This window comes from Benincasa hispida, chromosome 4 (assembly GCF_027475165.1).
Source record: "Benincasa hispida cultivar pf3 chromosome 4, pf3_genome.v1.1, whole genome shotgun sequence".
In the NCBI taxonomy this organism is placed as follows: domain Eukaryota; kingdom Viridiplantae; phylum Streptophyta; class Magnoliopsida; order Cucurbitales; family Cucurbitaceae; genus Benincasa; species Benincasa hispida.
Genome location: NC_143481.1, coordinates 20,182,104 through 20,254,192, shown reverse-complemented (window position 1 = coordinate 20,254,192; position 72,089 = coordinate 20,182,104). Strand labels below are relative to the sequence as shown.

The following is a 72,089-nucleotide window of genomic DNA, read 5'->3' as shown; positions in this document are numbered from 1 at the left end:
AGCGTATTGTGGCTTAATTTTATTTTATTTATTTTTTTATACAGAAACATAAAATTTAGAGGACGAAACAATGATATATATTCAAATTACAACATGAAATTTTACAAAGAAGAGAGGAAATTAGAGATTGGAATTTACTTACCCTTGAGGACTAATCACTTCACGAAATCCTCTCCCATCACGAACTGTTTGAAGGACCTCATTCTTCCATGAACTCACGAATACCCAAAAAACACAGCAACCCAAATTAGACACCACCATTGGATTACTTTGGTATTCTGTATAAGCTAGAAATCAATAAGAGTTTTGTGGGTTTCGTGATAATTTTTCAGAAAGGGAGGAGAGAATTTTTTAGAGAAAATTTGCAACGCAATCAAAAGTTGAGGAAAAACCCTTCTAATCTCAGCGTGAACAAGGAAGAAGACATAGTTCTCCAAAGACTGCCCATTTTCATGATATCTTGAGAGAATAAAGGGGAGGGAAATTATTTCCATAACTCCTTCCCTTTAATTAATTTAAATTTAAAAACTTAAAACAAATTTTTAATTTAATTCATATAGCCTATAGTTTATATTATATCATATATAATATAACCTGTAGTTTAATATCCTCTCATTTAACCTATAGTATTTAATATGAATCAAATTCATATTAAATAAAACCTATAGTATTTATATGAATCACATTCATATAATTAATACTTTAATCAATTCAAATATTTATTTTCTCTCAAATAAAACTTTATATTATAATGTATCAAATACATCATAGTAATTATATCATATATAATTATATTATATTGATTATGTCGTATATAATTAATTCTCAATTATTTTGAACAGTTCAAATTAATCAAAAATTTATCGGATTCTCGTTAATCCCATTTGAGCTACGAAGGGGATCTTATGGACCTATAGATGAAGCTCCAATGGTAGTTGATTAATTAACTAAACTCTTTAATTAATTTAACCAACTTTGATTAACTGTCAGTCACTCCATTAAAGACCGACAACTGCACTCTTCGTACTATAGAAATATTTCTGTGTCTATTGAATATAATCAATCAACAATGCAATGACCCTTCACAAATTGCTCTTAAGTACAGTTGGGCAAAAAATTACCTTTTTTCCCCTGTAGTTACATTTAACTCCTTAAGTACCACTGATACTCTAATGAATAATAAATCGTAGTCTAACTATGACCAAACCCCTTTTGGCCAAGAGAGGGTGTAGCGCCACATTATTAAAGCCCTGGAATCAGCCCTTAAGGGAGCTATTTCTCTACTTTCTCATCAGTAGGGAATGAGTGAACTGCTTCTTGTGAAACTGTGTTTCTAGCTCCCCACTCAGAAGAATCCCTAAAATGGTAGGCATATTGAGTCGACGATACATGTCACTCTCACCTATGCAAATCAAAAGACTGCGTTCATATGCAAAACTTCACAACTCACTCAAGATTCAAGTCAAGTCATCTATTGTCACCTAGTGAAATATAAGTCTTTTCTATCAACGGCGTTATATAGTGAGACTATTCATTTTGTTGCCTGATCTTATACATACTCTTTGTATAGAACACCCTCGCTCATATGTCTCTACATGAATGATGAGGATCAGATTATTTGTAGCACTTTATAACAGTGTAACAACTACAAAGCGAGTCGTATTCGTAGTATCACCACGATAAGGTATCCAATCTTATTCATCTACTACAGACCGTTTAGGTTATCACTTTAAACATGATCCACCTGTATGTCTTCACATACATGTTTAAGTTACATAAGATAATCTTGGATCTTAATTTATTGGTTTTGTGGTTTAATGCTACTAAATGTCAAATTAAGTGTCTCAGATTTTATTAGATAAATAAATTATTTGTACATTGCAACTACAAACTACAAGACCTATGATTTTTAGGGTATCAATCCCAACAACTTGCTCTCAAGGAAAATTAATAATTAGACCATCACCAACTAAAGTGGAGACTAAATCACCTACGTGTTTGGAATAAACTCATGATGATATATGTGGACCTATTAACCCACAAAGTGGACCATTTAGATATTTTACGGTTCTGATAGATGCATCCAGTAGATGGTCACACTTTGTTTATTATTAAGTCGAAATTTTCATTTTCAAGATTACTTGCTCAAATAATTGAGTTAAGAGCACAATTTCCTAATTATATAATTAAGATTATTCGTCTTGATAATATTGGTAAATTTACATTCCAAGCTTTTGATAATGATTGTATGTCAATTGGGATAAATATTGAACATCCTGTAATTCATGTTCATACACAAAATGGTTTAGCAGAATCATTTATAAAACGTTTGCAATTAATTTCTAGACCACTGATTATGAGAGTTAAGCTTCCTACATCTGTACGAGGACATGCTATTTTGCATGTTGCATAACTTGTACATATTAGGCAAGTAGCTTATCATAAATACTCGCCATTATAATGAGCTTATAGTGATGATCCAAATATTTTCCATATGAGAATTTTGGATGTGTGGTATTTGTTCCAATTGCTCCACCACAACGTACTAAGATGGATCCTCAAAAGAGGTTAGGAATATATGTTGGATATAATTTTCCATCAATTGTTAAATATCTTGAACCCCTGACTGGTGATGTATTTATTGTACAATTTGTTGATTATCATTTTAATGAGATAAATTTTCCAACATTAGGAGGTGAAATTAAGAAGGGGGAATTAAGAAGTTGGAAAAAGAAATTATATAGAATTCATTGTTATTGTCTCATTTAGATCTTCGTAAAGATCAATATAAATTTGAAGTTCATAAAATAATTCATTTGCAAAATATAGCAAATTAGTTACTAGATGCATTTATAGATGCTAAGAAAGTACTTAAATCACATATACCAGTTGCAAATGTTCCATCGAAAATTGATATCCCAACACAACAAGTTGTCACTAATGAATCTGGAACACGACAAAAGTGTGGTAGACAAATGAGTTCCAAAGATAAAAATCCTCTAAAGAAAAATAGACAATAGTCAAAAAGACCTTGTTGAGGATATAAATACCCATGAAGAAATCCTTGACATAACTAGTGAAGAAGGTGAAATAACTAAAGATAATAATGAAATTTCTTAAACTATGTCATGATAGGAAAAAGATGGAACCGAACTAATGTATTTATTGAAATGAAAATAACGAGATTATAAAATATAAAGAAAGACTTGTTACACAAGGTTTTTCATAAAGACCTGGTATTAATTATAAGGAGACATATTCTCTGATGGTGGATGCAATTACACTAAGATTTTTCATTATTCTGACTACGTATGAAAGTTTTGACATGTATCTTATATATGTAGTCATAGCATATTTATATAGATCTCTTGATAATGACATTAATACGAGAATTCAGAAGGATTTAAGATACTTGAAATAAATAAATCAAGTTTTCGGGTACTGTTTTCAATAAAGTTACAGAGATCATTATATGGATTGAAATAATCAGAACGGATGTGGTACAATCATCTGAGTGGGTCTTTGTTGAAAGAAGGATTCAAAATCATCCAATATATCTGTGTATTTTTATATAGAAATCACTATCGGGATTTGCTATTATAATTGTATATATTGATGATTTAAATATAAATGAAACTCTTGAAGAGCTTTCAAAGGCAATAGAATATCTTAAGAAAGAACTTGAGATGAAAGATCTCAGAAAAACAAAATTTTATCTCAGCTTGCAACTTGATCATTTAACATATCGAATATTTGTTCGTTAGTCAACTTATACAAGAACAATTTTGAAAAGGTTTTATATGGACAAAGCACATCTATTGGAGGTCTGTTCACTAGATGTGAAGAAAGATATATTTTGACCTTGAGATGATAATGAAGAACTATTTAGTTCTAAAGTACCATATCTTAATGCAATTAGTATACTTATGTATCTTGCTAATAATACAAGACCAAATATTGCATTTTCAGTAAATTTATTAGCTAGATATAGTTCTTCTTCAACAAAAATATATTCGGATGAAATTAAGCATATAATCTGTTATCTCCGAAGAACGATCAATATGGGTTTGTTTTATTCAAATAAATAAAATTTTGATTTAGTTGGTTATGTAGATTCTGAATATTTATCTGATCCACGCAAAGCTAGATCTCAGACAAGTTATTTATTCACGAACTATTATATCATGACGATCATTGAAACAAACTATTACAGTTACTTCCTCAAATCATGTTGAAATTCTTGCAATTCAAAAGTAAGTTAAGAATGAGTATGGCTAAAATCAATGACTCAGTACATTTGTGGAATATTTGGTTTGCCTCTAATAAAAATCTTCCAATGATATTATTCGAAGACAACACAACATGCATAACCCAAATTAAAGGAGGATATATTAAAGGAAATAGAACAAAGCATATTTCACCAAACCTTTTCTACACTTATGATCGTGAAGAAAATGGTCACATCACTGAACAACAAATTTGTTCAAAGGATAACCTGGTAAACTTATTTACAAAATCTTTATCAACCGCAACATTTAAAAAATTTTGTTTTCATGAGGGGGAGCAAACATATTGTATTCTTTTAGGAATATAAATTATACGAAAATATGTACTCTTTTTCCTTCCCTAAGATTTTTTTTCCATTAGATTTTTTTCTAGTAAGGTTTTAACAAGACATATTTCATATATATAATGGCATCTAAGGAGGAGTATTATAAATATTATAATAAAATAGATGCCCATTAGTACCCATACTTAGTGTCCTAAAAGCAAGTGGCTTATCCCTCATTGCGCCATGTGTCCTAAAAAGAACAAGTGTTTGATCTCCCATCTCTCCATATGTCTTAATACATATTATCCATGTAGCTTATAAATGTACATCCTTAGTGTCCAATTAATGCCACATCTTACTTGCCAAATTGCCTATATATATTGGCATTTTGTAGATTTTGTAGCACTTTTTGGAGAGAAATTTAAAGAAAATTCATAAATTCCATGATTTTCTTTCTTTATTTTTCTATGTTTTACTGTTTTTATTTGTTTATTTTAATAATATAATTTCTCGGTATTTGTGCTCCATCGTGCTTCTCAATTTGATAATAAAAAACAAATTTGTGATGTTTCCCCCTAATTTTCTAAAACTGTATTAAAGAACATTATCGTATGGTGAGGTATTTTTGTTCTTTTTTTAATTATTATTCAATTTATGAATCGAAGTGTAGAGCATTTATTGGTATTTTAACGAATCAATATATGTTGCATATTTACAATTAAATAACACAATCTAAATATATACACGATGAGTAACAACTAAGGTAACTCTCCTAATATTTGGTCCAAATTGTAGCTCATAATATATATATGGTAACACCCTCACTCAAACTCAAGGTGGTAGAGTAAAGACTAACTTGAGTCTGTGAAGCAATTGAGTAAAACGATCGAATGACTTTATGAGTTCATTTTTTAAATTTGATTAATAATGGAAAAGTTAATGTTGTCGCTGTTTTTTTTTTTTTTTAATTGAAAAGTTATGTTAATACTTAATTGATGAATAGGAGTTTCAAAAAAAAAAGAATTGTGATTGATTATTTTGGATGCTGGTGGTTTTTTTTTTTTTAAGGTTAAAAAAAATTGATTGAATTTAGTGAATTTATTTTTAATAGTTTGATAATATTGAATTTGTCTAACTATTTGGATTAATTGCTTATTGAACTTCTTGCCCGCGTTTCTAAGTTTTATTAGTAACTTGGTGAAATTCTTGAAAAGGGTTCTTAGTTCTTTATTAATAAATTTGTGAATTAAAATCTACAATTTGATTGTTTTTGTGATATTTACATGTCTATGTTACTTTAATTGTATTATGTGTATGCAATTATTAAGTGAATATTGTAAAAGATTATTTGGTGTTCTTCCTCCTTTATTTTTTGTACAATAATATTATTATATTATTGTATCTTATATTTTAGATTGAATTGGTCAAAAATAATATATTACCAAAGTAGCCTCTATTATCTAGATCGTTTTAATTATGAAATATAAGATATGCATATTCATGAATTTATACGGATAATTATCGGCCCAAAGGAAGATAATTATTTGGCCAAATTATGGGTATGCATGTGGTAATGAGTATGTGGCAATTATAAGGATTGCTCATGTGAAAAGTAGTCAGTCTAAAGAAAGGCTTTTTTTTTTTTTTTTTACAGAGTTAATTGTCAGTACTTTGATTACTACGTTGAGAGTACCATTTACAGTTGGTATTTTTTGCCCAAAGGCTAGACATCAATGTTGTGCTAGGTATCTTGTTAAAGAGGCCCACCACATATGTGAAATTATTTTGTTATGTTTTAATTATGAGCATAGTTTTGTTGTTTATTGTTTCAGTTGGCCTTACTCAAATATCTGAAAATCTAAGTTCAATCCCTAAGTTGAATGGATCAAACTTCAAGATTTGAAAAGAAAGCCTAGAGATACTTCTTGGGTGTATGGATTTGGACCTTGCATTAAGGACCGATAAACCTACTTCTATTGAGGAACAGCCAAATACGGCTAATATAGAGAAGTGGGAACGGTCAAATCGCATGTGTCTGATAATCATTAGGCACTCCATTCCGGAGTCTTTTTGGGGCTCTATCACGGAAAGTGAAAATGCCAATAAGTTCCTTTCTCAAATTGAGAAATATTTTGCTAAAAATGAGAAAGGGGAAACAAGTAGTCTTTTGACTTCTTTAACTTCTATGAGGACAATAAGGGCAATGGAAACATAAGGGAGTATATTATGGAAATGTTCAATCTTGCAGGTAAATTAAAGGCACTTGATATCAAGATAAATGAAAATTTACTCATGCATCGGGTACTTATCTCTCTTCCTGCACAATTCACTCAATTTAAGATAAGCTATAATACTCAGAAGGATAAATGGAGTATTAATGAGCTTATCTCACAATGTGTGCAAGAAGAAGATAGAATTAAGAGAGAAATGACAGAAAGTGCTCATTTGGCAATAGGATCTCGTGATAAGAAGAAAGGAGAATTGTGGATGTTGCAGAAGGGACATCTCAGCAGAATAAAAATAAAAAAACAAGCTACTGAAAATCCTTGTTTTTTCTACAAAAAGAAAGATCACTTCAAGAAAGATTGTCCCGAGTACGCCAAGTGGCGTGTAAAGAAGGGTAAACTTCTTACTTCGGTTTGTTCTGAAGTTAATTTAGCTTTTGTACCTACAAATACTTAGTGGGTAGATTCTGGTGCTACTACTCACATAAGTATATCAATGTAGGGTTGCCTGTGGAGTCGGCCGCCAAGTGATGCTGAAAGATTCATCTATGTGGGCGATGGCAAAGCAGTTCCAGTTGAAGCTATTGGAAATTTTAGATTACTTTTAAAAATTGATTGTTATTTGGATCTGAATGAGACTTTTGTTGTACCGTCATTTAGACGGAATTTAGTTTCTATTTTCAATTTGGACAAATTTGGTTTTTCTTGTTCTTTTGGAAATAATAAAGTTAGTCTTTTTCTAGATTCCAAGTTTATTGGTACCGGTTCTTTAATTGATAATCTATATATGCTTGATTCTTTTGCTACATTTAACAAGATCCTGTTATCTAATTCATGTGGTACAAAGCGTAAATTAAATGAGAATTCTGCTATATTATGGCACAAGCGTTTAGATCACATCTCTAAACAGAGAATTCAGAGACTTGTGTCAAATGGAATTCTCAATTCCCTTAATTTAAGTAACTTCAATGTTTGTGTGGAATGTATTAAGGGAAAACAGACAAACATAAGAAAATTAGGTGTCAACAGATGCTCAAACGTCTTAGAACTAATACATATAGACATTTGTGGTCCATTCCCTACGGCCTCTTGGAATAGACAACAATATTTATTACGTTCATAGACGACTATTCAAGATATGGGTACCTTTATTTAATTCATGAGAAGTCTCAATCCTTGGACGTTTTCAAGTCTTTCAAAGCTGAAGTTGAACTTCAACTTGGAAAGAAAATTAAGGCTGTCAAATCTGATCATGGTGGTGAATATTATTGTAAATATGATGGATCAGGTGAATAACATCCAAGTCCCTTTTCCAAATACCTAGAGGAATGTGGAATCGTCCCGCAATACACTATGTCAGGCAAACCCAGCATAAATGGTGTAGCAAAAAGGCAAAATAGAACACTTAAGGATATGGTAAGAAATATGATTAGTCATTCTTCTCTACCAGAATACCTTTGGGGTGAGGCACTAAAGACTACAACATATATCCTTAATAGGGTACCTAGTAAAGCAATAGCCAAAACCCCTTATGAGTTGTGGACAGGAAAGAAGCCTAGTATTAGGCATATTCACGAATGGGGTTATCCAGCTAAAGCTAGGCCTTATATGCCTAATGAAAGAAAATTGGACTCAAGAACTATTAGCTGCTATTTTGTTGGGTATTCTGAGCACTCTCGGGGTTTAAAGTTTTATGATCCCACTTCTAGAACATTGTTTGAGACAGGAAATGCTAGATTCCTTGAGGATGTTGAGTTTGGGGGGAAGATAACATAAGCAAAGTTGTCTTTGAAGAGGAATTGGTTTCTTTTCCTCATGTGATTATAAATGATGTTCAGGCTCCAATTTCTAACTTCATTATTGAACCAATTATAGAACAAAACAACATTGAAGTTCCCGTTGTTGAATCAGAAGTTCAAACTCAACAACCTCAAGAAGTGCCACTAAAAAGATCTACTAGAGAGACAAGAAGTGCAATTCCAGATGATTATATTGTGTTTCTTCAAGAACATCAGGATGATGTGGGCGTAATGGAAGATGATCCGATCAACTTCCAACAAGCTTAACAAAGTCCTAACTCTCAAAATTGGATAAGTGCTATGGAAGAGAAAATAAAATCCATGAAAGACATTGATGTTTAGGAACTTGTCGAACTGCCATCAAGAGTGAAACTCATAGGTTGTAAATAGATATTTAAAACTAAAAGGGATTCACATAGCAATATCGAAAGATATAAAGCTCGTCTTATTGCAAAAGGTTTTACTCAAAAGGAAGGCATTGATTACAAAGAGACTTTCTCTCTGGTTTCATCGAAAGACTCGTTTTAGGGTAATCATGGCACTGGTAGCTCACTTTCATTTAAAGCTACACCAGATGGATGTAAAAACTGCGTTTCTCAATGGGAACATTGATGAGACGATTTATATGGTGCAATCAGAAAACTTTATGTCTGATAATTCAAAGTCTATGGTGTGCAAATTAAAGAAATCCATTTATGGTCTCAAGCAAGCCTCTCGTCAATGGTATCACAAATTTCATGAAGTGATAACCTCATTTGGTTTTGAGGTAAACATTGTGGAAGATTGGGTATATCACAAGTTCAGTGGGAATAAATCAATCTTTCTGGTGTTATATGTTGATAACATACTCATAGCTAGTAATGATGTAGGTTTATTGCATGATACTAAGAGATTTCTCAAAAGAAATTTTGAGATGAAGGATCTTGGTGATGCTTCTTTTGTATTAGAAATTAAAATACTGTGAGATCATTCTCAAGGTATTTTGAGATTGTCACAAAAGAACTACATTGAAAAAATCTTGAATAGATTTGGCATAAAAGACTATGCCCGGGAGAAACCCCGATCACTAAAGGTGATAAATTTCATTTAGGTCAATGCCCCAAGACCACACTCGAGACTAAGGAGATGCAAAAGGTTCCCTATGCATCGGCCATTGGAAGTTAGTATGCTCAAGTATGTACGCGTCCAGATATTGCATTCATAGTTGGAGTGTTAGGCAGATATTTGAGTAACTCGGAGATGGATAATTGGAAAGCAACCAAACGGGTTATGAGGTATTTACAGAGAACAAAAGATTATATGCTCACTTATCGGAGATCAAAAGTTTTGAAGATCATTGGGTATTCTAATTCTGATTATGTTGGATGTCAAGACACTTTGCGATCCACTTCAGGCTATATCTTCATGTTGTCTGGAGGAGCTGTATCCTGGAAAAGTGTTAAACAAACACTTATGGCTTCTTCTACCATGGTTGCGGAGTTTATAGCATGTTATGAGGCATCCAATCATGGAATATGGTTGTGAAATTTTGTCACTGGGCTGCGGATAGTGATTGGCATAAAAAGACCTCTAAAATTATTTTGTGACAATAAGTCGGCTGTCATGTATTCCAACAACAATAGAAGTAATACGAAGTCAAAGCATATAGACATGAAGTTTCTGATTGTTAAAGAAAGAGTTCAGAATGGTCAAATTTCGATAGAACACATAGAAACAAACTCTATGGTGGGAGATCCATTGACTAAAGGTTTACCACCTAAAGTTTTTCATGAGCATGTTGCTCACATGGGCATTAGTGACTTTTCTAATTCCATGGTTTAGTGGGAGTTTTTTTATTGAGGATGTTCTTTGACCTTATTTAGTTTATGTTCTATATAGAATAAAGTTGATGGTTTATGTTTTATTATCTGAACTTGTTTATCATGCATGCAGTTTAGCATAAAGTTTTTTTTAGAATGATCTCATTAAGGAATTTGGACCAGTTGGAAACAGGCACGATCCAGATCACTTTGCATGTAGTTTCCATGCTATCCATCCATACTTGATCTATGTCATTGAATGTATTGGAATTGGTGATCAAGGAAGGTTTAGTTACAAGGGTAGTGACGAAAGCCGCCTTGATTCTATGCTAATACAGGAGATGGACCAGATTGAACTAAAAAGGAATTCTATTATTGAAATAACTTGTTTATGCGCACTTAAGGTTTATGTGATTTAATTATATTAGGTACATAGACATAGCCCAAGTGGGAGATTGTTAGACATATTTAAATAATAATATGTTTAATTAAAGTATGGGCTATGTATGTGGATTAATAATTTATCACATTGGGTTATTTTATTAGATTGGGCCCTATTATGTGATCTAATTAATTAAGGCCCTAGATTCCTAATTGAGTATGGACTTAATGGGTAGAAGCGCATTCCTAGTTAATTAGGGTTTAATGGGAACCCTAATTGAACTAGTATATAAAGAGACCTTAGGGATATGGTCCCCGATATACCAAAACAATAAGCACTCGGTCTTTCTTGAATCCCATCTAGAGGGAGATTCCACTAAGGGCATTCGGAATTTTGGTTGAGGAAGATCCTAGTCATCCATCATCATCTTGAAGCTATCATCAATTTTGCAATGGAATCCGGTATGTTATTCTTGATAATTTGACATGAATGATCCTACGGTTTATCTATTCAATATAAATATCAAGAATTTATGCTAACACTAGTTGCTCTATGGTGAAGATGGATCGCAAGAGGAGACTGTTGCTCAAAAGATTATGATGGACAAAATGACAGTAATTTTCAATGTACTTGGTACGTTCATGAATTATATCATTGTGAGCAATTTGGATAGCACTTCGATTGTCACAGTGAAGGATAGTAGTGATACAATAAACCTTCATGCATTGGAAGAAATCAAAATCAATAAACACTCTAATTACACTTAATTTGAGATTAAAAGCATGCAAAAAAAAACAAATTTTACAGAAGAGGGTTTCAAAAGTAATACCTTTGACGAATCTCAGCAATTTCAACTCCTTTCCACGAATTGAGTCTCCAAATTGGCAGAAGACCACCACAATAATCTTTTCTACTATCCTTTAACTTGGATTGAGAGGTGGAATCTTTGAATTAGCTCAATTAGGTGAAGGGAGTGAAAATGGTTTGAGAGGGTGCAGAAATTTGAAATTCGAAATGCATAAAACCAAATGCATGCTCATTCCACTAAAAATGGAAGCTTTTTAAAAAGTAAAACCATGCCAGTAATATTAATTCAACATAGTGACACTTCAAACTCCAATTAGAAAGTGGGCAAGTCTAATTTGGGATTAACCCACCCAATTTGTGAAAAGGTTGAAAATTTTCACCAAATGGAAATTTTCAATTTTCAAAGACTTTTTCAATTTTGAAAATTAAATGTAATTTTCACAAAATTAAATTTAATTAAATTCAAAACTGAATTTTTGAATTTTCAAAAATTTGAAAAAAAAAAGTTTTATTTAAATAATTAATTAAATAAATTTAATTAACTGATTAATTAATAATTTAATATCAAATATTAAATTAATTAAATATTTAAGTTAAACATGAATCCAATTCATGTTAATCAATATTTAAATATTTTAATCTCTCCGATTACGTTTAATTTTGATAAACTAAACGTTTAATTATATCGAATATAATCAATCAAACTCTAAATTGAATTTGAACACTTCAAAATCAAAACCCTAATTTTGAATTTGAACATTTGAAATCCGCTTAATTTGCTAATCCAAGTTATAATTTTACGAGCTAATAAAGGGACCTTATGGACCTACAGATCATGAGCTCCAACGATTTGAAATTAATTGGCTAAACTCTTTAAACTGAATTAATCAATATTTGTTAACTATCGAGACACACCACTATAGCTTTGCATTCTCCTCCCTGTAGATATATTTCTGTCCACTTTAACCATATTCAGTAAGTCGATCCTTCACAGTTGTTCGTATTTACATCTAAGTCAAAATTACCATTTTACTCCTGTAAATACATCTTGCTCCTTAAGCTCCCACTGAACCTGTATTGAACAATTTGATATAGTTCAACTAATAAACTATGACCCTCTTGATCATGAGAGGGTGGGGCCTAGTTGTTCAAGACCAAGAATCAGTACTTAAGAGAACAACCTATCTGCTAACCCTAAATTGGGTAGGAGTAAATTCCATCTTGTAGGACTATGTCCCCAGCTATCTATTTGGTCTTATCCGTAAAATGGGAGGCTTATTGAGCAGTGTTATTGAACTACTCTTATTTATGCAGATCAAAAGATAATCCCGAATAAACAGGAGTTTATAGTTAGCTCAAGATTAAGATCGAGTTACCCTAGGTCATTAAATTTGAAATAGTCAGTTTTAACAGTAAACGGTCGTTGTAAGGAAAAGTGACTATTTCGATGTCCGATTTTATGCAAACATCCTTTGCATAGAATGCCTCTACTCGCATGTCTCCACATGAGTGATTTTGGAATCACATAATTTGTATCAATATACAAAGTGGGTCACATCTAATAGTGTTACCAGGATAAGGTACTCAATCTCATCCATATACGTGTAGATCAATTTGGCTATATACTAAAACTTGATGCATTTTTATGTCTCCACATAAAGTTAAAGTATTCATATTATAGCCATGGATTTGTTTATTGGATTTTTATTACAGAATGCAATATCAATAATATTTTCTTGAATGAAAAACTCAGTAATACTTTTATTGATAAATAGAATATGTTTTCAATATTTACGAACTACGAGTTTTAAGACATTCCTAACAAGTAGCAGAGAGTTGAGGGGCCCCTATATCTTTCAGGATCCAATTAAGCCATAATAACTCTAAAGTAGCATCAACAAGGCGCACGATATTCAAACTTTGTGTTGGAACGGAAAACAATAATTTGTTTCTTACTATGCCAGGAAATGAGAGAATCGCCTAGATAAAAGCATTAACCTGTCATGGATCGTCTACCAATAGGATCACTAGTCCAGTCAACATCAAAATAACCAGATAGAATGAGGGATGATTGAGAAGAAAACTGAAGTTCATGACCAAGAGTGCCTTTAACATAACGTAGAATATGAAGCACGTTAGTAAATTATAAAGTGCAAAGAATGTCCATGAATTGACTGACAACATGAACTACATGAGCAATATCTGGGTGACACTCATCGAGAGGAACATCGTCAAAAGGGGTAAGATGAACATTCGGATCCAGTGGTGTTGAGGTGGCAGAGTTAGTAATAATAGAACAAGCCAATAGGTCAGAGGCATATTTTGCTAGAGATAAGTAGTACCCATTAGAGCGGGATGAGACCTCAAGGCCAAGAAAATAACTTATTGGTCTGAAATCTTTCATCTTAAAGTGTTTTCTAAAATAACATTATAGATCAGATATGGCTTTAAGATCATCACCTGTAATAATCATGCCATCAACACCTGTAATAATCATGCCATCAACATATAGAAGGAGAATAATAATACCATGAAAATTCTAACAAGTGAATAGTGTTGAATCATGGGAGCTGGAAGTGAATCTTAATTAAGTTATGGTGGAACTGAAAGTTGCAAACCATGCTCATGGAGCTTGTTTCAAGCCATATAATGCACGGCGAAGAAGATACACTTTCAGAGGTGGAGGAAATGTGCCAAGTGGTGGTTTCATATATACTTCTTCAGATAGGATGCCATTGAGAAAAATATTTTTAACATCCATATGAAGGAGGGGTCACTGTTTGGCGGCCACAATGACCAAAAGACTGCAGACAAATGTCATTCGAGCTATAGGAGCAAATGTCTCTTCATAGTTAATGTCGTATTGCTATGAATAACCTTTTGCAACAAGGTGAGCTTTGTACCATTCAATACACCCATCAGAGTGTATTTTAATTTTGTAAATCCACTTACAACCAGTAGTTCTTTTTCCATGAGGCAAATCCATGTAGTCCCAAGTATGAGTCTTTTTTAGAGCTTGAAGTTCTTCATTTGTTGCTTCCTACCAAAGAGGGTTAGTACTAGCCTCTTGGTAAGATGTAGGTTCAACTAGATACATAATAGTAGAAAAACAATAGTAATCCTGGAGATGACAAGAAAGTACTCTTACCCGACTGGAGTGTCAAACAGTTGTAGATTTAAGTTCAATACTGGAGACAGATGTCAAATCTGGGAGAGTAGAGACAAAATCTAATTGATCAAGCTTGAGGATATGCTAAGGATCAATAGTTGAATGCAAATTATTGGAGGCCAATGTGAAGTTTTAGAGAACCGGTTCATGGGCTGAACGATCAGATTTAGAGACTGGGGGGTCAGACATGGGAAATAAATTACTAGAAGGATCAGTGAAGAATGGTTAGGAACTAGTGAGAAAGGCGTGAAAGGAGGACAAACTGGAAAACATACTATGTTCCTAAAAGGTAATATGACGAGAGATGCGTAATCGTTTCAAGATAGGATCCCAATAACAAAAACCTTTGTGTCCAATACCATAGCCAAGAAAGCAGCTTAAAGAAGCATGTGGTTTAAGTTTGATGTACTCATGAGACTGGAGTAGAGCAAAACAAGCACAACCAAAAAAAATTAGGTGAGAGTAGAAGGGGAAGTACTATATAAGCGTTCAAAGGGAGATATGTTTTAGAGAAAGGAAGATAGGAGACGGTTGATGACATAAACTGATGTGAGAGTAGCCTCACCCCAAAACTTCTCTAGATAGGATGTAGGGAGTAGTTGGGCACGAACATAATCTAAGATATGACGATGCTTGCATTCTACTCATCCATTTTGTTGGGATCTGTGAGGGTAAGAACGTTAAACAAGGGTACCTTGTTGGGTAAGAAAGGAAATAAGGTTTGAATCCTTATATTCCATGACATTGTCTGTGCAAAGAATTTTAATAGTAAGAGAAAATTGTGTTCGAACCACATTGCAAAGGCAATGTATACTTAAGACAAGGTAGAACGATTTTTAAGAAAATATATCCAAGTAAAGCGAGAATAATCATCAATGAATAATATAAAATGATGATAACCATTGACAGTTGGGGTAAGAGCAAAACCCCATATATTAGAATGAACCAAGCCAAATTCTCCTAATATTTGGCCCAAATTGTAGCTCATGATATATATATGGTAATAGAGAGAAATAATGGTGAAAATTCTCATCATTGCATAGCTAAAATCTTAAAATCATTCCAAACTATAGCTTTTAAGGAAATGTTTGATAATATATTTGTTTCATTTTTTTTTTTTAAATACTCATTTGATAACAAAATTCGTTTGTTATTTTCAAAATTAGAAAAATGATTTTCAAATCGGCCCTATATTTAAGAAATTATTAAAGTAGTTTCAACCTGTTTCGTTTCTAATTCGTTGTTCATTTTTTAACCTTCCCAAATGATTCTTTGCTTTGTTGGTCAAGGGGCATGCAGACGTTTATACACTATCGCTGCTCTTGCGTTCAGATCTAGTTAAAAATACCTTTATTTTTATCAATTTTGTTCTTAATTACATATTTATATATTGTTTGAACTCTTCAATTTTAAATTTTGAAATAGGTCTACATACTATTTTAATTTTGAATTTGAAAATTTTCAGTACTTATATTGCAATATATATTTATATCTTATTTAAAATTTAAAATTTATTTCTTAATTATTAGTACACTTCGGAACATGTTAGAATATTGTTCATTAAAAGTGCATTTAGTCTCAGTTTAATATTTTACAAACACGATATTCACAAAATAAATATAATAAATTTAATCCGAGTCGAATCTATTTAAGACAAAGGAATCAAGTGATAAATAATATTGCAAATCAAATTTGAACAATAATTAAGGGATAGAAACAATTGTAATATTGTTGTTAGTTTTGTATTGAAACTTCTTTGCATTAGATCATGATGTAAAACTTTTGATAATTGTATTTCTTATATGTTCTAATGCATGATGTATACTTTTATATTATACAACTAAATTATATTAAAATTATAAAACAAGGGGAAAATAAGAAAAATATCATAATAATAATAATAATAAAAAGATCGTTATCAAAAATGTAAATATTTTTGTTTATTTTTCTTTCAAAAAAATTAATAAACAATTATAGTATTGCTACATATTTATGTTTCTAACTCTTAAAAAACAAAAGATAAAAAACGAAAAACAGAAAATAGGAAATGAAAACGTATGTTATCAAACGAGTCTAATTGGACCCATTTTTTTTTTCGTAGTTATTTCTCTCTTTATAAGCTATTCATTTATAAAGTATGGTGAAGTAGTATTTTAGAAAAGGTATTGTTAACATATTTGAAAAATCGACATTTTTTTTTTCGATTTGTAAAATTATGTTAGAAGACATTGTTGATACTTAAACTTTCATGAAAGTAACAATGTTAGTAATGAAATTTTAACTTGTAACTGCTTAATCTATATACTTTAAATTTGTAATTTTTTTTCAATAGGATGACTCAATTTGTTGTTGTTTTTTTAAAAAATACTTTATTCATTTGGTTCTTAATCAATTTTTTTTTAAAAAAAATTATTAAATCTTAATATTCTATAACATTAGAAGCTATATTATATCAAAGTATATAGACTATAAGGTTTTATGTTAAAGTTTTTAAAGACTAAATTATTATAAAATCAAAAGTATGGGGACATGTAATTCGTTACAAACTAAAATTTTTGTTGCATAAAAGTTTTATGGACTGATTTTTCTAGTACAAAAAGTAGAAAGAAGAGGAATGAATCTCTAACCTCATGTGAACTATGCATGTTCACTTTATTGTAGCTTATGGAATCAATAAAATTGTAACATAACATTTAAAAAACATAACAATGAATTTTTACGAACTTTAGAACTTTAAAAAACATAACATGACACAAAAAGTAAAATTGTCAAACTGCAAGTTTAGCCAATTAACTTTTGAAGTCATTGTGTCTAATCAGGTTCCATACACATAATTTTGAAAATCTGATACTAATAGGTTTACGAACTTTATAAATGTTTAAGTCATTAAACTTTCAATTCTATGTTTAATAGATAAATCTATTCTAACCTTTTTTTTAGATTCATTAATCTAAACTGAATTTTGCATCTTAATAAAACCCTTAAGTATCGATGTTCTATTAAAGAAGTTTGTGAATTTTAAGTAAATGTCAAATAAATTAGGGATCTATATTTGAGGCAAAATTATAAATTCATAAACATTTTTTTTTGTAATTAATACAAAGTTGAAAGTTTGAAAATTTTGTAAGTACTTCTAAAATTTCATTGATTTATGGGAGCAACTTTAATAAAAATAAATAAATTGAAAATTGGACAAGTGTCCTTATGTTTTGCTTTTTTAAAAAATATGGCAAAAAATTTTCGCCTGAAATTTTGGTTGTTATCTAATTATGATATGTTTGTTATATGATTGCTATCTGATTTGTATGTGATTGCTATGTGATTGTCATACCTGCAATTACAAAAAAGCTGAAATCATGATTTTGATTTTTTAAAATGTATTTTCTATATAATATAATTTTCTTAATTTTTTAGATAGAAAATTTTGAAATTTTACATTCTAAACTTGTAATTGAATAAAATAAAATATGATTGCATATTTTAGTCTCTACAACGTTTAATTCAGTCATCATTGGCATATTTATATGTTTTTAAATTAACAAATCTATCATACATGATATTAAGATTTCAATTGAAATTTCAATTTTGTATCTAATAAATCTTAATTCATAAAATTTTTAAAAATTTATAAATACATAAGATATAAACTTTCTAATTTGTTAAAATATATATATATCACACGAGAACTTCCCAAATGGTCACCCAACTTAGTATTACTCTCACTCAAACATGCTTAACTACAAGAGTTCTGATGAGATTTGGTGAATTAGTAGTGATATGACATACCCAACTTCCTAATTAATTTTGAGTCTCATGAGATAGAGAGTTTAATTTTGTGTATTTTAAGACTGACTACTTGTTTTAAAAAAGTATAATGCGTAAATTATCCAAAGTAAAATATTATAAATTGAATCATCATTAGAAATGTCTATGAAGTAGACAGGACCGTTCTCGCCTCTTGTTTTAATCCCATATATCCTCATGAAATTATCAATTTAGTTTTCCAGGAAATGGGGTGGAGATTCTCCATAAAAAATTTGCGGAAATTGAATTTCTTGTGAAAAAGTTCCCACTTATTTTTGTTTTTCCATTTTTTTTTTATAACTTACAATTAATTAAAAAGTTTTAAATTTATTCTCAGCCATATAATTTTTTTTAAGATTCTTCTATATTAACTGAGTCGTTTCATATACATTTTTTTTTTTTTATTAAAAAACACTATAAAATTTTGTAATAAAAATAATAATATTTTATATGTAGCCATATAATTGAAATATTTAATCTTATAGGTTTCTAAAATTTTATATTTTAGTGTGTCATCTAACCTTCATCTTAAACATTACAATATACATGATCTTAAAAATAGGAAAATTTTAAATATTAAAATATATAGAATTTAGAAATGTATTCAACTAGAGAAGAATTGGGATGAAAATTAGGAGAAGACTAATTGGGGAAGGATTTGAATTCAAAGACGGGGACAAAAAATACAACCCTTGTAAATTCTTCTCGATCCCCACTCCGTTCCCATCTAACCACCAACATTATACAAACTTAGATTTAATGTGTTCATCTTTCTAAATTCACAAATTTGTGAAACTATATATCTCATTAACGTAAAAATTGTAAAAATTGCATTAACTTAATTAATTTAAGATATGATATTTGTAAAATAATTAATTAATTAAATCATTTTTCTTTTTCTTTTTCTTTTTTTTTTTATCTTGGAGTTAATAGCTTTTAAAATAATATATAATTTTTTATGTTTAAGTTTATAGCCATATATATCAGTCATATAAAGTTAAGCTTAATAGTAATGTTTTATGATAATTAGTAAATAAATTTAGTTGACATAGCCAGTAATGAATAATTAATATAAATATGATTGATAACATTTTCTTTATATATAGTTAAATTTCTTGTTGGATATATTTGTATAAAAGAATCTTCATACATTCTTTCAGAGAGAGAGAATCATTATACATTTGTTCACATTTTGATAAATACTCCAAATATAATTTTATGAACAATTGAATATTTATTCTATAAAATTGTTAATTGGAAAAAATTGGATGGGCAAATGTTTAGAAATGTTTTGTTTATTCATAAAATAATTCATTCCAATTTCATAAAATTTCCAAGATGATAGAATTTTAAAATAGTTTTAAAAAATAGATTTTATATTTCTACAAAATGCATATTAATTAAGTTAATTAGTAAACATAAAATAAAATAGAGATTGTGTACCAAATACACTTTGATTTTCTATATAAATTTAAACACAAGTTGTTGAGGATTGTCCAAGCAAGATTGAAGCCCAAAAGCACCCTCAAGTCTGCATGGGAGTTCATAGATCCCAAAAGATAAAGTCAAACCTTTGGATCTCGGATAGATTAGTTGAGCTTGCCCTATTTCATGGAAAGAAAAATATAGTAGAGTTAAATTTGCCACTTGTACTCTACAACCTTAAGAGCCACAACCACTTTTGACACTGTCGATATTATACATTTTTTAAACGAGAATCAGGGAGAATGAGCCTTATAAATAGGCTTACACCATCGGCTTTAAGATGTAAACAAATTCCTTATATATTTAATCAAGTTAAATACTTTATGTAATAACTTAAGCATCAAAGTGTACTTGGGTTGATATCACACCGATACGAATATTTTTGCAAGTCAGTTCCAACTCTAGAGTGACACGTTTGAACAAGACGAGAGGAGAGAGGATCTAGACGATATATCCGTGTTAATACAAGCTAGACTGAATAACTTTAAATTTAACGAATCTTTTAAATTACGAATCAAACTATCCCGAAAATTTAGATTAAATTTGTAATTTTGAAAGAAGAAAGAGAATAGTAGGCGGGATGAGTGAAAAAAAGTAGTGCAAAGTTATGGAATTTAGGGCAGTGGGCTTTTTTGGCCATACTTTAGAGAGAGCCATTAGGAGTTAAAGAGCCGATGTTGATAGGTTTAACTTCTTCCCCATTCAAACTTCTTGCTCACGTCACTACTACGTCATGCATCATTCTCTCTCTTCCTGCCATTTTCAGAATGTTGACAAAACCTTTTTTTTATTTTATAAATTCACTATTGCAATTTGCAACATCTTTTTCTTTAACAACACCATTATTATTTTATTATCTCATAAATTTCAGTCACAAACCACTTCATTTCCTTCTTTCACCCTACTACTAATTCATTCTACTCTCCAAAAATTAAAGAGTTTTGTAGTTGTTTCTTTTGTTTTTATTTTTAGAATTTAAATTCGTTTGCTTACAACTCTTTTTAGCATGGTTTTTTTTTAATCTTTCTTTGCGAAAAGCTTGAATTCTTATAAAAAGTAGTTTTTTTTTATTTTTTAAATATGATCAAGAATTCAAATATTTACGAAAAAAAATTAAGACCATATTTGATAATGTTTAAGACGGATCTGTTAACTATTTGGTTTTTTAAAATTAAGTCTATAATACATCTTTCAATTCTAGAGTTTTTTTTTTATCTACTTCTTACCAGTATTTTAAAAAATCAAACAAAGTTTTCAAAACTAAAAAGAATATAGTTTTTAAAAATTTATTATTTTTTTTAATTTGATTAAAAATTCATTAACTCAACTCTTTTATTTAATAAACATGAAAACTATTATAAGAAATGGAGAGGCAACAAGCACAATTTAACCAAACATAACCTTAGTTTTAATTTTTTTTTTCTTTAAAAATGCATGCTTGTATTTCTCGCATTCAATTTTATTAATAAAGAAATACTTGGACTCCTAAATAAACTTCAATTTAAAAAAACAAAAACCAATTTTTGGAAACTATTTTTTTAAGTTTTCAAATTCTAACTTTAGCTTTTAAAAATATGGGTAGAAAATGGATAACATGAACTTAATTTTTAAAAACCCAATAGTTACCGAATGAAACTAAGTGATTATCCATCAAAGTTTAAACTAAACTATAAATTGATGGTAATGAATTGAGCTATATTCATATTAACAGACAAATAAAAATTAAAAATAAGAAAAATTAAACAGGTGGGAGAATTGAGAGAATAAGGTTTTTATTTTTTTTATTTTTTGGAGTGGGAGGAAGGCATTAGAAAACAGAAAGATTAAAGACAGGTCTTTTTTTTTTTTTTTTGGCAGACTGGGGAAAAATTGATGGCCACTCTCTCATCCCCTCTCTTATCCTTTCTTTTCTCCCCTCTTTAAATTATATATTTTTTATTATTCTCCAAAAGGGTTAACTTGAAAACCCCCCCAAAAAATTACTTTTTTAATTTTTTAAAAAATATTTTGTTGTTTTGTTTTATTTATAAACACATCTGAAGAAGATATACAGAACCCATATTTTGTTTTGTTTTAATCTAATCTCCGGCAAAAGAAAGTTTTCATTTTTAATTTTTTTTTTCAAAAAAAAATCGATTTTTTTTGGGGATTCTTCAAAAATGGAATTTGACGAGGAGAACGACGATGAAATAATGGAAGAGATGCCAATCGCCACTCACCACTACGACTCGCTCAGTAACTCAGCTTCAACTCGGCCCAAACACGGAGAAGGTTCATCGGCGGTGAGAAAAAGCAGCAGCAGCAGCAGCGGAGGGAGTAATATTAGATATAGAGAGTGTTTGAAGAATCACGCCATCGGAATCGGCGGACACGCGGTGGACGGTTGCGGCGAATTTATGCCGGCGGGAGAAGAAGGGAGTATAGATGCACTAAAATGCGCCGCCTGTAACTGTCACCGGAATTTTCACCGGAAAGAAACGGATTCAGATCAAGGACATTACTATTACCAACAACAGCAGCTACAAATTTGTTCATATCGTGGGCCCACCCCGCACCCATCTGCTTACGTGTACTTAAGAGGAGCCCCAGTTCAACCAAGGGCGTTGGCGTTGCTGGCGGCGGGGAGGGAGGAGGATGATACGTCAAATCCGAGTAGTAGTGGCGGAGGAGGCGGCGGCGGCGGAGGAAGTGGAAGTGGGTTGTTGAAGAAGAGATTTAGGACAAAGTTTAGTACAGAGCAAAAGGAGAAAATGTTAGGGTTTGCGGAGAAAGTTGGATGGACAATTCAGAAACACGACGAGGCTGACGTGGAACGATTCTGTACGGAAACCGGAGTCCGTCGGCAAGTACTTAAGGTGTGGATGCATAACAATAAGCATACTTTGGGGAAGAAACCCTAAATTTAATTAGGGTTTTGTTTCATTTTAATTTGGTGAGTTTAATTAGCAATGGATTATTATTATTGATCTTCTTCTTTCTTCTTCATGATGATTATGATCATGTTCTTTAGTGCATTGTTGAAGAAAAATTCCCAATTTAGGGGTTGAAAACTAGGGTAGATTAACTAGGGGCTTTTTTTGGGATGAGTTTGAGTAGTTTTGAAGTTTTTTGGGGGGAAGGTATGAATTTGATGAGGATGATGATGTTAAGAATTAAAAAATGAATTGCACACACCATTTATTAATGGGGTTGTGTTGAAAATTTGAAATTGGAATTATTCTCTCTATTTTGGGTGGATTTTTGGGATGAAGGGGTTGTTGGATTGTAAATGTAGGAGGAGTTTTGAATAACAAAAAAAAAAAAAAAAAAAAAAAAAAAAAAAAAAAAAAAAAAAAAAAAAGAAACAAACGTGGTAGGCATGCAAAGCCAGCTCTTTTCTTTTGGTTTCTATTCACATCTGTCATCTTCTTCCTCTTTTCGGAGGGCCACTTTAATTACAGATACGAACATAGCTTAGTAGTTAAAATATTTTTAGTACGGTGATTAAAACATTTTTATTTCCTATTTTAAGATGTCAATTTAAGTGAGTTTTAGTTTTATTGGATAAATATACTAATTACCATTTTGAAATGGTTGAATTACTTCTAAAACTATACGGCTTGACTCTATTGGAGATGACATAAATGCTATTAAAGATCTTGTCTTTATTTTGTGTGGAAGTATACTATGTTTTCTTTTTTAAATGTAACATGGAACTATATAGAACGAAGTAGTTAATTATTTAAGGAACAAGTTTGGTGTTTGTAACCAATGGGAAATAAGAGAATGAATCTTTGGAAGTGGATTTTGGTAGCAAAAGTAAAGAACACTAATGTAGTTCAAGTGTTGAGCTTGTGTCCGGTGTCGGGACAATGATGTCAAAATTGATTTCAACTTTTTTTTTTTTTTTTGATTTAATGTTTGTGTTTTTTGTGTATTAATAACATTGAACATTTGAGGGTTTTTTTATTTGGGAAAAAAAAAAAAAAAAAAAACTCTTCTTTGCTTTGGTATAATACCTTTGTTTATTGCTCTCTGACAATACAGCTAAGATTTTAAGATATTTTCATATTCATATATATTTTTCTCTTTGCTTTTGCCTTTGCCTTCTATCTCATCAACGTAAAGCTGAAAAACCATCTCTGTTCCTAATTGGATTCCTTCACACCCTCCATTATTATTTATTTATTTTCTTTCAGAAATTTCTATTTCAATAATAGACTAACAAGGCTAAGATTACCTTACTTTTTTTTTCTTTTTTTTTTAATGTTATTTAAGCATTTAGGTCCAATGGTAGTTTAATATATGATATATGGGGAAAACAAACGTTTTGTTATTTAATGTTTGGGTTATTAACATCAATCCTAATTGATATGATTATTTTTAAATCAAATTAATCAAAAGCAATTAAAAAAAATACGTGAACTAATATTATCATATGTAAGATCATCATAACCCTATCAAGGAGAATTCTTAATTTGATTTCAAATCTTGACATGGTATAAGTTCCAAAATTATTGACAACGGGGATAATTCAACATTGGATTTATAATCGTCAAGATAAATCTTATTATTAAGATTGAAGGTTCAAATCTTCACTCTTACATTTGGTGTAATAAGAAAAGAAGACCCGTTTCATATATAATCCTCGATATATATATTGAAACTTAAAATGAAACTCATGATTATTATTTTTTTGGGTTAAATTATAGTACTTAAACTTTCATCTTGGTGTATATTTTGTCCTTGAACTATAAATGTTTTCTTAATGATCCTTGAATTACAATTTCATTTTTGCTCCTCAAACTTTAAAAAGTTTCTAATGAATATTTAAACTTTCAATTCTTGGATAATAAGTTTTTGAATGTTAAATTTTGTGTCTTATAGGTCTTTGACCTATATTCAACCTTTCGTAAAATTAACATAAAAAAGTAAGAATATAGGATGTGTCATTAGAAATTTTTTGTCTAATAAATTAGCTAATTTTTGGAATTTTAATATGTTAAGGATGAATTGGACACAAAATTACAAATTGAAATATCATACCGTTAGACATTTATTAGAATTCAAGGACTAGATAAACAAATATGAAAGTTCAAAAAACTGTAATCATTTTCTTTTTGTTATTTGAAATTTAAACAAAGAGGCGGGAATTTAAATTTACCATTTAGCATTTTTTTCCTTAAATTATGAAAGTTATTTTTTTGTGTAGGATGTAGATAGGAACCTTAAATATTATACCATTAAAATACACAGTGTGTTCGTTGTACTTGTTTTTGTCAAAAGATACAGAGGACAAAAACGATTGAGGCCTAGATAAGAATTGAAAGCCCATTGTGGAACGATGAACTGTCACTAGGAAAGAGTCCAAATATCATTATTAACATTCTCATTTTTCATTACCCCTATTGAACAATTTAATCTTAGTTTCTTTAGAAAGTTATGTAGCCGTATATTACAAATATGATGTTTACATTTTTAGGCCGTTTCGTAACTATTTGTTTTTGTTTTTAAAAATTAAACCTATTTCATCCATTTTCTTACAATGATTTGCATCTTTCTTAAATATAATGGTTGTATTCTTAGCCAAATTCAAAACAAGAATACTTTATTTAGTTCTCAAAATTTAGCTTTGTTTTTTATACCATTGGTGACACTACTACAGAAATTGGATTACTTGACGTTTTTTCAATGTCAAGTAGAAGGTATACTTGATGCTAATAAAAGCGTCGTCTATTTTACTGTCAAGTATAATGTCATAACTTGATACTATAAAAACGTCAAGAGAAATAATTCTTGACATAATTTCCATGTCAAGAAATATAATACACTTGACACTAATGACATGTCAAGTGTATTAATTCTTGACACTTATTATTGTGATTACTCTTGACATTTTTTATTTGTCAAATATATTTTTATCTTGACACGAAATAATGGTCAAGTAATCTAATTCTTGACACATTTCCAATGTCATCTATGTTTTTTTTTCCAATGAAACTTTCAAATTTAATTTTCATTTCTCATTTTCTGCATTACATTTGTTCCAATAAGACAATTTCATCAACTAAACAGTTGCACATATATTTCATCAATTGAGAATACTAAAATAAACAATCCCATTCTTCTATTAGTCATGTCTATATAAACGATTTCAAAATTTACAAGACAAATCGTATAACAGTATATACTTTATCAACCCACCCTAATATATGATAATTCCAAAATTGTAAGACCAATCTATATGTTCTATGTATTCCAAAAATCACAAGACTAAAATTCTATCCTCTACCACACATTTCTTTGAAGTATATAACCTATAATGACTTAACAAAACATTTACACAAAAAAAAGTTTAGGCATTCCCACGTAGCCACATACACAATTATAGGAAATCCATTTGATATAGCGACCTAAATATTCAGACCATTCCACGCGTACTTCATCGAATTCAAGTTGTGAGTACGAGATCCTCGTATCAATCTATAAAACATAGAAAGTGAGATATACATATTTATTTACTATTTACACTATCTATAATGTTACAATATATATAAGTAGTTTAAAGACATACCACATATGTTATAATATTCTTCTCTTTAGTCACGATTTCTCGCATATATCTCATAACGTAATACCCACATTTGACAGTTCCCACTTGTAAAGGGCACTACAATACAAAGCCAATAATTAATACACATATCATACAGATGCATTAAATAAACATCATTCGAATGCCACTTCAAAACTACAACAAAGTAATCCAACCTACGAAAAGTTCAATAATAATGGTTACAAAACGCAAATTCCAGCAACTATATAACAATTCCAAAAGAGTTTCAAGGCCTCAATACTTATCAAAACGTCCAAACATCGTTAACTTTGCTTTCAATCTCTTGAAATCTTTGAATTGAATATTAAAAATTGAAAATAACTCAATTACTTGACCAATAATTCAATGGGTAACAAAAAACTATTAATACTAACCTCCAAACTTACCAAAACCTGGTAAAGATCGATCTCAAACCTATTGGACAGCAACTCAACTTTCCAACACTTCAAAGATCATAGAACACAAATCAAAAATCACTTTTAACTTTTAAGCCCAAATCCAATAGACCAATCATTCCAAACTTATCAACACGACTTACCCAAAAATTAGGCTAAAATCCAAATCCGCTTTATTACTTCACCAATGGACTCCAACCTATGCATCACAATTAAAGCTCACACAACCAATTTCTAGCAATAACAATCAACCAAAAAGGGTTTCAAAACCTTCGTACTCACTAAAATCCTTCGAAACAACTTCAAATCTGCTAGAAAATGACTTATGACACACTAAAACAACCTTCGACCCGCTGGACAGTATCTCAAGACCTTCAAACCTCCAAATCTAGCATCCAACCATAATGGATAAATTAAAATCCAAACCAAAATCAAGTGGGTAACAAAAATTAACCAAAGAAAACCAAAAAAAAAAAATTCATGAATCTCTTTACCCACTAGATCCCCCGCCGGTCGTGGAGTTTTCGACGGCGACGACTAGCGAAACCAAGCAGAACGATGACTAGATGTTGGATTTGACGGGTCTGAGACAAATAACGACGATTGACGTGAACGAACTGGGTGGTGGAACTGACTAAAGGCAGCTCGACGGACTTACCTGTGACATTGATTTAACCAGTGAAGAAGGTGTCAGACGACCGTCGGGTGCGAGTGCTGGAGGGACACGACGAAGAAACTGACGGCGATGGAACTGGGGGCGTTCCTTTGTGTGATGGAAGCTACCGTCGACAAAACTAACAGCGTGGGTTTGACAATCGACGGCAGCAGCAAAGGGCAACAAGCGGCGTGAAGGGGCCGGACGGCGGACGAAGAAGATGAAGATTTGGGGGGAGATCTCGACAGCGTGAGGGTGAACCGAGAGAGGGAGAGGGAAATAAAAAAGAATAAAAAAGGAAAAAAAAAGGAAAAAAAAATAATATAATAACATATTTACCTTTTTTTTTTTTTCCTTTTTCAATTTCATTCTATTAAATTCCTTTCCCCCCAATCTCCAAAAGCAACCCATCCTCTTCCAATTTGAAAACAATAATTTTGGTCTAGGGCATTTAACTTTAAAATAATAATTTTGGTAAGAGGGAAACCAAATTTGAAAGGAAAATAAAAATGGGGGAGGGAGGGGAAAAAATAAAGATTAAAAAAATATTATTTTAATATTTTACTTGACACGAAAAATATGTCAAGTAAAAGCTTCTTATACTTGACACGAAAAACGTGTCAAGTAATGGATCGCATGAAAATATCTGAAACATTCCGTCAATCTCCGCTTTTTTAACCCTTTTACTTGACATTTTCTTTTCTAAAAGGTCATTACTTGACTTTTTTTTTTAAAAAGAAACGTCAAGTAATTAAAAACTGCAAGGGTCAAGTAATGTATATTTTGTAGTAGTGTGAAAAGTAGATAACAAATGAAAAAAATTTGGATGTGAGAGTAGTGTCTATAGGTTTAATTTTCAAAAGCAAAAACAAAAGAAAAAATGATTACTAGATGGAACCTTAATCTTTTGATTTCGCATTGGGACTTGGGAGTTGAAAATATAAGAGAACTTTATTTAATAATAAACAAAATTATAAATAACCATTGAAGGAGAAATTTTGGACCAATCAAATCTTGACGAATAAATTATAAAGTTGGGACCAATTTGTTTGCAATTTGTTCGCACGAAATTTCAATAGAAAATTATTTCGTGGAACTTGAACTTTGTATTTGTATTAATTTTATGGAAAGTTAGTACAATCTCTAATACATAATATTGTGATGCTCTTAAAACAAACTATAGTCTTTAAGTTGGTTGATCTTCCTGAATGATCGGCCTTTTAGCTCGTTGATTTTCTTGGATGATCGGCCTTTGGGCTTGTTGATCTTCTTGGATGATCGGCCTTTGGGCTTGATGATCTTCTTGGACGATCGACCTTTAGGCTTGTTGATCTTTCTGAATGATCGACCTTTTAGCTTGTTGATTTTCTTGGATGATCGGTCTTTGGGCTTGTTGATCTTCTTGGATGATCGGCCTTTGGGCTTGATGATCTTCTTGGACGATCGACCTTTAGGCTTGTTGATCTTCTTGGATGATTGACCTTTGGACTTGTTGATCTTTTTGGATGATCGGCCTTTGGGCTTGATGATCTTCTTGGACGATCAGCCTTTGGGCTTGTTGATCTTATTGGATGATCGGCTTTTGGGCTTGATGATCTTCTTGGATGATCGGCCTTTGGGCTTGATGATCTTTTTGGACGATCAACCTTTGGGCTTATTGATCTTATTGGATGATCGGCCTTTGGGCTTGATGATCTTCGTGGAGGATTATGTTCGTACGAGGCTTATGGAGAAACTTGTTTCGTGGGATTGAACTTGAGTTGGTGTTGATGTTTATGTTGATTTGATGTGATGTGGTTCGATCTTTAGTACTTGATTCTCTGATTCTCCCTCAGTTGGGTGGATGTGTTTGACTTGAAAAAGAAAAGCACATAACGTTCTTAGAGTAGAAATCTTGGAAGAGTGTTTGTGTCTTCAAAAGTCTTCTATCTTCTAGGAGTGCAGCTTTAGGAGTCTTGAGAGTCTTCTGTTTGTTGATGAATTCTCTCTAGGCTCTCTGAATGTAGAATTACTTATATCTTCAAAGGACTTCAGTCTTTAGAATGCTTATATCTTCAAAGGACTTCAATCTTCAGAATGCTTGCATCTTCAAAGGACTTCAGTCTTCAGAATGTTTGTATCTTCGAAGGACTTCAGTCTTTAGGTGTGATCAGCTTCAGGAGTCAAAGAGTCTTATGATTGTAGAGAATTTCTTATAAGCTCTCTACAGTATAGAATTGCTGACCCTTGCAAATAAGGGTAGCTTCTCTATTTATAGAGATCCCTGATGGGCTTCAGGGCTTGGGCCTAGTTAGCCTATAGGTTTGGGCTTGGTTGGTCAATGAGCCTGATATTTGGGACCAGTTAATTGGATTTGGGTCTGATTTGACATTCGGATCAAATTCAACTTATTTTTGGGCATATTTGAATTTTAATCCAAATAATAATATCAAATTGGGCCAAATTAAGCTTATCTGATTCAATGGTCACGATGAAACCACATGGCTTCATTGGACTTTGTCTTCAACTTCAATTCAAGACACATGTCTACTCCTAATTGGTCCCAAATTTGATGATTTGGAATTTGGTCATTAATTTAGTAAATTGCGTGGCAAATTAAATTAAGGAAGAAATTTTCATTGAAACCTACAAAAATGCAGGAACCAAAGGAGACTAGCTAGTAAAGTAGTTTGTTAGAACCTTAAAAGGGAACACTTTTGACTGGTACACTGATTTGGAGCCAGAAGTGATTGACAGGTAGGAATAGCTAAAAAGAGAGTTCCTCAACCGCTTCTACAGCACAAGGTGCCCGTTAGCATGATAGATCTGACGAACACTAAACAACAAAAGGGAGAGTCGGTCATCGTCTACATCAATCGATGGAGAGCTCTGAGCTTGGATTGTAAAGATAGACTCACTGAATTATCCATAGTGGAGGTATGCACCCAAAGCATGCACTGGGAACTTCTCTACATTATGCAAGTTATAAAACCTCGTACATTCGAGGAGTTGGTAACACACGCTCATGATATGGAGTTGAGCATCGCCAAAAGAGGAACTAAAGATTTCCTAGTCCCTGAAGAAAGAAAGGATAAAGAAGAAATCAAGGGCACTGAAAAAATCGTGAGTAGTGCTACAAAAGAATCTATGGTTGTTCATGTGTCCTCGCTGAAATTTTCCTCCAAAGGAAAACAAACAAAATTTGAAAGAAGACACAATGAGGGTGAGAGGAATCGTCCAACTCTTAAAGAAAGACAGAACAAGGTTTATCCATTCCTAGACTCTGATGTGGTAAATATGTTGCAACTGCTAGTGAAGCAACTTATTCAGCGACTAGAATGCAAGTGGCTGGAACAAATAGGAAAAGTAGATAATCCTAACTACTACAAGTATCATCGGGTCATTAGTCACCCAATTGAAAAGTGCTTCGTGCTGAAGGAATGAATTCTGAAGTTGGCTCATGAAAAGAAGATTAAGCTAGATTTGGATGAAGTCGCTCAGAAAAATCACGCTACAATAGCGGCGACTTCAAGTGCTCCAACACTATCTGTGTCCTATGCTAAAAGACAAAGCCTAATCAAGTTTGAAGCATTCGAGCCTATAGTTGTTCAGTTCCAACAAGAGATTCAAATAACAAATTCCGAAAAGAAAGATGAACTCGTTGAAGATGACAATGAATGGTGGATAGTTATGACTCGTCGAAAAGAAGACAGCCAAGCGGAGGCCCACCGTATTCTCAATTATAGTTAGAGGTCTCCTTGCTCGCCTTTCTGACACTGGTGCATTTGAGTTTGCTAAGCGCTTTTGCGTCAAGGGTGGACGCATGGATTTTTATACCATGTCTGTCGTTGTTTGCTTGCTTACCAAAGACTAATACCTTAATTGAGTCAGTCAAGATCAAATTTGTTTATCAAAGTGCTTCTCCACCCAAAAAGAGTCATGTTCCTATCGAAACTATAGAAAAAGGATCAAGACTCATAAAAAGAAAGGCAAAAAGAAGACATGGAAGCCTAAGCTTGCTAAGAAAGAAGACAAGGATTTCCCTCAATTCCGACGGCCGACAACTTTGGCAGAATTTCTCCCAATAAGCTTTCTCAATAATCATCCAGAGAAAGTATCAGAAGTTATTGCATGTCACACTGTCGGCATAATGGAAGTCGACAACAATCATATAACTGTCGAAGAAGTCAACGACTCAGAAGAAACGAAGGAAAAAACTTCTATCTTCAATCGTATTAAGCCTTTAAGTGCTCGATCTTCAGGCTTTCAAAGATTGAGTATGGCCACTGTAGGAGAATAAGACCAATGTCCAACGACTACTTCTACTCGAACTTCGGCCTTCAAAAGGCTAAGTATATCCACATCAAAGAAGGATCGACCTTCAGCATCGGCTTTTGATCGTCTCAAGACAACAAGCGATCAACATAAAGGAAAGATGAAAATCTTGAAGGCAACGTCATTCCATGAAGAAAACAACGACAAAAAGATTCACAGTCGTGTCTCTTCACGCATGAAGAGGAATTTTTCTCTTGACAAGAGCCTAAACTATGATGAAATAAGAGCTTCTGAAGTTTAAATGAAGAAGCTTCTCATCGCAACAGCCTAAACTGCATGATGCTCCTGGCCCGCATGAGCTTAAAATGCGAACAGCCCAAAAAAAAGTTATTTGTACGGCTATGTTATGACTTGATCCCTGTCATTATAAAGGGTACGTAGGCAACTTAAAGAAATTTAAGTTCAGTTGCGCATAAAAAAAATATTTTTGAACTACATTATGACTTGATCCTTATCATTATGAAGGGTACGTAGGCAGCTTAAAAGAAACTTGAAGTTCAGTCCAGTAAAAAAAAAAAAAAAGCTTGAACTACATCATGATTTGATCCCTTTCTTTAAGGGTACAAAGGCAACTTAAAGAAATTCAAGTTTAGTCCATCAGAAAGGGTACCACAACCACTAAAGTATGATACTACAAGATTGATGTTGATCATCCTCGTTAAAGAATGACACTCCATTTTGAAGATATTCATCCCTATTGAGGGCAATACAACGGATTGAAGATGTTCATCCCTCGTAAGAAGCTAGACAGTAATAAAAGGCACACACTTGGAATGCGTTTCGCTTCCTCTTCAAAATCAAACTTGGATGCTCCTCCATCTTTAATTTCAAAGGCTTCATCGATGCTCTTCAATTTTCAAGTTTACAGGCTTCATCGATGCTCCTCCATCTTCAAGTTCAAAGGTTTCATCGATGCTTCATCTTCATGCTCAAGTCTGGAGGCTTTGCAATGTCATCTTCATGCTCAAAGTCGTGAAGTCGAGCTCAATGTGAAGATTCATCGATACTTCATCAAACTCAAGTGCGGAGGATTCGCTGATGCTTCAAGCTCAAATGCGGAGGATTCGCCAATTCTTCAAGCTCAAGTGTAGAGGATTCACCGATGCTTCGTCAAACTCAAATGCGAAGGATTTGCCGATGTTTTGTCAAACTCAAACGTGAAGGTCTCATTGATGCTTCTCCATTTTTAAGTTAGAGGCTCCGTCGATGCTGCTCCATCTTCAAGTTCAAGGTCAATGTGCATGACTCCGCTCCATCTTCAAGTTCAAGATCGGTGTGCATGTTTCCGCTCCATCTTCAAGTTCAAGTTCGGTGTGTATGGCTCTACTTCAACTTTAAGTTCATGGTCGGTGTGCATGGTTTGGCTCAATCTTCAATGTCTTCGTCTACAAAATCATGACGCGGCTTCACTTCATCTCCAAAGTCTGGCGTGGTTCGCTTCATCTTCAAAGTCGTGGTGTGGCTTCGCTTCATCTCCAAACTGATGGCACAGCTTCAATTCATCTCCAAAATCATGACGCGGCTTCACTTCATCTCCAAAGTCTAACATGGTTTGCTTCATCTTCAAAGTCGTGGTGTGACTTCACTCATCTCCAAATTGATGGCGCAGCTTCGCTTCATCTCCAAAGTCGTGGTACGACTTCATTTCATCTCCAAAATGTTGGCGCAACTTCGCTTTATCTCCAAAGTCTAGCATGGTTTGCTTCATCTCCAAAGTCAAGGTGTGGCTTCGCTTCATCTCCAAATTGATGGCACGACTTTGCTTCATCTCCAAAGTTATGGTGTGGCTTCACTTCATCTCCAAACTGACAACGCGATTTCGCTTTATCTTCAAAGTCGTGGCGTGGCTTCGTTTCATCTTTAAACTGATGGCACGGTTTCACTTCATCTTCAAACTAATGACGTGGCTTCACTCCATCTCCAAAGTCGTGGTGCAGCTTCGCTTCATCTCCAAATGTTGGTGCAGTTTTGCTTTATCTCCAAAGTCTACGTGGCTCGCTTCATCTCCAAAGTCTGGCATGGCCCACTCCATTTTCCAAGTCTAGCGTGGCTCGCTTCATCCCTCAAGTCTAGCGTGGCTCGCTTAATCTCCCAAGTCTGGCGTGGCTTACTTCATCTCCCATGTTTGTCATGGCTCCGCTTCATCTTCACGATTTATGTCTGCAGCTTCGTTTCATCTTCGCAATTCATGACGGTGCAACTTTGCTCATTCTCCAAAATGTTGGTACAACTTCACCCCTTCTCCAAAATGTTGGTGCAGCTTTGCTTCCTCTCCAAAAATGTTGGTGTGGTTCCACCTCATATGCGAGATCAAGTTTGGTTTGCCTAGCTCTATCTCATATGCAAGGACAACTCTGATCCGTCGGCTCCACCTCATATGTGGATAACTCTAATTCGTCCGGCTCTGCCTTATATGCGAGATCGACTCCAGCCAATCTAACTCCGCTCAAAAGCTTGATGCCATATTCTTCCCATCTTCAAAGTTTGATGGCATATCCGCCTCACCTTTAATACTCGATGGCATATTTGCCTTATCTTCAAATTTTGATTAAGGAGTAACATAATAAGGTAGACCTTTCCGAGATCGTCCCTAGGGTGATCGAATGGGAGAGTTGTAAGCCTTTGTGGGGCCCCTCCCATGACGACCAAGATGCAAGAGCAGGCGAGACAAGATAAGCCTTTCCAGGGTCCTCCTTAGGGTGATCGAATGGGAGAGTTGTAAACCTTTTTGGGGCCTCTCCCATGACGATCAGGATGCACGAACAGCGCTACAAGGCAGACCTTTCCGGAAGCCTCCCTAGGGTGATCGAATGGGAGAGTTGTAAGCCTTTGCGGGGCCCCTCCTATGAGGATCAGGATGCATGAACGGTGCTACAAGGCAGACTTTTCCAGGATCCTCCCTAGGGTGATCGAATGGGAGAGTTGTAAGCCTTTGGAGGGCCCCTCCTATGACGATTAGGATGCACAAACAACACTACAAGGCAGACCTTTCCGGGATCCTCCCTAGGGTGATCGAATAGGATAGTTTTAAGTCTTTACGGGGCCTCTCCCATGACGATCAGGATGCACGAACGGCGCTACAAGGTAGACCTTTCCGGGATCCTCCCTAGGGTGATCGAATGGGAGAATTATAAGCCTTTGCGGGGCCCCTCCCATGACGATCAAGATGCACGAACGACACTACAAGGTAGACCTTTCTAGGATTGCCCCTAGGGTGATCGAATGAGGGGGTTGTAAGCCTTTGCAAGGCCCCCCCCCCCCCCCCCCATGACGATCAGGAAGCACGAACAGGGATACAATAGATAGACCATGCCAGGGTTGTCTTTATGTGCATCAAAGAATCGATCACACGGTCAGACATTTCTACAACAAAAAAATAGAAAATTTTTTTATTACGAAACAAGGGTTATGAGAGGAGAAACCCACCCTTTAAGATTACTGACTGGTCGTTGAGGTCAAAAAAAATGGTCGTACTCCCTTGAGTTGCGCTTTAACTCCTACAAAAAGTGAGGGGGCAAGTTAGTAAACCTACACAAAAAAATAGTAAGGGGGCAAGGTAGTAAAAAAGAAAAAGAAAAAAAAGAAGAAAGAAATAAGAGAAATAAAAAGGAAAGTTAAAAAAAAACCCCTAAATTCAATCTTTTCTTCTCTTTAACACTCACAGCTGCCTCCCATCCTTTCTTTCTTTCTCTCTCTCTCACTCCCAGCCGCATTCACTCGCCAATAGACCTCGTCGCCAACCTCCCTTGTTCACAAGTCACCTCACTTCTATAGCAAAGGCGAACCTCAGAAAAGCAGTGATGAACGACAGTAAACTTCGCAAGTGTTCTCTGCGCGATGAAGCTCCGACAATTTCAAACCGGCGATTTCACAAGCAACAAAGAACGGTGAACCTCACAAGAAGTAGCAGCAGATTCGGCGATTTTGGACCCAATGGCAGATTTATGCCCAATTATGGTGAGAATCCACATTCGGCTTGACTTCCGATGAACAGAGCAGCCTAGCAACAACATCGACGGCTACCCATCCACCTGCAACATTGAATTAAGAAGAAAAAAATAACATAAAAAAATATAAAGAAAAAAAAAAGAAAGAAGATTCGTCACGAGAGAGTGCTCTGTTTCCATCGACTCGGCGAAACAAAACAAGAAGCATAAAAAAAACTGAAGAAATAATAAAAAGCTCTTGAAAAAGCTTTCAGATGCAATGGATTTGATTCACTCAATGTGAATTCTATGAGGTTTCTGAGTTCAATTTATAGATGAATAATCAAAAGTGGTTAAGATTTAAAAGCCAAATTTGGAGAAGAAGTTTAGATTTTAGATTGGACTAAACATATAACATTTGAGAAGATTTAACAAATTTTGGGTTAAATTGATTTTTTTTAGGATTTATCTAATTTAACAAAAAGAAAGTGGTTTCATTATAGGCAAGTTTGAAGACTCATATTCAACTTCACAAATCTCAAGTTCAAAGTCTTAGATTATCCAAGCTTCAAATGAAAATTAGTTAAAGATTGTAATTCTAATCCAAATCAAATTTTGGATTTCAATTTAAGTTAAAATTTAAATTTGGGCATATTCCAAATTTTATTTCAATTTCTAGTTCTTATCTTTAGATCCAAATCAAATTGTGGGTAAGAGCTAAAACTTCTCTCAAATTAAAATTTGGTCATATTCCAACTTTTATTCAAAGTCAAATTGTTCAACTTTAAGATTAAATTGTGGATAAAATCTCAAATTTGGGCATCTTCCAAAATTTATAGCAAACTCATCCAAATTTAGTTATCCCTATTTCCAAATCAAATTGTGGAAAAATCTAAAATTAATCTCAAATTAAAATTTGGCCATATTCCATATTTTATTCTAAATTCAAGTTGTCCAAACTTGTTTTTATTTTCATTCTAAATATATTATGGATAGGAAAAGAAATCTTAATTGATCTCTTTATTAAAATTTGGGCATAACCCAAATTATCTCAAATCCAAATCACATTGGAGTAAAACCTCAAATTAAAATTTGGTCATATTCCAAAATGTATCCCAAATTCGAGTTAAACTTATGTACTAAATTCATAGTTTGACTGACACATGAATTGAGGTCAAATTCAAGAACAAATATATTTGGATTTTGATTCCAACTTTATATTTTTTGAGATTCATCCACCCATATATATACATAAATCTCGAAAATGGGCCTTTGTTGAAGGAGAAATTTTGGACCAATCACAAATTGCAACGCCATTTACTAAATTAATGACTAAATTCCAAATCATCAAATTTGGATCAATTAGGAATGGACATGTGTCTCAAATTGAAGTTGGACAAAGTCCAATGAAGCCACTGGTTTCATCTTGTCAAAGTCCAATTTGATATTATTATTTGGATTAAAATTCAAGGCCAAAATGTCAGGCCCATGGACCAACCAAGCCCAAACCCATGGGCTAACTAGGCCCAAGCCCATGAAGCCCATCAAGGAACTCTATAAATAGAGAACCTCTTCTCATTTGCAAGGGTCAACAATTCTATATAGGGAATTCCGATATACAAGCATTCTGAAGACTGAAGTCCTTTGAAGATACAAGCATTCTGAAGACTCCCAAGACTCCTAAAGCTGCACTCCTAGAAGATAAAAGACCTTTAAAGATACAAACACTCTTCCAAGACTTCTACTCCAAGAACACTGACCTTTGAAGGCACAAACACTCTTCCAAGACTTCTACTCCAAGAACACTAACCTTTGAAGGCACAAACACTCTTCCAAGACTTCTACCCCAAGACCGTTCGATGTTTTTCTTCTTCAAGTCAAGCACATCCACCCAACTGAGAGAGAATCAGACAATCATGTACTAGAGATCGAACCACATCGCATCAAATCAACATCAACATCAACACCAACTCAAGTTCAACTCCACGAAAGAATGAAGATCAACAAGCCAAAGGTCGATCATCCAAGAAGATCATCAAGTCCAAAGGCCTAAAGGCTGATCATCCAAGAAGATCATCAAGCCCAAAGACCAATCTTCCGATTGAAGATCAACAAGCCCAAAGGCCGATCATCTAAGAAAATCAACGATCATTCAAGAAGATCAATTAACAAGCCCAAAGGCCGATCATCTAAGAAAATCAACGATCATTCAAGAAGATCAACCAGTTTAAAGATTATAGTTTATTTTAAATGCATCGTTGTACTCACTTTCCATAAAATTAATATTCAAGTTCCACGAAATAAATTTCTCTTGAAATCTCGTGCGAACAATAACTTTTCTGGTTTTAAATTTTCTATCTAATTTCCATTTGATTTTTGGCTTTCAAAATGTTACCATTTAACTTAAATTCTTTTTCTTTCTTTTGATTCCTAGATATCAAAATATTACATTTTTATCATTGAATTTGAAATTTTATTTTCATTTGATCCATGTTTAAAAGTGTTGTTCTCAATAAACACTTATTGTGTCTTAATATCCCTTGGTAATTTAAAAAAAATTAGTCAACTATAATTAAATTAATCTTCATTGATTTTTATCATTACGAGAATTAATTACAAATCTTACCTAGTAATCATTTTCAATTAATTAACTGAAGATTAACACCAAATATCAAAAATGAACTTTGTAAAAAAATTCAAGGGTAAAAGTGTAAAACAAAACTTAAAAGTCAAGGGTAGTATGTAACATTTGAAAAAAAACCTAGATCAAATGAAAAATATACAAAAATCAAGGACTAAAAGGTATTTTATCAAAATAAAAACTAAAAACTAAAGCCCATTTAGTCACCATTTCATTTTTCGTTTTTGTTTTTAAAAAATAAACCTATAAACACTACTTTCACCTCTAAATTTCTTTGTTTGTTATTTACCTTTTATCAATGATTTAAAAAACTAAGTCAAAATTTGAAAACTAAAAAAAAAAAAAAAATAGTTTTTAAAATTTTTTTTTAAAAAAAAATTGACAAAATCAATCAATATCCTTAATAAATAGGCAAATCATGGTAAGAAATGGAAGAAAAAAAAATAGGCTAGGGTTATCAAACAAGACCTAAAAAACTGAATTGATAGATGGTGAAGATTATAGCAAAAGTCTAGCTAAGTTAACCGACTTCCCCAATGAAAAAAAGCCAATAAGTACTAAAGGAAAGAACCTTCAACCGTATGCAGATAGTGTTTATACAAAAACAAAAAGGGACACTGCAAGTCTGTAACTAACAGATGTATTTAAGGAAAAAAAATGAATAGCCAAATAGAAGAATTACAATAGAGACCCAGTGGAATACAATCATCAATACTATTTACCTTTCAATCAACAAAATCACAGATGCCATCTACAAAAGTTCAAACAACCTCCAAATTTGCACTCTGCTCTGTCTCAATCAGTCCATACACAGTAGAAATCAAATATGAATCATGAAGTCCATAGAAGGACAACAATACTAGCAAAACTACAGAGAATTATCCAAACAAATAAGGAAAGTTTTTCACCATTTGTATTTCTAGAGTAGTTTGTTTGTATAACATCAAAATCTTGGCTTACTTCAATGCGTACTGTTGGTGACGAGGTAAAAAGTTCATCACTCGGAAGGAGAATGCCAACCTTCCCAAGATTTCATGCAGACAACGGATTGTTGGGATGCAGGGCTTCTTGAAGAATTTTCACTGCACTATCATAAGATACAAATCCCATAAACCAGAATTCATGATTGTCAATGGAGATAACCTGTATGAATTTTTCAGCCGGTTTCACTTTGCTTGTTGATGGGTTGACTGCTTTTAGGTGATGTAGTGGGATCACCACCTATCATATAAGAGAAGATACATGTGGCTTCCAATCAGTTTTCTTATAAACTTGGAGATATATAAGCACAAAGATGGTTGGTTCTTAATACAAGGTAGAAATAGTCATGGTTCAAGCAAAGAAGAGGGCCCAACTCCAAATGGACGGTTGCATCATGACTTACAAACACCATAATCTAATAAAAGTATATATTCATAATGAACACAACACGAGCGAAAATCATGCATCATCACCAGTCCTAAAAACAGAACCTACAGATCAACTGAGCAATCCTTTGATCAACACTCCCAGATGACAAGAATCAAATAAATTGAGCGTGAAGTATTGGGACTAACGAACAAAGGCCAAATATATCCATGTTTGAATCAATAGAAGGAGATTACTGTATGCTTTTATAAATTGTATCGTAAGATGTTGCAAAATTTCTGAAATTTAAATGTATGATCCTTTTGACTTTGCAGTAGATCCAGAACAGACTTACAATGAAATTTTAGTGACCATATGATTGAAAATAATATTCTCAAACACTAAAAAAATGGGGTTTGCTTCTTCAAGGGTTTTATGATACTGCATTTAGCTTTGAAGCATTCAAACAGATTCAAAAATAAATTGGGAGGATTGTACACAATAGAGAAGTTAGAATCTGACTTGACCTAGTTACTAGGATGAAATATGTACAAAATTAATGCAGTTTGCAACCCTTAAAAACACTAAATGATGTATTACCCATACCCATTAAGTGTTCCAAATTCCAAGTTCCATTTTCCTCACTTTATAAAATATTTTATAGCCCACCCTTCACATCTTCTTCACTTAAATTGACATCAATTCAACCAAACTTTTAGTATCATCTAATTCTCGAAGGCTTAATGAACAGTACGCTTAAATAATTCAATTTTACCTTATAAAGGCTCCATTGAGTCTCCTCGCCCACTTTGTATGAAAGAGGATTGTCACTGCAAAAGGCAAGTTTAGCCGTTGATATGTACAAAGTTCCCATCACTGGACCAGCTGATGTGGACAAGTAGCATGCATATGCCTTATGAAGCTTCTCTTCAGGTGTATTCTCAAAAGTCTGTCGAAAGATTTTCTCATAACCACCTTCTGCGAGAACTTTCGTCCCCTGAGCAATTCTTCCCACAGCAGCATCAGCAAAGCTAGGCCCTGTTTTCACTGGTTTGAAACAAATTTGTTTCAGCTATCATTATTGGTTAACAGAAGCAGGTAAAAAGTTTAAAAAAAAAAAAAAAAAAAAAAAAAAAAAAAACAACGATAAAGAATGAAATCGTCTTATTTGCAATCACTATTCCGAACGTTTAGTTCCAAATGAATATGTGTAGAAATAGCTTATAGTACCAGATAAAAGGTAATCCCAAATTCAAGTTCAAGCAATAAGAAGAACACAATTCATTCAATAGAATATCACAACGTATAAAATAGCAGAGCATATAATGAAAATGAAACAGAAGAGAAATAGTTCCAAGAAATGCTTAATGCCAGAATCCTACGCAGAACGATTGTAGGTTTTCAAGGATCTGGGTTTAAATGGACTTGACAGATATTCCGATGAAATTGGGCATACAATTTCGTATGTTATCAGATTACGGTAAATTCTCATCTTAACCATCTACAACTACAAGTTCATCATGTATTAAAGTTAAATTCAAATTTATCAGTAGTGATGAGAAGGTAAAGACATGATTATTAAAAAGAATTAAGGGCTTACAGTGCTGCCACATGTTCCCAGCAAGATCCTCGGCCTTCTTGGTTGCCTCAACTGCCCTCTTTCCCCATCTTCCAAGCATCACCTTCACGGAATCCACCGTATCTGATCATACATCAAACATGCACATCCATTGAATACGAATTTCATGTAATTCCCAATTCCCAATAAATATTCACATCTCGGGAAATCGAAAGCACTTACTCTTGGAGGAAGAAGGATTTCCATGGGCTGGAGCCGCAGAAACATAGGGATTAGCTTCAGTCGGCAGAGTGGTGGCATTTCCCTCAGAGATCGGAGCACGAGCCTCGCTGTTTGGCTGAGTTTGAGGAGGAGGCGGAGATGGATTTTGGGGTTGAGAGCCCATGGAAACGGTGGTCCAGTTCTCCGGCAGCGGCGGCGGAGCAACGTCGCTAGGGTCAAGCTTGGGATAGGGAGAATAGTCGCCGGAGCGACGGTCGGTAATTGGATCCGGATGATCCGAGTGCGAGGTTTTTGAAGGAAGGGGATTGGATGGATCGGACTGAGGCTGTGGCTGAGAGTGATTCATTTGAGAGTGGATGAGGATAGTCCGAAGCGATCTCCGGCGACGGTGAAATCAACGGGAAAAACTGAACCGGTTTCCACGGCGTTTTTATTCGTTTCTTCTTATCCAACGTTTGATTTAATTTGCTTTCTTCTTCTTCTTCTCTTTTATTTCTTTTTATACGGAGAATTAAAGATAATATTTCTTTATTTCTTTTCTAGAAAAATAGTAATTAAAAAATAAAGACAAATCAGACAACGCGAAATACGTGGAATCTCTTTAACGGTTGGAAATGGAGGGGTCAAACCGTCAAACGGTCTTCATTTGAATTTTGAATTCTTTTGTTTATGTTTCTTCCTTCCTTATTCATTTTCTGAAAATTTTAAAATAAAAAAAATGGAGAATTGTCATTTACTTTAGGCTACGTTGTTGGTTTAATATTTTTTTAGGTTAGGTTTAAATTTTGTAATTTACCCAATTTTCCTATATAATTTGGTTTTAAATACCTAAGATTGGGATTATAAAGCTGGTTTGGTTGTCCACGTATATGCTTATTAAGAAAAAGGAATTTATAAAATGATAATAAATAGATTAATTAAGGACGAAGTATAAACTAATTTGTACAAGGAACTGTTTTTTTTTAATTATTATTAAAAATAAATTAATAGTTCTCTTACGGAGATTCGAAATAACTTGTTTATTAAGTAATAGTGGTCTTGGACTGATTTTGTCACCACGGTTCTTTAGTGAATAAGGTTATAATTGTTGAATTTGAAATGTCAAATAGGCATAAGGCATGTAGGTAGTCTTTGAACATTTGTAGCCAAATGGAAGCTACAATCGAAGATAAAGCTACATATAATCGTATCGACATGTCGAAATTTCTATGTTTTTATAGGTCAAACGTTTGACCTTGATGTGAGAGATGAATACATATTTCTATTGAATCGTTGAAAAATCCATCCAATATAGAAAAAAATAAGCAACAAAGTATCACTAATGTAAATATAACATAAATAATAAACATGTTAACTTATTTAAAAATCATAAAATATTTATTTACTGATTAATTTTTTTTGAATTTTTTATTTTTTATAATTTTTCTTGAAATATCCATTGAAATCGAAATTTTATTGATATTTCTATTGGAATTTTCGTAAAATTAAGATCTCAATGTTTACATTGAAATCGACATTTTAAACCTTGCACAATTGAAATGTGAAACTTGCAAAACAGGCGGATTGTACCCACATTAGTCTATCTCCTCACTCCATCTAAATATATGGGTACCTCTTGAAGCCCAAATCCAAAATCCAAGATGGGAGTATAAGGAGACATCCCTATAATAAGAATTATGAATTTGTCACATTTATTGTTACCGTTACTGTTGGACCCTAAACGATAACAATAATAGTATATGTGATAGATTCATAATTCTAAGTAAATATGATCGAAAGTAATTCGATTACATTTGCAATTATGACTCATTACGATTGATTTATCAATTGAATCCTATTACGATTACATCAGTATTTATTACAGATTATTAAACGTGGTCTTCATTAAAAAGGAGGGCACAATTTTGCAATTTCTTAGAAATTTACATGTAAAATTAGAGAATTCTCTTCTAGTTTCTCTTATAATTTTTATTTTTATTTTTGTTTTTTTTTTTGTCAAAAATCATTGAATATCACAAACACGTGAGGGTATTTGGAGTTTGAAATTTGTTTCCTTTTAATCATCCACATTAAGAGTGTGTTTAGAATACATTTTCAAATATTTAATTTAAAAAATAAGTCATTTTGGAAAAAAATGGAATGTTTATCCACGACTCAGGATAATTTTTGAAGTATATTTTTAACAATTTTTGTCAAAAGTGCTTAAATAAAAATTATTTTTTTAAAAAACACACATTTTTTTCTCAAGTCAATTCAAACGAATCCTAAATCTTTATACTCTAAATCTTAATATTAGTCTGTATTGTTATTTTGAGCTACTTATTTTAATGAAATTTGGTAATATAATAATTTGGTATAAGACACGAATATCTTTCTAAATTTTATAAAACCAATATTAATAGTGTTTTATTTACTCAACCACACGAACTATTTTAGGTCATAGGACTGATTCGAACTTATCCAAGTGTTCTTAAGAAGATTATTTGTGTGGACATTTGTAACCAATTTGAGGTGAGTGGTATAACGCCTTCGTGCCAGGCGACCCAGATTAGATTTATCAAGTTAATTAATGGATTTCAGGAACATGATTTTTGTCTTTGGGCAATTTTACTCTCGCCTTGATGTATGTTTGACGGGTTTATTTGCATGTTACAATTTTGTGAATTGACAGGTTCCCTTTTATGTTTATTTCAATGTTTTGATGGTGTGCCATCAGGCCACTAAGATAAGTTATTAGTTGTTTAGCCCACTGGCCCAAACATTCTCCTTGTGGATGCATAGCCTAATCCCAGTAATGGGATCACTTGAGTATTTTATACTCACCATTTATCGTTATATGTTTGCCAAAGGAACTAGGAACGCTTTCGCATTTGAATTTATATGTCTTCTCATGTTTTTATAGTTTTCTTTTCACAAACCTTCCTTGGCTAGGTCTAGGGGTTAGAGATTTCTTTTTCAGTTAATATTTTCTTTCGTTTTTTTTTTTTTAAATTTTATTTCATGTTTAAGGGGTACCCCAATTCAAATGATTTGAAATCTTGAGTTAAAGCTTGACTAGATTTTGTATTCACTTAAGCAGTCCAAAATTCTGTTATATATATATATACACACTTTCTTTTCTCATTGTAAACATTTATGCATGCATGCAGTAACGACCCTTCTAGTCGTCTTAAGAAGTCAGGTTGTTATAAATAGAGACTATAATTATTTTGAAGAAATTGAACATAGTTAAACTGCTATTAGAAATTAATTTTAACGAGTACAATGACATAGGAATAAGACTAAAATTGTTCCTACATAATGAAGGAAAAATTATCATACATGTAGCCATAAAAGTGAAGATAGGATTACATAATTATCATCATAATTCTTATACTTTGTTATCCTTTGTTCTATGAGTAAAAAAAATGCATAATTGACTATGGTCCAATGAAACTTCAGACTACTATTCTTCAGTCTCATCTAATGTCTTTGAAATCCTCTTAATGAAACTCTCCATAACCTCCAAACCTTTATCATCTAAAAACATAAAGTTGATATAATCTAAATTAGCATTAAAAATTAAGACAATATATATATTTAAGCAAAAGTGAAATTAGTTGAAATTATGTATTACCTAATCTTGGTACTGTGTGGCCTTTGGGATGATTAATTACTGTTGGTTCTACATATGATTCCAAAAGCTTCTGTCCATGGGGCATTAAGAAGTCTTCCTCACCTGCCACCATAATTTTAATAATATCTTTATCATCATAGGTTTGAGAAGTTGATTAAACAATTCAAATTTTAATTATAATTTTAAATTACTTGCCATTAAACATTTCATATAACTTCAGACCTCAGTCCAAAAAATCAAATAATGGCATCTTAAATTAAACAATAAAGAATGTGATTCACACTGAACAAATTTTCCATAGTACCCCATCAGCAAGGACCACCAATAAAAATCAATTAGCCATTTATTTATTTATTTTTGAGAAAAACATCCATTTATACTTCTAAAGGTTATTAATTAGAGCTTCAAATTAATGAAAAAATAATTTTGACTCTTCACCGGTGATTAATACTTCTTTGAAATCAGCTCAAATTCATTTAAATAAAACGATTCTTTTTTCGAAATCCTAAAGAAAAAAAAAAAAATTAGTCAGTCATTATTTCTAAATAAATAAAAAAAAAAATGAAGAAAGACGAGAAGATGAAACTACTTATATTATTGAAAAATCACTACATCTTATTTGATTTCAATTTTTTCCCTCTAATTTAAGTCAATTCTTGAATTTGTCAGAAGTTTTATACATATGTGGAGTAAGGATGTGCATGGTTCGACAGTCCGATTTTGAGCCGAACCAAGAACCGAATCGAAGTCCATGATTCTCAAGTAAACAGAATCGTGGAAACCGGTTTCCATTGGTTTTGGTTCTTGAACCAAACCAACCTAAATCGGTTCAAGTCGATTTATAATCGATGTTTTTTTTAATTAGACAAAAAAATTGGACTTATGGACTTATGTTATGACTGGACTTATGGACTGATCAATATTACTAAATATTTAATAATACTTTTACTTAATAGAATATTTAATAAATATTAATATATAGGTTCGGTTCGGTTCAGTTTTTCAATTTTTCAGGACAAAGAACTGTTGACTGAATCGAACTAGTCAGTTTGGCTACTTAGTGAACTAATAGTTGCTTTTTTAAAAAAAAATCGGACCAAACCAGTCGCTTTGGTCCAGTTCGATCCGATTCATGCATACCCCTAATATGGAGTGATGTATTAACAATTTTTTAAAATAAAATTCTAACAAATGTCTAAATTGAATCATTTATAACCATTTTAGAATGGCACAACAACAATTTGGAGTTTTAAATGATACAACTTTGGAGCTTAAAAAAACCAAAGTGTTATTCACTATTTGGCACAACAACAATTTGGAGGTTTTAAATGATACAACTTTGGAGCTTAAAAAAACCAAAGTGTTATTCACTATTTCAAAAGAAAGAGAAGGCAAAACAAGAATATCCCTTTTCAATTAACTAAGTGTAAATGGAGGTAAAACATTAATTATCATCTCAAAAATTAGATAAGATATTATTGCTTTATAATTAAATAAGTATAAAATTCAAACCAACCCAACCGATTGATTTCACATCCCACGATTGTCTAACTAAAAGAACTTTATATAAAAGGAAAATTTGTTTAACTAAAAAAATTATCACATTCAAACTAATTCAATTAATTAAGATACGCTTGTATTTTATTTTAAAACTAAATATATGGGAGAAAATTGTAGATTAACGACAAAATTAGAGAAAGGTCGCCCTAAAATTATGCGTTCAGTGGTTGGTTTGTTTGTTTACAAATAACAACGGAAAGAATCAGAATATTTGAAAAAAAAAACAGAATGTAAGGACAAAAAATTGTGGACGTACCTAGAAAATGGAGGGATGGACATCCAATTGGCGTCGAGTAAGCTTTCTGAGCCACAGATTCCGATCTGAATTTGGCACCGCTCACGATGATCACGAATTTGATCTTCGGGACTTTCGTCAGAGCAATTCCCTGCAACAACCATTAATCGACGCCACCGCCGCGTCAGAATCTCAATTTCGGAGAATTAAGATGGAAAATGTTTGTAATAGCAGCTAATAGCAGAGCAGGCTGCCATTAATTAGGTTTACCTTGGCTTGAAATCCCGGTAAAGCGGCCGATAATATCGCCCCCTGAAAATTAAACGAAATTCAACTATTGATTAAGATCCGTTCAACTAATTAGGATAAGAATAGAGGAAATTACCTGTGAGAAACCGAGGAATCCATCGAATGGTCCGTGTTTAAGCATGTAGTCCTCAATGAATGAGAGGCACTCGTCGAAATTCCTATATTCTGTAAATTCCTGTGATGGAGGAAGGGAGAAGATGAAGAAATTAAAGGAGGGTTTATGAATTTACAAAGAAATGGAAATTAGATGAAGCGATCGTACTTGACTGAATTGAAACCACTCGAAATAAGGAGGATCGAAAATTCCTTCGACGTCGGATTTGCCTTCAGCAGGAAATGGAGCGTCGAGGAAATGGAGATCGAATTGATCGAGGACAGAAGCCGGCCATTTTCCGACCTGTTTCTTGAGGATTGCTGCACTGGTTCGGAAGCCATGGAGGCAAAGAAATCTAGGCTTTCTGTGGATTTTAGCATCGGTTCCCATGATTGGAATTCTGGAATTTGTGTGAAGAGAGGGGAAGGGAGATGTCATTTAAAAAGCCTTTTTCTAGGGCCCTCCTTTCTCATTCTTCCTCACTAGGAAGCTTCTAATCGAGACTTGTTTTAAAAATGGCTACGGTAAAAAAAAATTTTAAAAAAAAAAGAAAAAAAAGAAAAAAAAAGAAAACGAATGTGCTGACGGGAGGGTATATATTTATTTATTTATTTTGGGATAAGGACATATCCAGTCGAGAGGGTTATTTTCGAGATAAAATGCATTGTATTAAAAGGCAATAAACGTTAAATTAAAAGAAAAATTACGTCTAAAATTTTTCAATTATTTAAAAAATATTTATATATTTCGAGATTTGTAATATCACTCTTTTAGAAAAGTTTTAACACTATATTTGTATTTCTTTGGAATTTCAAACAAAATCGATACCTAAAATAATGTTATGTTGATCTAAAATAATATAGGTAGTGATCAAATTTTCGTTCTAAATTATTGTTACAGCTTTTTATTTCATTTCACAGTTGTAAATAATTTTTTCTCCAAAACTCGTTTTAAAACGTTTATGAAAGCTTAGAAATAATGTTATAAATTTTTTAAATTATCATTTTTTTTATAATTTAACAATGTAAATAAGTAGCTCCATATAGTATTCAGATCTAAAGTATTAATATATATATATATATATATATATATATATATAACAATAAAAAAAGTAAATAAAACAAAATAGATCAATTTTTTTATATTTAATATGCTTTTAAAATATTGATATAAACTTAATTTTTTGTCCTATAAAATGCTAGTAAATCTGAATAGATATAAGTAGCGAGAAGGAACTTTGGGTTGGTTGGGGAAGAAAACTAAATTACAATTGTACCAACTATTTCCTTTTTTTTTTAAAAAAAAAAAATTATTATTATTATTATTATTATTTTATATCTTTGTTTTGAGAAAAAGAAATCATCTTAATCAATCGTTTCTGGAAAATGATTTGTATTGTTCGAAGTTTGAACATCCGCGTTGATAATTAAAAAAAATCAAACAAAGCATTTTATCGCACTTTTTTTTTTCTTGAAAAGGTGCATTTTATCACTTTTAATGAAAGAAAGCTATCTAAAATAATGAAGCAAAAAATCCTTAGATTTTAGGTTTAGATTTTATTTGGTCTCTAGTTCTAAAATTGTACCCTTTTAGGAGTGGTTTGAAGGTTTTTTCTACATGGAGATGGAGAAATAGCACTACAATCCTAGAACTTGGAGATCGAACAAGCACTAGTGTAATCATCGACCTTGGAGATGGAGAAGCAGCAACGTAACCCCCGAACTTGAATATGGAGAAGCAGCAATGCCATCAAACTTGGAGATGGAGAAGCAACAGTGCAAAACTCGAACTTGGAAATGGAGCAAGCAGCAATGCAACCATCGACCTTGGAGATGGAGAAGAAGCAGTGCAACCCCCGAACTTGGATATGGAGAAGCAACAATGCCCATCAAACTAAGAGTTAGAGAAGCAGCAGCGCAACCCTCAAACTTGGAGACAAAAAAATAGTAATACAACCCTCGAACCTAGAGATGAAGATGAGTATTGCGACCATCAAATTTGGAGATGGAGAAGTAGAAGTGCAATCCGAAGCAGTGGTGCAACTCCCAAACTTGGATACGGAGAAGTAACAGTGTCCATCAAACTTGGAGATGGAGAAGCAGCAGTGCAACCCTTGAACTTGGAGATGGAAAAAGTAGTAATGCAATCATTGAACTTCAATGCAACCATCGAACTTAGAGATGAATAAGTAGCAGTGCAACCATCAAATTTGGAGATGGAGAAGTAGCAATGAAAACTTCAAACTTGGAGATGGAGAGGCATCAAGGAGGATTGCAAACTTGAATTTGAGGAAATACTAGTGAATCATCCAAACTTGAACCTGAGGAAGCATTGGCGTAGCCTCCACTCTTAATCTTAAAGACGCGACATTGAAGCTTTTGAACTTGCGCTTGAAGATCCTTTTTTTACTAGACTGAATTTAAATTTCTCTTTAAGCTCCCACGTATTCTTATAATAGATAGGGGTCAAGTCATAATGTAGTTTAACATTTTTTTTTTTACTGGACTACACTTAAAGTTTCCTTCAAGTTGTCTATATAATGACAGGGATCAAGTCGTAATGTAGTTCCAACAATTTTTTTCCTTTTTTTTACTAGACTAAACTTAAATCTCTTTAAGCTACCTACGTACCCTTTATAATAACTAGGGACCAAGTCATAACATACTTCAAAAGAATATTTTTTCGGGATGTTCACCTTTTAAGCTCATGCGCGCCAGGAGCAATATGCAGTTTATACTCTTATAATAATAAGTTTCTTTTTACATATTTAAACTTCAGAAGCTTTTATTTCACTACGGCTTTGATCATCCTCTTCATATATAGGATTCTTCAATATGATGAGTTTTGGCTTCACCGTCAAGGAAGCTTCTGTATTTATGTGAATAGACAACTTTCTCTTCATGCATGAAGGCATATGACTGTGAATCTTCTTGGTTGTTTTCTTCATAAGATGGATTTTCCTTCAAGGTTTTCACATTTCTTTCAAGTTGATCGCTTGTCATTTTGAAATGATCAAATAAAAATGTTGAAGGTCGATCTTTCTTTGACGCGGATATACTTAGTCTTTTAAAGGCTGGAGTTCGAGTGGAGGTAGATGCTAAACATTGATCTTTTTCTTTTGTCTTGGTCATACCCAATCTTTGGAAGACTGAAGATCGAGTAGTTGAAGGCTTGATACGATCCAAGACAAAAAGTTCTTTACTCAGTTTCTTTTGAATCATCGACTTCTTCAGCTACTATATGGTTGTTGTTGGCATCTTTTGAGCAATGGTGACTCATCCTTCTTACATCTTGACAAAGGAACATAGCGCAAGATTAGAGGACTTGGAGCTTTCTCATCTTTTAAAAATTTAGTCTTTGCAGGGCTAGTGTATACCTTACTCTTTTGTGCGTTAGAAATACTTGCCCTTTGACATGATTCTTTTTCTGTGTTCACCCACGACTTTAGCTTTGGATTATCCTCACGTTTTATTAGAGTGATTTCTACAAGCATAGCTTTTCTAACATTATCACTCTTCAAGTAAAACTTCGTGTCTACAAAGTGAGACTCAACTTCTGAGAATGGGCTAGAGTCTACTTCAACTTTTTTAATGCTCTTGATAAAACATGAAGCATCGATGCACTGTCGAAGCTATCATTCCATTTCTATGAATCCAAGGACGACCTAGTAATAGGTTGTAAGTAGTCCTTGAATCAATGACATAGAACAACGCGTTGGTCTTTAGGTTGTCGATAATGAGTTCCAAGCGTATCATGTCGATTGCTCGTTGGCTACCTTGGTTGAAGCCTTGAATTACTAGCTTTCTATTTGACAATTCTTCCATCAAGAGGCCTAATTATTTCATTGTTAACCTGGACATTATATTGATAACTGATCCATTATCAAAGAGAATTCGACCAACTTTTTGTTCTTGAACGAATCCAGAGACAAATGTATTGGGTTATATGTCCTAAAACTCACAGTTTGTAAATTAAACATATTTTATTTGCAATAAAGAAGTTATTGAGGTTTATTTAATTAAACTATTATTAAACATATAAATTACACTTGTAAAAACTAAATCCAATGAACTAAGATCCATGCCTATTACATGAGTACTTGGACTTTATGTGGAGACATAAGCGTGGCTCAAGTTCGAGTAAATAGCCAAAATGGTCTATAGTATACAGATGAGGCAGGGTTTCTTATTCTAGAAACACTATCGGGTGTGGCCCACGTTGTATTTAGTACAAACGATGTGATCCTAAATCGTTCATGTGGAGACATGTGAGTGGAGTCATCCTATGTAAAAAGTTTGTATAAGATTAGACCGAGAAATAAGTCACTCTTACTTTATAATGTTGTTTATTGTTTAAGACTGACTATTTCAAAAGCGATGACCTAGGTAACTTGACCTTAATCTTGAGCTAAATATGAACTCCTATTTATTCGAGATTATCCTTAGATTTTCATTGGTGAGGGTTGGCTCAACAACGCTGACTCAATAAGCCTCCTATTTCAGGGGTAAAACCGGGTAGATAGCTGGAAACATAGGGTGCAAGATGGAATCACTCCTACCCACTTTTAGGGATAGTAGAGAGGTTGTTTCCTTAAGTGCTGACTCCGGATCTTGAACAAGGGACCCTACCCTCTCATTGGCCTGAGAGGGACTCGGTTTGGTGATTAGATCACAAACCAATTGTTCATTAGAGGATCGGTGAGACTTAAGGAGCAAGATGTAATCTCGAGGGTAAAACAACTTTTGACTCAGCCGTTATTACGAACAACCTGTGAAGGGTCAACTTACTGATTATGATTATATCAAATGGATAGAAATATATCTACAGTGAGGAAAATGCAATTACTGGACTTTAGCGGAGTGACCTGGTAGTTAACGAATGTTGGTTAATTAGGTTAAAGAGTTTAGCTAATTAATCTCGGATCATTGAAGCCCATGATCTGTAGGTCTATTAGGTCCATCTACTAGCTCATAAACAAATAAAACCTTAGAATAGCGTGATGAGAAAATTTAAAACGTTTAAATTCGAATTAAGGGAATCAGTAATTATATACGATATAGTTATACGTTTAATAATTGAATTAAACGAAATTGAAGTATTGGAATATATTTAAATTTGATTTAAATATTATAAATGAATATGGATTCATGTTTTGGAATTGGTGTATTATTAATTTAATATTTGATATTAAATTAATTAAATTATTTAATTAATTTATTCTAAATTAATTATTTGAATTATTTTTCTTTAGAATTGGTTTTAAAGAAATTTTACATAAAATTAATTGTAAATTTAAAATTAGAATATATTTTATAATGGATTCGTGAAATTCATTAAAAATAGAAAATGATTATAGTGGAAAATTCCTAATTTTCCCACTTTATATTACACCTCAAATTCCATTAATTGTATTTTGTTTTGGTGTCATCTCCTAAGGTGTTTTGATTTGCATGTAGATCCTAATCAAAAGGTGTATTTGATTGAGAATTCAGTTTGATGCAATTGAAAATTTGAAAAGAGAAAGGAGTTCTCTTGAGTTTGGCACCCAAAGCACATAATTCTTTCCAAAATTCCCTTCAATTACAGCTCATTTTAGTTCCCACAATTCAATCTAAGGTCCTAGAGGATAGTAAATAAAATCAAGTAATGGTCTATAACTTGTTCGACCTGGAATTCAAAGATTGAAGAGTTCAACAAAAGTGTGAATTTCAGAAACCCTACTTGTAGTTTTATTTGATCTTGCACGTTTCTTTGCTAAAATTAATGAAATTAGAGTACTTAAGATCTTAATTTCTTCCGCATGTTGAATGTCAACACTATCAATTGGTATTAGAGCATGATTTAAGCACTCAATTCGCATTAATTTTAGTTTGCTGGGTGATTTTCATAGGTTGTATAAAAATGGGTGCTGATATGGATAATTTCAGTTTTGGCATAAGATTTCTCTTCAATTTAGTGTTAATTGTTGTAATTGGCTCTTTGTTTATGGACCTTAATGTGTGATTAAGTGTCTATAAATTTGTTAGAGTCAATAGAGTTGCAATTAGGCTGTAATTCAAGAAAAATTGAAGCAAGCTCAGTAGCTGGTAGCAGCAGAAGAAGCTATTGCCTTGCAGCGTTGCAATGCTGTTCTTTAGTCAGCCTGAAAATGAAGCAAATTTCTGTGGCATTGCAATGCTGGGATAAAGTATTGCAATGCTGGGATGAAGCATTGCAACGCTATTCATCCCAGCCCAGAAGGAGCGTACGCGAATGGACTGGTTCAACTGGTTCGAGTCAAGGAGGCTCGATTCAACCAGTTTTAGATTGGTTCAACCCATTTTGGAGCCCCTGAGGTCCGATTCGGGTGGTTCAGGTCCAGTTCACGTCAGTTCATGAAGTTCATAGGCTTTTTGATGCTGTTTATAATAATTATTATAATAATTTAGGTTGTTTGCTTGCTTAGGAGGACAAAACTGGTACATATCAGTGTGTTTAATTATTTATGCATTATGAATGTATGCTATAATTAAATAAATCTTGTATGTACATATAGTATGCCATGAAGATTTAAAATCCCACCATAGGAAGCATGTTCATGCATTGGAAGTATGTTATAATATATAGTATGCATGATTTAGGATTTCATGTATTTAATATAAGTTGTTATATTAAATCATGGAATGCTTGATGTATGTTACAATATGTCTATGGTTTTATAAAGTGTTATAAAATGAATTAAACATCTAAAATCTATAACAAAGATAAGATACATGCTCACCTAAGGTTAACAAATAACAACTTATTCTAATAGTTAAAATAGGTCGTTATCTTTTAAAACTTTGGTTACAAACTCACCTGCCTAAAATCCTATCTAAGGCTGGAGGAACTTAAGTTGACGGTTTACGGAACACCTGTTACCTGGGGATTTTAGTCGGTTCTTGAGCATTGTTAACCTGACTTTATGAGCATGCGTGAGCGATGTGAGTTTTTAAAATTGGTTTATCACCCAAACATCGTAGGTTAAATCCAAATATAAATGTTATACTTGGAAAATCACCTAGACTTAGGTTGTTTTATTAACCAGAATATACCTAAGTAAATATTTATCCAAAAAAAATAGAACACTTTAGTGGGAGATTAATAACACATATGATATGTTTTTCTTAGATCCCATATCCCTAAGAGTTCACACCGTTAGATACATGCACGGCTTCGTGTCACCCTAGGAATGACCTCCATTCAAAAAGTATTTGCATGGGTCAATAGCAAGGTGAGGGGAAGTAGTTCATAGTAAGTGGATGAAGGATGTGTGCCAATATATCTTGCAGTCTCTTCCATTAGTTTGGACCGTGAGATTCCTATGTTGCACCCACTTATCGTTTTTAGGCGACATAAACTAGTCGTTTTACAATGGCTATCTCTTTGGAGGGTTGTAACGTGGGATTTAGAACAATTCAAACTCCAGAAATGGATAGGATTTCTTAGGTCTATTCCCAACCTTAACTTTCCAATTCGATAGCATCTTCGGAGCCGACCTTTGAGGTTTGAAAATGGAGGGTTACACTTACAAGAGTTACTAAGTGTTAGTAAGTTCTTGACTAAAAATGGTAACTAAATGACTATAAGAATAAGAGTTATTTTGTAATTAGTATTTAGTCAAGAATTGAAGGAACTCTTAAACAAGAGAACCGTTGAGCGGAAGTAGATCATTCCAAACCTATTGTAAAAAAACAATACATTTACAATCAAACTACAACAATTATGTATCATCAAGTAAATTACAGCATGCTATTAAGTTAAATATAAAGGAAATTGAGTGACATGCCTTTTGAAGAACTATTCTTCGAGTATTCCCTTGACCCAACAGTCAAGCATCCAAAAAAACTTGATCAAATGCACGAATGCAATGAACAACCAGTGAATAACACAAACTATCAGTTCCTCTAACAAAATCGAGTAAGACTCGATCTTTGACCCTCGCACAGAAAACTTGAAACCACCAAGAGGCTACCTTGGTATTCTCGGTGTGAGAATCCAGGAGATGTGGGCTCTGCATGGATTTGGTAAAGGGAAGGAGGAACTATACGATTGAGTAAATGATCGAGTAGGTGGGAGAATGAGAAAGTCTATCGTATAAACTTGGATACTCGATCGTTGAATAGCGAGGAGCTATCGTCTAGCAAACTCGATGCTTAATCGTTCACTCTCTCGAAGGCTATCGTATAGCTATTTTCTTTTACCCGATCGAATGTGTTGCATCCATGAAAAATTGAAATGATTATTTCTTTTATCCACCAGTTATTAAAACTGATTAAAACCTCCTACTCAATTGGTTTATAGAGAAAATAACCAACCACAATTATCTTATAATTGTTTTTGTTATAAATAAATGTAATAACTAATTTATCATATTATATTTATAACCTATATATTTAATATCACATCATATGTAATATTTAAACCACAGTTCTTTTTCTCCTTTATGACATTTAATATAAATCATATTGATATTAATTCCTCCAATCAAATACATTAAATCAATTATATCATATATAATTGAACTAATTTAATTATATCATATATAATCAAATTTCCTCTTGTTAATTTGAACATTTTAAACTAACCCAAAAACTGATTCTCAACATGAATCTATGAGCTACAAAGGGGACCTTATGGACCTGTAGCTTGAAGCTCCAACAGTACGTGAATAACTGACTAAACTCTTTAATCATGATATTCACCATCCGTTAACTGTCGGGCATTCCACTAAAGACCGATAGCTGCACTCTTCGCACTATAGATATATTTCTGTGTCTATTGGATATAACCAATCAACAATACGATGAACCTTCATAAATCACTCGTAAGTACAGCTGGGCCAATTTATTGTTTTGCCCCTGTAGTTACATCTAACTCCTTAAGTACCACTGATTCCTCTAATGAACAATACATCATAGTCCTACTATGAGTAAACACTTCTCGACCTAGAGAAGGTGTGGCGCCATATTGTTCAAGCCCCGGAATTAGCTTTTAAGAGAGCAATTTATCTACTTTTCCCTACTTCAAAGAATGAGTGAATTTCGTTTTGTGTAGCTGAGTTCCCAACTCCCCAATCAGACGAATCAACAAAGTGGTAAGCTTGGGTTAGCGATCTGGCCACTCGCATCCATGCAAATCAAAGGACCGCCCTCATAGGTAGGAGTTTACAACTCACTTAGGATTAAGGTCATGTTACCTATGGTCATCCTAGTAAAATGAAAGTCTATGTCATAAACGGCGTTATTGTTGGGTTTTATGTCCTAAAACTCGTGGTTTATAAACAAATAGAACTTATTCTGAAAATTCAATAAGTTGTTATTGAATATTTTGTTTTTTTAGAAATCCAATAAACCTAAGTCCCTTGACTATTACATGAGTACTTGAACTTTATGTAGAGACATACAAGTGGATCAGGTTCAAGTAAATAGTCAAAATGATCTATAGTATATAAATAAGGTTGGATACTTTATTCTGGTAACACTATTGGATGTGGCCTACTCTGTAGTTGTTACAAAGAGTTGTAAAGTGCTATAAATGAAGTGATCCTAATTCGTTCATGTTGGGACATGAGAAGTGGGGGTGTCCTATGCAAATGAGTTTTGTGCAAGATCAGACCATGAAACCAGTCACTCTTATTTTATAACACTATTTATTGTTTAAGATTTGACTATTTTAAAGCGATGACCTAGGTAACTTGACCTTAATCCTGAGCTAACTATGAACTCTTGTTTGTTCGGGATTATCATTTGATCTGTAAACGGTGGTGAGAGTAGACCAACTGCCTCTGCTCAATAAGCTTACCATTTTGGGGATAAGACCGGATGAATAGCTGGGGACATAGGGTGCAAGATAGAATTCACTCCTACCCAAATAGGGTTAATAGAGAGGTTGTTCCCTTTAAGTGTTGATTCCGGGTCTTTAACAAGAGATCTCACCCTTTCATTGGCCCGAGAAGGATTTAATTTATTGATTGGATCACAAATCAATTGTTCATTAGGAGATCAGTGGGACTTAAGGAACAAGAGGTAATTTCGAGGGTAAAACAGAGATTCGACCCAGCCGATTATTATGAACAACCTGTGAAGGGTTAATTTACTAATCATGGTTATATCGAGTGGACATAATATGTCTATAGTGAGGGGAGTTCAACTATGGGCTTTAGTGGAATCACCCATTAGTTAACGAATGGAGGTAGATCGATCTAATGAGTTTAGCCGATTAATCTCGGATCATTGGAGCCCAAGATTTGTAGGTCCGCGAGGTCACCCTACTAGCTCATAAATGGATTAGCTCTAGACTAGCATGATAAGTTAATTTGAAGTGTTCAAATTAGAAATAAATAAAATTGGAGAAATAATATTTAAATATGATTTAAATATTTGAAGATGAAATTATATAAAAATTAATTTAATATTTGATATTAATTATTATTTATTAAGAAAATTAATTTATGAAATTAATTTTCGTAAAATTAATAATATTTTCAGTTATATTAAAAAGAAATTGATTTATGAAATCAATATTTGATAAATTGAAAAAGAAGGAAAAAAACACAAAAATGGAAAATAAGGATTTTTCATTATCTTCATGGAGCAAATCACTAACAACCCACCTCTTAAAGCTTCATTAACTTTAAGCATGAGCTGCATCTCATGCAGTAAATCTCTTTGCATGAATGCTTGCAATATATTGAAGAGATTGGAGTGTTTTGAAGCAAGGCAACCAATCAAATTTTTCTGAAAAATTCGAGAGAAGAAGCTGTTCTTTATGTTGGGTTGCTGCAATGAATTAGTCTTCAAATTCCCTTAATTCAAGCTTATTTTGAGTCCCACTACTCAATCTGGGCAATAAGAGGATAGTAGGGAAGATCTTGGGGTGGTCTACAATAAGATTCAGAGGAGATTTGCTGCTGGATTCGAGCTTAAAGGAAATTCTTCAACGGTATGCTTTGAAACCCATTTATTTCTGCTGAAACATGTTTTCATTTCTGCCAAACTTAATGAATTAAAGTGCTTATGGATCCTGGTCACTTCCGCTGCACGATGGTATATTCTAACAGTTATATAACGAGACTAAACATTTTGTGGTCCGGTCTTATACAAACTCCTTTGTATAGAGCATCCTTACTCGCATGTCTAATACATGAATGGTCAGGATCAAAACATTTATAGCATTTTACAACACTTGTAACATCTACAAAGCGGGCCACATTCGTAATGTCACCAAGATAAGGTTTCCCTCCTTTATCCATATACTACAGACCATTTCGGTTATCACTTAAAACACGATCCACTTATATGTCTCCACATACATCCTTAAGTTACAACAACAACCAGGGATCTTAGTTTATTGGTTTATGGTTAATGCAACTAAAATATCTCATATTTCATAAACTGTAGTGAACAAAATATCTTATATTATTACATCAAAAATAATTTATTCATACAGGTTTACAAACTATAAGACCCTACGAGATTTAGGGCATCAACCCCAACAATCTCTCACTTGTTCCAAAGTTAATGGTGTGTACAAGAAAAATACAAGTACAAAACAATAAACTAGGGCACAAAGGCCCAAAACAACAATACTCCCACTTGCACAAAGGCCCGATACACTATTCTGCTGAGGTGTACCAGGTGCTGAGAGTTGGGAAACGATTCCATGTGCTATCAAATAGTTCTGGAACATAAATCCAATAACTCTCCACCCGAATCAGATCGAAATGTTTTAATCCAGTTATCTAATGCATTTTCAACTTCAGCCTTGAACTTTTTCAAAGGATTCTGACTGATGTTGCATCAAATAAACATACCCATACCTCGAATAATCATCAGTAAAAGTGATGAAATACTCGTAGTCTCCCCTGGATTGCACATTCATTGGATCATAAAGGTCTGAATGCACTAACTCTAGAGGTTCTTTGGCTTGATAGCCTTTTCTAGTAAAAGGTCTTTTAGTCAACTTGCCTTCAAGACATGACTTGCACACAGGTAAAGAATTTTCCTCTAACTCATTTAGAAGTTCATTCTTCACCAACCTCTCAATCCTATTAAAATTGATGTGCCCTAATCGAAGGTGCCAAAGTTGAGCATTTTCTTTAGGAGAAACTTTAAGTCGTTTGTTTTGAGTTACGACAGTTTTAAACATCTCTATGTTATGGAGGGAATTTGTTGTTAATGGCCTTAGTACATACAAATTATTTTCCAGTAAAGCTGAACATATCTCAACACCATCTTTCAGAATAAACACTTTATTAACTGAAAAATTAAGAGTGTATTTACATTCAAGCAAGGACTTTACAGAAATTAAGTTCCTCTTTAAATCGAGAATTACATACATATCATTCAAAATGATAAATCTATTCTGTAACGTCAATCGAAGGCTTCTCACTGCCACAACTGAGACGACGTGCTTAGTGCCAACTCGCATCGTCATCTCACTAGCCTTAAGCTGCTGCCAGGATCTAATCTCCTGAAAAGAAGAACAAACATGGTCAGTGGTCCTAGAGTCAATAATCCAGGCAGAATCATTATTCTCCACTAAACAAGTCTCCAAAACTAGTAAATCATATTTACCTTGATTGGCATTGGCCTTCTTTTTCTCCTTCAACCAACGAGGGCAGTTCCGCTTCAAGTGCCCATTCTGGTTGTAGTGGAAACATTTTTCCTTTTAAACCAGCGTTGGTCGCCTACCCTAAAGAGCGGCAGGTTGTGGGTTAGTAGGCGCTTTCCCCTTCCCCTTACTACCCTTCTTCTTCTTCCACTTTAAGTGTTGGAAGAAGAAGGTGCAAACTTAGTTCCTAAGGTCAAACCTCGATGGAACTTCTTAGATGATGAAGCAACATTTGCCTCACCAATCTTCTTCTCCTTGCTTTTCAGTAAGGATTGGAATGTATGCAACTCGTTGAGGAGAGTTATAAGGGTGTGATCAACCCTGTTCAGAACAGTGTTGCTTATGAAGTGTAGGAAGCTTTCTAGCAATGTCTCCAGAATAATGCTAACTTGGCTGCTTGATGCATTACGAATGTGATGAAATAATGGCATGAAATTGCGGTGGTGAATTTTGCATTGCACATGCAAGTTTTCCTAGTAAAACCCAAGTATAAATCTTACTAGGTTTTCTGGTAAGTCTAGGGTCGAACACAAGGACTACTGAGATATTATGCCTTCGTAAATTTTGATTCCTTTGCAGTGACAAAAACAAATAAGTTTGGTTGGTGTATTGTTTAAGTATAGATCCTATGCGGTGGAATTGAGTAAAAAGTTGATGATAGTGGAAGTTACAATGAGTATGCCGGGAACGGGTTGAGAAGGGATTTAGCGAACACTTCCTAAGATTGTGTTCAAGTTATGCGATCACGCTACATACACACAACAGCATGTCATCTCTCAATGTAAATGTCATAGTTCTTAATTCTAGGACGCATGCGATGTATACGATAACGTCGATAGGACTTATGTCTAAGCCTTTTTTCTTGTCTATGCAATGATGAATGATACATACATACACAAGGTGACCGCATACTATCATATCCTATTTCTAGGGTGCATGCGATGCATGATAGCAAATAGAACTTATCTCTAAGTTTGTATCTCTTGCTTATGCGGTTCTAATCTGACTCTCTTAAGCCTAGATTCTAACTTGACTCTTTCAAGTCTAGGTTCTTTCTTTAGACTACTCTCTCAAGTATCTCTAAAGGTGAAGGACGCATATATAAGACAAGATGATCACATAAAATAAAGATCTTAGGTCATGTTAGCTAAGTGCTTCTCAACCCATTCAGAAATTTAGCTACTTATACGACATGTGAAGAGATTGAACAGATCTTTAGATGAAAATTCCATAAATAAAGTTAGAATACAAAACAACAGTGTAGAAGCCCGATAGCAATGTCTTGCTTCCCGAGGCTTTTACACTGTCTTTTACTCTACTCTGCCCAAAAGAATGTTCTTGCTTTCGCAAGCGTCAACCCTCTCTCCGTTTGCAGCACCTCCCAGCAATCTTTCGAGCTACCTAGGAGTGATCTCTCGGCATCTTCTTCTCTTCGCTCGCCTCCACCTTCTAAGTATAAGAATTACAGACTAACGGCTATCTATGATCTATCTTCTATGTATATGGTGAACTGTGTAGAATTCGAACTCAGAACTCCCAAAACTGGAACTCCCTTAACAATGGTGGCCTTTGGTATTTATAGAGCTCAAGGTGAAGAAGCTTTTCTCTCAAATGATTGCAATGATGGGTGGTCATAAATTCTTCTGTCTGATGCATCGATTAATGGTCACTGAAAAGTTGAATGTACTTGCTACAGTGTGTCATTAACGACTTGTCAACTAAATTCGGATTCGACCGTCATCAGCTTTCTGTCCCATCATGATTTATTATGCTTTCACCTTAATGCGCCGTGATAACGGGCAGAAATGCATGTTATTATAGTGCTAAGTTATTAAACAATGAAAGTTTGTGTTGATAAAATATGTTAGATTGCGTCCAAAAAGCATTAAGTTCTTAATATTGCGTTTGCATGCGTTCATCGCATAAAAATAGTTAACATTTGTATTTTTATGCAGAATATGCATTGACGTAAAGCAGAAAGCGCGATCACAAGAAATCAACGAACGAGCGTAGCGTTACCGCAAGGCTTTACGGTGATTTATACTCGCAAACATCTACTCAAGAAGGATTGCCGCATAGAGCTGACGCAACTTGGTGGGCGCATCTGGGTGAAAAGCATAATTAACCACGATGGGACAGAAAGCTGATGACGGTCGAGTCCGAATTAAGTTGAAAAGCCACTAACGGTCTACTATAGCAAGTACACTCAGCTTTTCGGTGACAAATGTTCGGCGCATCAGTCAGAGAATTAAAGCCATCCTATCTGTGCAATCATAAGAGAGAAGCCGCCTTTCACCCCAAAGCTCTATAAATACCAAAGGCAACCTTCAACAAAGGAGTTCAGACAATTAGAGAATTTTTTCTTAGATAGAATAGCCTTGTTCATAGTTTTCCTTTTTATTTAGAAGGTGGAGCGAGAGAAGGGAAGAGACATTGGAAGATCACTCAGGGCAACTTGAGAGAGAACCCAGAGGCATGGAAAAGCAGAGAGCGGGCCGACTCTCGTGAGAGTGAGACTATCTTTTGAACAGAGTAGAAAAGACAGTGTAAAAGCCTTGGGAAGCAAGAGATTGCTACCAGGCTTTTTATTCTCATCTTGCATTGTTATTTTGTATTTCAACTCTATAGCTATACAATGAAATTTCTTTATCTACATCTGCTCACTCTCTTGGAAGCATGCATGAGTAGCTAAATTTATCGAATGGGTTGAGAAGAAATAAGCTAACATGACCTAGGATCTTCATCGCATGTGATTATCTTGTTTTATGCTGTGCCCAACACCCCTTTAGAGCTACTCGAGAGAGAGTCTGAAGAAAGAACCTAAGACTTGAGAGAGCTAAGTTAGAATCTAGACTCGAGAGAGTAAGATTAGATCTGCATAAGCGAGAGATAGGGACTTAGAGATAAGCTCTGTTTTCCAACTTGCATCACATGCACCCTAGAGATAGATTAGGATATTATGTGGTCGCCTTATTTGTGTGTGTGTCATTTTGTCATTGCATAGATAAGAATAGAGGCTTATGTGTAGGTCTTATAGACTCATCGCATATATCATATGTGTTCTAGTATTAGAAGCCGTAGCATTTGCGTCAAGAGATGGTTTGCTATTGTATGTGTGTTGCATGATCGCATAACATGAATGCATCCTAGGAAGCGTTAGCCGACCCCTTCTCAACCCGGTCATTGCATACTTATCGCATCTTCCATATTATCTACTTTTTTTGTAACTCCATCGCGTACATTTATTTTACACTGCAACAACAACCCAAAACAACTATTTGATTGATTGGTTACCGTAAAGTCTTCTTAAAAATCATCACCGCATACCATTTTCCTTAGTCTCTGAGTTTGACCCTGGACTTACCAGGAAACTCAGTGGAATTTATACTTAGATTCCATTGAGAAAACTTGTTGCTCAATGCATTTCCATTACCACATTTCATTCCATAATTTCACCTCATAAAAATAGCGCATCACGCCGTCTTTATGCGGCTACCTTCTTGAGTAAAACTTTACGAGCGCATATGATCGCATGACTTTGCAGTCGCAATCTTCCACTGTGCTCAGACACCAAATTCCTTGGATTGCAATTTGCTTTGCGCCCACACATTTTTCTGCACAAAATAAGTAAATTAGCTGCTTTAATGCGATGGACGCATGCGATCGCAATATTCTCAACTTAATGCTTTTGAACACGATTTTGTATATTTTTATCGTCGCATACCCACATTGTTTTATATCTTTGCATTGTAATAACATGCATTTCTGCATGTTATCACTGCTATCATTGATGCGAGCCTTGTTCATCTTTGCCACATTAAAGTGGACCATCATGTTTAGAACATGTTCTTGAATAGATGTACCCTCCTTCATTTTGGAGTTGAAGATGAACTTCAAAGCTTCATGCTTGAGCTACCTGGACGGTTGTCCGAACATTCCTTTCACGGATTCCATGATCTCATGAGCAGAGACTATAGGCTCATGCTTCTTGGCCAAGACGTCATTCAGGCTGGCCAAGATGTAAGCTTGGGCCTTCTCGTTTGCCCCTGTCCATTTTTCATATACCTCTCGAACACTCGAACGGTAGTTTGAGTTGGAATAGGAGGACACTCCTTCGTAAGGATGAACCGGAGGTCATCAATGATAGGTATTGTGTTTATCATGTCAACTTATCAGTGGCTAAAAGAGCTAAAGTAGCGATTGCTATTTTTAAAGAGTTGCTGAAAACAAGAACAAACTTAATAAGTTTATTTGCATTACCACTTTTAACATTAATTTTAGGTTTTAGCAAAAATAGTTCTAATGTACCCTAAGTGAAAAGGTATCTATTTTGCAATGATGCCCCAGCAAGGCAGGACAAAAGTCATTGTTGGGGTGATAAGTGCCCCTTCACTTGGATGAGACATTCTCAACCATTAGATAGAGACAACTTTTGTAACTGAATCTAACAGTCACCATTTTTTTTGGTCCAGAATTTGTTAACAACCTTAGCAATTTTACGTATGTGTAACCCCCTATTTTAGGCCTTAGAGTCCCGCCCTAATGCGCCCACCGTAGGAAAAAAACAAATTAGGACAAGAGACTAAAACAACCTTATCCTTTTCAGGAGATCAGATAAAGAGTTGTGCAAATACAACCATCTTTTAGGGGGACACTTCCAGGGTGCCTCGAGGTGATGCACAAAAATGTTATCCAACCTAATGAGAGAAATTGTGGGATATGTTGTCACATGTCGTACTCCCACTTACTATGAACATTCTCTCCATTCACCTTGGTATTAACCTACCCAAACACCATCCTTTAGAAGGCACTCCCAAGGTGCCACGAAGCTGAGGATAGATCTCACGGTGTGAACTTTTAGGAAGAAATGTGTAAAGGTTTAAGTGAAGTATCCTATATCCTAAGTACCTCCCACTGAATGTTCTACCTAGGGTTAAATTAACTTAGACAATCTGACTATTGATTTTATTTAACTGTGAGTTTAAATTGCTAAAAACCAACTCTTGCTTTGATAATTAAACAAGTTTGAACCAAGTCTTATTAAACACTTTAACTGTTTGTCATCAAATTTTCATGCATGCATCAAATCTATCTAATTCACCTTGCCAGGTAGGTTCCCAGGTAGGGGTGTTCCGTTTCTGTCAACTCAAATACCCCAGCCTAGACAGAACCTGCCTTAGACAAAAGGTCCCTTATAGATAGATTTGGTACATATTTAATCTTTTATTAGTCAATTTAATCCTATTAAATCAATTCAAAGATTAAACTTAGGTTTCTAATCTCATTAGAATTGTGATCTTAGGTTTATCTCAATCAAATTTTAAAACTCTTTTAAAACATGATTTAAGCCTAAGTTTGGATTCATGTCTTTCTTATTGATTTTAATTCTAATTTCTATTATAACTCTTATAAAAAGAAAAACTAAAACCATCACATTGCTAAGCCAGATTAGGTATTTATAACTTTTATAAATTAACCTAAGCGTCATGCTTCATGCAATGTTCATTCATTACTATATATATATATCTCTTATATAAATTGTAATGAACGAAGCATACATGCTTTCATACACCCTTATACTATAACACTTATAATACAAAGACAATGCATGGATATGCTTAATGCATGCATATATTATAACTCTTATATTATATGATGCATGAGCATGCTTTATTGTAATTTAATCATGCAAACTACTATATTATAACTCTTGTAATATAAAGATGATGCATCAATAAATGCATAACCTATGGTGGGTTTTAAAACTAGATGGCATACTTTATGACATATAATTAAACATACATCATATGTACATTTAGAAAAAAATTAATGGATCGGGATGATTAGCCTAAAAAACTAGAATTAAAAATAATTATTACATAACCCATCGAGTCAACCAGTTCAAACAGGCGAACCGGGTCTTGAACCACTAGCCGAAGCCTTGCTACCTGATCATGTAGCTTCTCCTTATGATCGTCGAGTAACGCTAAGCGAGTATAAATGATCATATAGCATGGATCGAGTGCCTTTGACTATGTGATGAAGCATGAAGGCCACGCGATCGAGCAGTGCACATCGTGTAACGCATGATCGAGTAGACGGCAACTATGCTATGAAGCATGGTCGTCTAAACGATCGAGGAGCAAGCGTTAAGTATCGCATATCAAGGATCGAGTAGCCAGTGATTATTGATGATGTAAATTTGTGAACCCAATATATGCGATGCATGTCTTAGGTTATGCGTTGGTTCTCATGCGTCGGTGGTCATGCGTTGGAATGTAAAGTATGCGTTAATCTCATATGCAATGACCATGCATTCCTGTCACAAGTTTTCTTGCGCTCTCACCAAGTATAACGAGATCGCAAGTTTCTCGGGTGATCCAAGGTCGAACTCATGGACTTGTAGCTAAATGTTATGCGGTAATGTGTATGCGATGAATAAATAAAAGAATAATGAGGGTGATAAGCTAAGCACTACTCCTACTCCTAACCAACAGATTAAGTGGTAGAAGTATGAATAAGAGCTAGAGACACGACAACTGTTAACGCGTAGTAAAATGCATGGAAAAATAGATGAAAAGGCGAGGATGTCTTCACTGCAATACTAAGCTTGATCGCAAGGGCAACCCCAGCCAACGCGAGCTATGCGATCATGCTATACACACTTTACGTAGACGCATGTGATGTATATGCGATAGTGTCGAGAAGCCTATTTCTAAGCCTCTATATCCCACTCATGTGCTCTCACACATAAGCGAGATGATCGCATACCACCATATCCTACTTAAAGGGTGCATACACTATGTAGTAGCAAACAGAGCTTATTCCTAAGTTCCCCATTCTTTCTTATGAGATCCAATCCGCTCTCCCGAGACTTAGATTTGGTTTTTAGACTACTCTCCTAAGTATGCCTAAATGATGAATGATGCGCTCATAAGACAAGGTAATCGCATAAACCTGGCTGACGTAAGATTATTCCTATCCCTAGTTAACATTTGCTTACATTGCTTAATGCGACCAACCACTTACCCTCTCAGGCGGTTAGTTGCTGCTGATTCTACTCATAGAAAAACATTTTGTCCGCTTATAAACAAGCGTTGCTACAGCTTCACACTAAACAAATAAGGTTTTCTCACAACACTCGCGCAATGCACACCTCCCGGTGGTTTGCTACATGCTTCCTATTCCTATGCCGCATGATTAAGTATACGATACTCTAGCAATCTTATTTAGTGATGCAATGAAAGTAAAGGATGCTAAGTAAATGAAGATGGAGATAGAATTGAAGGAAAATATAGAAATGAATTGATCACAAATTGTATTAATTCCTTAAGCCAAAATGTAATACAATACAAGAAAAGAAGAGAAACGGAGGGCCAGCTGGAAGCAATGTCTTGCTTCCAGCAGATGTGTGTCAAGGCTGCCGGTGGTGCCATGGATAGGCGGTGGAGCAGACTCTCTCGAGCTCTAACTCCGGCGAAGGCTCCGATCGTCACTCGAAATGATTGAAGGGGATGAAGAACTCTCAAGCTGTCTTCTCACGTTTTGGTCTGGATCACAAGTATCCGCCCCAAGGCAGGGAGCCTCAGGTGGAAAACCCTGGATAATTTGAAATTCTGCTCAACGGCTTCTATTTATAGAGCTTGATAGCCGACAACATTTATGAACCTACTCTAAATCTGACATTCGCGGCGCGATGGTCCTTTTCTGAATCTCTGCTACTAACGGTGTGGTAGGTGAAATGTCAACATCAGATTTTGATACTCCCAAGGTATGTGTTCATGTTTGCATTCCACCAACCTTGCGGTCGCCCTTCTATTATGGTTATCATTATGTAGCCGCAATCTCTCTACCATGACTGTATTCGCTTGACGGCCGCAATTTCTATGTGATGGATGTATGCGGTTGATGGCCGCAACATCCTTGCGTAGAATGTATGCGTTCGCCTCTGCGATGGAGAGATTCCCCGCATGCGGTCGTCTTTGCGATAGCCCTGCTTCCGCGTATGCGATCGCTTTTTGCGGTTGCTACAAAAATAAACAATTGAACGCATAATAACACATAATAGTGGGGTTAGCTGAGATTCTTAATGCCGGTCGATGCAAACTCGTTTTCTCATGAATTCCTAACATATTCGCTTCATATTTTACTTAACAGCCCTTATAATTCTAAATAAAAGGCCTATAATGACGTGCATCTCTGCCCGTCATCAATTATACGATGAGCATGCTGGCCTACTCGATCGTTTAGAACGCGCGCCTACCATGCATTGAGTATCATATTCTCAATATCGTTTACCTCAGCGTGTAGGCGATCGAGTAATCAACACTACACGATCGAGTAAACTCTTTACTCGATCGCGTAGCATCAACCATGCGATAGTTTAGCAAATACTACACGATCGAGTAGAACTTATCTACATGATCGTGTAGCCAAATCTAAATAATTGTTTAGCCTGGGATACATGATATGACCAACCCTTGGTCTTCTTCCTCAATGAGAACGACATCTCCATGCATTGAAGCTTCATCACAAACGACTCTAACAGACTCAAACATTTTGAAAACAAACTCGATAGTAAAGTCGTTATGCCCAAAAACACAAGGGCTCTTACAAATTAACTTGAAATGTAAAGAAAGTAGGATTATATCAACAACAGCGGAAGCATAAGAATCATCTAAGCACTCAAATTCACTAATTTTGGCAAAATATAAAGCATGTTTTTGTAGAGACAAGTGAGTTTCAAGACATACCTCTTGTAGAACTTCTCCAAAGCTCCTTCACCAGTTGCTATCTTCTCCAAATCTTATTGTAAACCACATCAAGATCTTCCCCACTATTCTCTTAGTACTCTAGATTGAGTTGTGGGACTCAAAACAAGCTTGAATCAAGGGTAGAAGGGGAAATGCTTACTGTAAAAAACTAGCTGAAGAACACTTCTTCAAACAAAATTTTCTCTCAAAAGCTCTATAGATTGCATGCCCGATTTTCACTCCAATTTCTTCATTATATTGCATATCAACATGCAAAGAAAAGAGTTGCATGAGTTGCAGCTCATGCTTGGAGAAGACAAGGCCAAGATAATGCCATTTGAGTGAGCTACTTAGGTGATGAATAATCGAAAACTTCTTTTTCCATTTTGTGTGTTTTTTTTTCTAATTTTCCAATTTTATCTAAAAATCAACATTTGATTTTATACAATCTATTTTGATTTTAAAAATGAAAATTTTAATTAATTTCATAAATTAATTATTAAATAAAACTTAATTAATTTAATATCAAATATTAAATTAATTTTAACACATATCCATCTTTATATATTTAATCATATTTAAATATATATAAACTCTCCTATTCCGTTTAATACTCAAATTAAACATGTAATTATATCTCATATAATTACTAACTCCCTTAATTCTAATTTGAACGATTCAAACTAACTTATCACGTTATTCTAGAGCTAGTCTGTTATGAGCTAGTAGGGGGACCTCGCGGACTTACAGATCATGGGCTCTGACTATCCGAGATTAATTGACTGAACTCATTAGACCAAATTAATCTCCATTCGTTAACCATAATCAACAAGTCAACCCTTCACAGGTTATTCGTAATAATGGCTAGGTCAAATATCTGTTTTACTCCGAGATTATGTCTTATTCCTCAAATCCCTACTGATCCTCTAATGAACAACTGGTTTGTGATCCAATCACTCAACTAAACTGTCTCAGTCCAGTGAGAGGGTGGGACTCATTGTTCAAGGCTTGGATTCACTACTTGAGAGAACTCCGTCTTGCACCCTATATCCCCAGCAATCTATTTGGTCTTACCCCTAAAATGGGAGTCTTATTGAGCTGACACTATTGAGCCAACCCTCAACTATACAAATCTAAAGGTAATCCCGAATAAACAGGAGTTCATAGTTAGCTCAGGATTAAGATCGAGTTACCTAGGTCATCTAGGTGAAATAGTCAGTCTTATGCAGTAAACAACGTTATAAAATAAGAGTGACTTATTTCTTGGTTATGATCTTATGAAAACTCATTGCATAGGACGCCCCCACTCCTCATGTCATAACATGTACAAATTAGGATCACATCATATGTAGCACTTTACAACTCTTTGTAACAACTATAGAGTAGGCCGCATCCAATCGTGTTACTAGAATAAGGTACCGCACCTTATTCATGTACCATAGATCATTTAACTATTTACTCGAACCTAATCCACTCTTATGTCTCCACATAAAGTTCAAGTACTCATACAATAGTCATGGGTCTTAGTTTATTGGATTTAGACTTTCACACAATTTATGAAATCAATAACAAGTATATTGATTTATAAAAAAATATTTATCATTTTACAAACTGCGAGTTTTTAGGACATAAAACCCAACAAAGAAAGCTTTAACAAATAGAGGAAATCATCCCGAAACATCCATCAATTCACATCCACAACGACATCTAACACTTAAATGCATTGCAGAAACAGAAAACCCACCATGATTGCAAATGTAATTAAATACATCAATGGAATTTGGAATATCAGAACAACTTGGCTTTTATACCAATTGAAAGAGCTCTTAAACAAAAGAACCGTTGAGCGGAAGCAGATCGTTCCAAACCCATTGTGAAAGAACAACACATTTACAATCAAACAACAATAGTTATGCATCATTAAGTAAATTACAACATGCTATTAAGTTAAATACAAAGGAAAGAGTGACATACCTTTTGAAGAACTATTCTTCGAGTATTCCCTCGATCCAACAGTCAAGTGTTCAAACCAACTCGATCAAAATTACGAACGCAACAAACAACCAGTGAATAACACGAACTGTTAGTTCCTCGGACACAATTGAGTAAGACTTAATCCTCGACCCTCGCATAACAAACTCGACACCACTAAGAGGCTATCTTAGTATTCTCGGTGTGAGAACCAGGAAGTGTGGGCTTTGTATGGATTTGGTAGAGGGAAGGAGGAACTATACGATCAAGTAAAAAATCGAGTAAGTGGGAGAATGAGAAAGTCTATCGTATAAACTTTGATACTCGATCATTGAGTAGTAAGAAGCTATCGTCTAGCAAACTCGACACTTAATCATTCACTCTCTCGAAAGCTATCGTATAACTATTTTCTTTTACCCGATCGAATGCGTTGCATCCATGAAAAATTGAAATGATTTTTCCTTTTATCCATCAGTTATTAAAACTGATTAAAACCTTTTGATTAATAGAGAAAAAGAACGAGCCACAATTATCTTATAATTGTTTTTGTTATAAATAAATATAATAACTAATTTATCATATTATATTTATAACCTATAGTTTTAATATCACATCATATGTAATATGTAAACCATAGTTCTTTTTCTCCTTTATGACATTTAATATGAATCATATTTATATTAATTCCTCCAATCAAATAATGTAACAAATACATCAAATCAATTATATCATATATAATTGAACTAATTTAATTATATCATATATAATCAATTCCCTCTTGTTAATTTGAACATTTCAAACTAACCCAAAAATTAATTCTCAACATGAATCCATTGAGTTACCAAGGGGACCTTATGGACCTGTAGCTTGAAGCTCCATCAACCTAAGTCTTGAGTGGCAGAGCAGCAGTAGATTATCTTTTGGGAAGTGACCAGTACCTGGGGGGAAAAACATTTGAAAACATGAGCTAGAAGCCCAATGAGTGACTAGCTTTTAAAAACATAAACTATGCATTAAAACTCGAAATCAATATTGAAAACTTAAATTCAGCATAGCTTCATAAACATTAAGCACATAAAACATAGCATATCGCATGGCCCATTGAATAGCAACCTTTGCACCAATCGTTTAGCTCACGCGCCTAACTTGTGGCACATCAACGTATACTCAATGCATACATCTAGTCGCGCACCTCATGCTCTAGTGCAACCTTGCGCCAACTTAT

At 33.8% G+C, this 72,089-nt stretch overlaps 3 protein-coding genes across 3 annotated transcripts; 1 reads left to right on the top strand and 2 right to left on the bottom strand.

Annotated features, from left to right (window-relative positions):
• The first annotated feature begins 21,783 nt into the window (after positions 1-21,783).
• Positions 21,784-23,248, top strand: HB22 (homeobox protein 22). Its single transcript, XM_039029631.2, has one exon. It carries the CDS (start codon positions 22,182-22,184, stop codon positions 22,920-22,922), a length of 741 nt encoding a protein of 246 aa, XP_038885559.1. The 5' UTR covers positions 21,784-22,181; the 3' UTR covers positions 22,923-23,248.
• A 15,992-nt stretch (positions 23,249-39,240) lies between these two features.
• FIP1 (FH interacting protein 1) lies at positions 39,241-42,253 on the bottom strand. Its single transcript, XM_039029431.2, has 4 exons — positions 41,694-42,253; positions 41,493-41,594; positions 40,668-40,939; positions 39,241-39,766 (listed from the first exon to the last, which is right to left on the bottom strand). Exons 1-4 carry the CDS (start codon positions 42,037-42,039, stop codon positions 39,578-39,580), a joined length of 909 nt encoding a protein of 302 aa, XP_038885359.1. The 5' UTR covers positions 42,040-42,253; the 3' UTR covers positions 39,241-39,577.
• A 2,647-nt stretch (positions 42,254-44,900) lies between these two features.
• LOC120075770 (dihydrofolate reductase-like) lies at positions 44,901-48,081 on the bottom strand. The gene is made up of 6 exons (XM_039029432.2): positions 47,676-48,081; positions 47,490-47,588; positions 47,375-47,416; positions 47,126-47,255; positions 45,310-45,411; positions 44,901-45,212 (listed from the first exon to the last, which is right to left on the bottom strand). The coding sequence occupies exons 1-6, from the start codon at positions 47,943-47,945 to the stop codon at positions 45,139-45,141; spliced, it is 717 nt and encodes a 238-aa protein (XP_038885360.1). The 5' UTR covers positions 47,946-48,081; the 3' UTR covers positions 44,901-45,138.
• Between the last annotated feature and the right edge of the window lie 24,008 nt (positions 48,082-72,089).

Bases quoted from the DNA above. Each gene is read 5' to 3' on its own strand.
- HB22 (XM_039029631.2), top strand. From the start codon at position 22,182: ATGGAATTTGACGAGGAGAACGACGATGAAATAATGGAAGAGATGCCA.
- FIP1 (XM_039029431.2), bottom strand. From the start codon at position 42,039: ATGAATCACTCTCAGCCACAGCCTCAGTCCGATCCATCCAATCCCCTT. The intron at 40,940-41,492 runs GTAAGCCCTTAA...GTTTCAAACCAG, and splicing joins TGGGAACATGTGGCAGCACT to TGAAAACAGGGCCTAGCTTT. The intron at 39,767-40,667 runs GTAAAATTGAAT...CTTATATGATAG, and splicing joins CTCAATGGAGCCTTTATAAG to GTGGTGATCCCACTACATCA.
- LOC120075770 (XM_039029432.2), bottom strand. From the start codon at position 47,945: ATGACATCTCCCTTCCCCTCTCTTCACACAAATTCCAGAATTCCAATC. The intron at 47,417-47,489 runs GTAATTTCCTCT...TTTAATTTTCAG, and splicing joins GATTCCTCGGTTTCTCACAG to GGGGCGATATTATCGGCCGC. The intron at 45,213-45,309 runs GTAATACATAAT...TTATGTTTTTAG, and splicing joins CCACACAGTACCAAGATTAG to ATGATAAAGGTTTGGAGGTT.